The 68,725-nt window shown below is 54.0% G+C and overlaps 3 protein-coding genes across 6 annotated transcripts in view; all 3 read left to right on the forward strand.

Moving 5' to 3' along the window:
* The first annotated feature begins 23,772 nt into the window (after positions 1 to 23,772).
* Septin5 (septin 5) lies at positions 23,773 to 31,991 on the forward strand. 2 transcript variants are annotated; one of them, XM_050123002.1, is made up of 12 exons: positions 23,773 to 23,903; positions 24,053 to 24,063; positions 28,395 to 28,491; positions 28,584 to 28,670; positions 28,887 to 29,010; positions 29,099 to 29,233; positions 29,326 to 29,443; positions 29,526 to 29,627; positions 30,337 to 30,433; positions 30,518 to 30,653; positions 30,800 to 30,902; positions 31,022 to 31,991. In XM_050123002.1, the coding sequence occupies exons 1-12, from the start codon at positions 23,861 to 23,863 to the stop codon at positions 31,076 to 31,078; spliced, it is 1,110 nt and encodes a 369-aa protein (XP_049978959.1). In that variant the 5' UTR covers positions 23,773 to 23,860; the 3' UTR covers positions 31,079 to 31,991. The 2 variants fall into 2 exon arrangements, with proteins under 2 accessions (XP_049978959.1, XP_049978958.1); XM_050123001.1 differs by lacking the exons at positions 23,773 to 23,903; positions 24,053 to 24,063 and adding an exon at positions 27,655 to 27,797.
* A 22-nt stretch (positions 31,992 to 32,013) lies between these two features.
* Gp1bb (glycoprotein Ib platelet subunit beta) lies at positions 32,014 to 33,288 on the forward strand. The gene is made up of 2 exons (XM_050123003.1): positions 32,014 to 32,215; positions 32,452 to 33,288. Exons 1-2 carry the CDS (start codon positions 32,014 to 32,016, stop codon positions 33,048 to 33,050), a joined length of 801 nt encoding a protein of 266 aa, XP_049978960.1. The 3' UTR covers positions 33,051 to 33,288.
* Positions 33,289 to 63,241: 29,953 nt separating this feature from the next.
* The window catches only part of Tbx1 (T-box transcription factor 1), a 7,159-nt gene continuing 1,675 nt past the window's right edge, over positions 63,242 to 68,725 (forward strand). Inside the window, exons 1-6 of one of the 3 annotated variants that reach the window (XM_050123025.1) lie at positions 63,245 to 63,404; positions 63,962 to 64,081; positions 65,172 to 65,520; positions 66,950 to 67,051; positions 67,811 to 67,982; positions 68,510 to 68,665. In XM_050123025.1, the coding sequence (XP_049978982.1) occupies positions 64,048 to 64,081; positions 65,172 to 65,520; positions 66,950 to 67,051; positions 67,811 to 67,982; positions 68,510 to 68,665 (813 nt within the window). In that variant the 5' untranslated portion in view covers positions 63,245 to 63,404; positions 63,962 to 64,047. Of the gene's footprint in view, positions 64,082 to 65,171; positions 65,521 to 66,949; positions 67,052 to 67,810; positions 67,983 to 68,509; positions 68,666 to 68,725 lie in introns of all 3 variants that reach the window. The other 2 variants (XM_050123023.1, XM_050123024.1) reach the window with 2 other exon arrangements.

Below are 68,725 nucleotides of genomic sequence, written 5' to 3' on the forward strand. Positions count from 1 at the left end.
TACTCAAGTGTGAAATTCAGGATGCCTGATGCTGACACAATGTTGTTTTGTTTTGTTTATGAGCATTTGCTGGGTGGGTAGGGCAGAGGCCAAAAGAGGAAGCTGGTCCCCTGGAACTGGAGTTTCAGGCGGTTGTGAGCCGCCTGATGTGGGTGCTGCAGACTGAACTGGGACCCCTGGAAGAGCAGCAAGGACCTTTAACTGTTGAGCCATCTCTCCCGCCCTTTAGTTCAGACAAGCACTCTCCCCTCTCAGGAGCGCCATGACACGGTCCATTGGATGCTGAGACATCAGACTCCCCATAAACACTGTGTTTTCTATGTACACATTCCTGTAAAAGATTAACTTGTAAATTAGGCACAGCAGATTAACAATAATGACCAAAACTTGGAACAGTTATAAAATATGCTGCAATAAACTATTAAAATAAATGAATTATTTATTTCTGAAATTTTCCATTTAGCATTTCAGACCACAGTTGACAGCCAGTGTCAAGAAGTCTTAGAAATACAGAGGACTGCCCTATGCAAATTTCACCAAATGAACCAAAAACGTGTGCTTTCCCCAGCCCAGGACCTCAGTTCCATTCTGTCTCCATGTTCCTTGAGTTCCTTCTGTCTCCTCTTGGGCACAGAGGCCATCTCTTCTGCACATGTTCCTTACCTGACACACCTGGCTATATATCCCCGTGTGACATAATATGGCTGCATGTTAAGACACACACTAAGTCCCTCTCAGGGCTCACAACACTCCTGGGCTCAAGCATGTCTGCCAGGCAGCTCCACCTGTGCTGAGTCAACGTCCACACCTGTCATCAGAGACTTCCTGGCACTTGGTCCCGCCGGATGGCTTATGACTACAGAGGTTACGAGGCAAAGGTTTCCCAGATCCCTCTCCCATAGCCCCACAGCTCCTTGTCCCGCTTCTTTATTAAAACATGGGCTTGTAGGTTTAGTCTGGAGTCACGCTCTGTTGGTATCGTGGCTCCTCATGCAACAGGTGGCTCTCGGGTCCTTTGCCTGCGCCCTTGTCAGACTTCAGCATTTTCTTGCTTCCTGAAGCTACAGGAATTCTCTGAGCTCAGCCTGTGCTTTCCAGTCCTGCGGCTCTGGACTAGGGAAAAAAACCTTTTATATCCTCTCTCTATCTTATTTTATAATACTACATACAAATAAAATGCATCTAATAATGCATAATTATATATTAAGTGTCTAGTGGTAGGAGCATGTTAATATGGTATATACATGGCTATATAATTATTGATTACACTTGCAACCCTCTGGATCTGGTACATCATTAATAACACCACCGTTACAGCTCCTGTTGCCCTCACAAGAGTCCTCCTGGCTACACCCGTCCATACTCACACCTGCTGCTTCCACATGAAGTCTGAATCTTTGGTTTGTTTGTTTTTTTCTTTGAGCCAGAGTCCCCCTTTGTAGCCCAGGCTAGCCTCAAACTCACTATCCTCCCACCTCAGTTTCCCAAGTGAAGGGACTGCAGATATGTGCTACCTCACTGTCCACTTAAGTTTATCCGTTCCAAATGCCCTCCCTGAGTTATTTGCCTTTAGATATCTCGTCTCCTCCTACCCCCATGATCTGAGATAACACCTTTGCCACATATCAAGTCTCCAGATAAACTTGGACCCATTCCCAGACTGTCTATACTTCCGTGAGAGTGTGCACTCGAGGGCCATCAACAGCTCTGTAAGAAGATGGAAGGTCGGCTAAGACACTGACTGCTCTGGTAAGGACCTGGGTTTAATTGCCAGCACCCACATTAGCTCTCTTCGGGCCTCTCTGACCCCTGAATGACCCGGAGCACACTTATGCAGGCAAAACGCCCACACACATTAAAATAATAATCTTTAATGACAGGGTGGCGGCACACACCTTTAATCCCAGCACTCAGAAGGCAGAGGCAGGAGGATGTCTATGAGTTTGAGGCCAGCCTGGTCTATACAGTGAAACCCTGTGTTTTGTTTGTTATGTTGATTGTTTGTTTTGTTTTTTTGAGTCAGGGCTTCTCAGTGCAGTTCTGTAGTCCCGGAACTCACTCTGTAGGTTGGCCTTGAACTCACAGAGATCCACCTGCCTCTGCTTCCTGAATGCTGGGATTAAAGGCATACACTACCACTGTCTGGCAAAATAAACCTTAATTGTTTATAAATTGTATATGAATTACTTTGGTCATTTTGTTCTAGCAGCAAAACATGGACTGTGGCATACATCAGTGTCACTCCATATAGAATATTTTAACTTTTGAAGAGTCATATTGCATCTGCTTTGCACTGTAACAAATTACTTAAAATAATCAATTTATACTGAGAGACGTTTCATCCCTTGATTCACATAAATTCTCTTACATTTGACTGGAAAGAAAAGGCAAGAGAAGGGCTGCCCCAAGAGGACTGGGTTCCAGGTCAGCTTTCAAAGCAGAAATGATGATTGCTAAGGTAAAGAATTTCTACTGTCGCCTTGCTGTAAACCGTTCTTCCTGCGCCTTTGTGCCCTGAGCCTCCAAAGATGGAGGTCACAGACAGAGAAGTCTCATCTCCTCAGGGCTGGCCTTGAATTAATCTATTTCAGACAGACAGGCAAGACCTGATTATTTTGACTCACACCTTTAAGGACTCCACAGGCCCTCGGAAGTGTGCCTGAAGCAAGGCCATACAAGGAAGGAAGCGAGGTGAGGTTAAACTGCTCACCTCAAGGCCGCGGAGCAAAGAGAGGGAGTGGGGCTGCAGTGGGGCTCAGCTGGTAATAGAGTGTTGGCTGAGCATGCGTGAAGCCCGGGTTCACCCTCAGCACCCCACAACCCGGCATGCTGGCACATACCTGTGTCCCTAACACTCAGGAGGCAGAGGCAGGAAGATGGGAAACTCAGGATCTCCTCAGCTACACTGTGAGTTCTTGGAGTGGAGGGCAGAGGAGGAAAGACCAGGACCCACCATCTCTTGGAAGGACACCCCTCTTGTTCTAAGGTTCTCCCATTAGGCCCACATTTTAAAAGCTCCCCTACCTCTCAACAGCATGCCACAGGGAGGGACCAAGCCTTTAATGGGCCTTTGGGGGTGTTCAAGATCCCAACCACAGTGCTCACTAGAGAAAAGGATAAAACACTGTCACACTTAATATATCAGGAACATAGCAGTCACACAGTCAGTGCACACAGATGACTGGCAAATCGGGGCACGCACACTTATGCCAAGTTGGGCGTGTGTCATACACACAGGCCAGTGACTTCCCAGGCACTCAGCAGCCTTAGGTCATTTGTTGGATCTAGACTGGGTCTTCCATCATCCTGGCCCAGGATTTGGGCTACCTCCCCTTGAGGCCTGTAGATGGAGGCATGTGTCTACCAGGGGCCTTGTGCTTCCTGTTGACGGCCCACACCTCCCTTCCCTCCCCCAGAGAAGCCCTGTACTCCAGAAGGTACATGGTGGTAAAACCATGGCAGTAGCTGGCGAGCTAGCAAGAAAGCACAGAAAGTTTCCATGGCTTTGGCAATTTGATCTAGGAAAATTGGTCTCTCCCATTTGGCTGACAGAAATCTGTTTATTCTTCAGACCGTAAAATGGCTTTTTCTTCTCAGTGGTGAACTTTCCTCTGCTTCTCAAATGTCCGACTTAGAAACAGGAGGGGACACACGTTGCATTTAACAAGGGTAGAGGAAGCGCGTGGGGCCTGGATGCTAATCAAAGGCCCTGTTGTTTTGGAGTTCTCCCATAGGTTAGCATTCCAGGCCTAAGCTGACTTTAACTGCCTTGACACGGACCCCACCTCTCTCTCCTCATTCCCCTTCACCTTTTCCACAAAGGGCAGTGCTTAGGTTTCTGGCTGGGTGGAGTGTGTTCACCAGAGATGCCCACTGCTCCTGAGCCAGCCCACCTGGCCCACCACAGAGTGGTAGAGTCCTGAGGCTGTGATGGCCCAAAGAGAAGCTGACAGTCATGGCTGCCTGGTGACTCAGTGGAGTAAGTCAGTCTACACTCACAGAACAGGAGCTTCCAGTTTCCAGGGCGAGGTTCCTGCACCTAAGAGCACTTGGGTTGCAGGGCTGGCTTCTCCTGCTGAGCCCCTGCCCCAGGGCAAGGTGGCCTCTTACCCACAGCTTTGGCTCCTTTTCCTGGCTTGGCCTGATGCGGCAATTTAAAAAAAAAAAAAAAAAAAGAACCACTTTTCCCACTTTGTAACGGAAGCATGGTTTGTGCATGGAGACTCCCGTCCATCCCTCTGGCCTACCCTGTCCACAGCATCACCCTGCTGCAAGTGCCCTCAGGGGCTTTATAAGCACGTTTGCAAGCGTGCACAGGAACTTAACTAAAATACATATAGCTGCATTCATCTGCTTGCAACCTTCTGAGGGGCTTCTAATAATCTTAAAAACTGTATTCAAACACATATTTAGAGTTTTATCCTCCTCTCAACACCCGGGTCTACGGCACTGGGAGCATTCATGCTGTGGGGACATCCTGGCCACCAGCTGTCTCCAGGGCTCCTTCTGATCAGCCTCAAACAGCAACTCAGCCCCACTGAACACTCAGCTTTTCTCCTGTCCCCAGCCCCTGGCACTCCGATTCATCTCTCTGTCCCAAAGGGTCTGATGATTCTCCACAGCTGGCGTAGAGTTCTGTGGGGCTGTCTTTTTTGAGAGTGGCTTCTGGAGGTGGGATCCCTATGATGATTCAGACTGAAGCCAGAACCTTGTGACCGCCATGGAAGTGCGCTACCCCAGAGCTACAGTCTCACACTTTAGTTTCTCGAGATGGTGCGTCTAGTAGCCCAAGCTGGCCTTGAACTGTCTAGGCACCTCAGGTTGTTCTCAAACTCTTGATCCTCCTGCCTGCTTCAGGAGTACTGAAATAACATCACTCCCAGGATGTACCGCACCCAGCTGTGGCTGGCTGATGTAATTTACTGCAGTATTTCCAAGGCCTATGCACATTGCTGCAGATGCCACATATGGCACGTGAGTTACGTTCTGGTTTTCAGTATTCTAGAATGCATGCTGTGAATGTACTAAAGTCTTCTGAATCTGTGAATACTCTCCATACAAATGCTGTCTAAAGAAAAAAAAGGGAAGTTGGGAATATTGGTGCATGTCTGCAATCCCAGTACTTGGGAGGTGGAGGCAGGAGGATTAGGACCTTGATGTCATCCTCAGCTACACAGGCAGTTCCAGGTCAGGCTGGGGTACATGAGATCCTATTTCAAACAACAACAACAATACACACATACACAAACACACACTGGGTTTGGTGGTGCATGCCTGGAACCCCAGCCAGAGTCAGTTCAAAGCCAACCTGGTTTGGTGAGATCCAGGCCAGGTATAGTACTTGCCTAGCATATGAAAGACTCTGGGCTCCATCCCTAGCGTGAAAACAAAAGGAAACAAAAACCTATTGAGTGAGCAGCCTGTGCTGGGACAGGAAAGGACGGCATTCCAAGGCAGGTGACAGAATGGACTAGGACCTCCTCACTTGAGCCTTGCACTTAATGCCATGGAAAAGCCCCGCAGGTCAGACAGCTCAGCCACTAACTAGGTAGGGGTCATCAAATAGGCAAGTGAAAATGAGGTCACCTGTCCAAGGTGACCTGGGTCCTTGTGAGAAGAGGGTGTCTGGAGCAGCGCCAGAGAAAAGAGCCTGTGGAGACAGAGGAGAGTACTACCTCCCAGCCAGGGAAATGCCTAGAGGGCTCTGCCTGCGGCTCTTCGTCATGGCTGGTCCCGGACACTAGTGCAGATGGTGACGCCTGGAGTGACCCCCAGGAGTGAAGTAAGAAACTTTTGGTATTTGAAGGCTGACATCAGCAGACTGCAGTGATGTGCCAACACAAAGGGAGGGTGAGGTAGGCCTGTCCCTGCGGGTTGAGGGCTTTCCTGGTGAACAAGAGGCCATCGGATGGGCAGCTTACAGAGGTAGCTGATGCTCAGTGATGAGAACTCAGCACTGAGGACCCACAGCCTCCTTTGCAGGCTTTTCTGAGAGTTGGTGCTTGTTTGACTCTACGGTACTGGGGGTGGAACCCAGGGCCTGTAGCCACTAAGCAAGCGTTCTCCCACTGAGCCACGCTCGCAGCCCATAGCTGCAGAGTTCTTGGTCCATAGCACTTCACAGATGGGTCTCGACACACCCCTATACTCAAGCAAGTGAAAAACAAAAATCAGGAGATGGCCTTGCATCTGCTTCTGTGGGAGAGGCTGCGTCACTGCACCGCCAGCCTGGTACACACACCGGAAGCAGAGTGAAGCAGACAGTCTAGGGCCCTGCTCTCCGGGAGGCAATTCCCTGCAGAGCAAGCCTGGCACATGGTGGGGATGCGAGGTGTGCAGAAGGGCCACGGTCGTGGGGTGGGAGAGCACCAGCCAAGCTGAGCCAACTGCAGGAAGAGCCAGCCTCTGCAAATCAAGGACAAGCTTAAGTAAACCCCAGACATACAGAACTTGGTCCCTCTAGATAAGCTATGCGAAGCCTTGTTACTGAGAGGAAGATGGTCTCAGAAAGACCCAAGCTTGAGAGTTCAGGCTATTCCTTACAAGTCTCTCTCCCCCTATCCTGCTCCATCCCCACAAAGCTGGACCCAGGCTGCTATGACATTGGTCGTTGGTCAAAGGCGAAGCAGCACCAGTGCTGGGCTCCAGCAGTTCCACCTATTTATCCCCAGTGAATCTCAGGGATTTCATTTGCTGTGTTTTGGAGAGGAGGGGTCAGTATGCACAGGAAAGCTGCTGAGGTCATCTAAAAGTCTGGAGGCCTCCGGGGTATTGATGCCTCAGAGAGAACTGGCCAAACACAGCATGGGAGCACCATTTCCTGGCTGGGCAGAGGGACAGGATCAGGCCTCAAAAACATCATGGAAGGTACCCTCTTCTTCAGTGCCTTTTCTGGAGCCTGAGGCAACTCCATCCAGCTTGGAGTCATGTCCTGGGGACCCAGCCAACCCAAACACCCTTGTTTGTGTGGGTGGGCCTTTCTCAGCCAGAGCAGAGTTGCAGAAGGTCAAAGGGGGTTCAGCAGCCCCTTGATAGCAAACCCACACTGCCAGGCTGTTCCTCCTCTGTCTCACCGCTTGTCCTGTGAGCACCATGCTATGGACCCCTGAACCCAGTATCTCCCAGACCTCTGCACATGCGCTCACACACCACAGGCCAAGGGCACACCATTGCCCTCTTCATCCACCAGGTGTCCTGTCACCTTACACATACACATACACACACACACACACACACACACCTCGGATGGTTTTGACCCTGGCCTGGACCTGTGAGTCCAAATGACCACATATGGTCTATGACATACTGTCATCCAGAGAGACTGACCAAGATCATCATTTGGGGTGCAGAAGAAAGGTCAAAGTTCAGTGCCCCCCTCCCAAGAAAGGATGAGAATCTACAGGTCGTTTGTTTTTGTTTGTTTGTTTGTTTTTGTTCCTCTTCTGGAACGTGGTTCTTCCTCTGGAAGCTGGGTGGTAGTCACAGACTCCCTAATAAACAATACGCTTGGGAATAAATACTGCTACTGAGCTTCTGAAGCCAGACCAGAGAGGATAGCACAGTGCTACCTTGTGCCCTGAGTCAGTCAGGAAGTCTCAGGCTTTCAGGTCAGGCTAGGCCACCTTCAGACAGAAGGTGAAGAAGCCCTGAGACTCGGGAAGTTGTCCAGCTAGTTGTTCCAGCAGTGGGAGTTCCACAGAATCCCTGGATTCAAGCTCTGTTGGAGTTCTGACCCACACAAAAGATGATATATTAGAATATGGGGAGCTGGAAAGATTAATAGAAGCAGGTTAACTTGAGTTATAAGAGCTAGCTGGGGATAAGCCTAAGCTAAAGGCCAAGCTTTCATAATCAATATGAAGTCTCTGAGTCATTACTTGGGAGCTGGCGGTCCTGACAAGAAAGTACTGCTCTATTTGGTGTCCAACATGTGGCATGACCATAGGAACAGAGAAGTCACGCTAGCCAGTGCCTTCATAATCACTTGCTGGGCTTCTCCTTGAACACTCACAACAGCCGACTGGGGCATGCAGGGGCTCTGGAAAGTGGATTCAGCAAATGCCTAGAGCTGGGGAGGTAAACATGGCTCCCACTGGTAACTACCATCATGAAGCTAATCTCTCAGGGAACCAAGGAGGGGTGGAGCCAGCAGCCATGCCATACAGCGGGAGGATCTAACTGCCATCTAGGGGTTTAAGATTTACCTCACACACTCAGAGACATCATCATCATCATAATCATAATGATAATAATAATAATGATGATGATAATACAGCTAGCTCTCCTAGGACTTGACCATTATCCCAATTTTCTTAGAGTCACCTAAAGATGCCATCACCCCCAGACAACAAAAAGCAGTCTAGAGAACACAACACCCACATTCCCAAGAAGTAGAGTACGTGGTTTGGAGTCATCTGGTGGATGTTTGCTGTTGTTTAGGGTAGATTAATTGCAATTTGTTATTGGTCACGGCCAGAAAAAAAAAACTAAACAAAGGCAGTTAGACTCAAGGATCTCTTTCTGAAAAAAAAAGGGGATATAGAAATGATAGGAAAAAACGGTGGTTTATTGAATCTACTTTTAGACTAAAAAGCAACTGCTAATCTAAAATATTTTACATTGGTACAGATTTTTGTATATGGATTAAATTTAAGGTTACTTTTATTATACTATATATATATATATTTTCTATTCTTGTTTAAGGTATAGTACCTATACAGCTCATTTAACAATGTAATGTAAATTTATAGTTCTTTAAAGTTATTATTACAAACTATTTAGGGTAGTTAAGAAATAAACATCTAACGATAAAATTTATGACCATGTTAGGTATGTTTTCTAGGCCAGCAGAGATATATTTTGGATAGACAGATAGTCTTCAAACACTTCAGAGACCTACAGAATATGGCATTTAAGAAGGTTGAATAACATCAGGCTTTTCATGACAGTAAGGCACATCTACTCCTGGCGGCACCAATCCACTTCAAAAAAACAAAAAGCATGATGAGCATCGAAGAACCCCCACATGAGTTTGCTTTCAGTGTGGAAAGCTAGCCCCTGGGCAAGATACTGCCCTTGCTTCAACTGCTGACTGTATGCTGCCCAATTTGGATGAACGGGACACAAAAGAAGGTGATTGGTGAACTTGGCAAAGTCAAGGTAGGCAAAATTCCTACTTCACAGAAAAATTGGTCAGATATTCTAGGCCTATAGGCTGAAAATGCATGCCTCAACATTGCAGAGGAAACTTGGGGGTGACTGCCCAGGCAGCCAGCTGTCTCTGTCATTTCTATAGTTTTAGAAGTAGTTTGCTCTGCACTTCCTGCTTACTCAAGTAATATTATACCCTTCTCAGGTCTCGGATGGCGTTGAAGAATAGGTAGATATAGTTTTAATATGTTTTCCTGTTACCAAATTTTAAAAAATTAACATAAGAGATATAAAGTTTATAAGGTCAAGAAACATGAAATCTTAAGTTGTTTATCTAAGAAGATGTTTTAAGGTTTAAAGAGATACTTTTAGGATGCTAATACAAATTATAATAGAAAATGGTTTAGGTGTAAACTTTTGGATTCACTAAGATAGGATATATAATATTGTACTTTCTCCAAATTTGCCAAATGAATATGGACTATACATTGTGAATGTAATTCTTGCCTAATAATTGTTCTCATTGTATATAGCTTTACTATGTTAGAGTTAAAACTTTTCCTTTCTATTTAGACAAAAAGGAGGAAACGTTGTAGGATAATATCTTTGTACACTGTGAAGACATGTCACTGTGATTGGTTTAGTAAAAAGTGAATGGCCAGTAGCTGGGCAGGAGAGAATAGGTGAAATTTCCAGGGATAGAGAGAAAGAGGAGGAGGAATGTAGGATTTTGCCAGCAGACTCAGAGCAAGACATGTCATACTGAGGAAAGGTAAAAGTCACATGGCAGAGTGTATATTAGTAGAAGCAGGCTAATTTGAGTTACAAGAGCTCATTGGGGATAATCCTAAACTAAAGGTTAAGCTTTCATAATTAATAAGAAGTCTCCATGTTGTTATTTGGGAGCCTTCAATCCAAAGATAGTCCAACAAGAAATCTTACTACATGGGGATCATAGGAATGCACCTCTATGCCCAGATTACAATGTCCAAATTGATGTTTGAAGTCACTGCATGTTGACTTAGTATGCAGTCATAGGTAACTGTTTCATAACAGAATACAGAGCCATGAATGCATGACCTTATAGATGCTACAAAGGTGGTTCTCAACATGTGGGTCACAACCCTTCAGGGTTGTTGAACAGCCATTTCACAGAGGTCACCTGAGACCATCAGAAAACAGATATCTACATTATGATTCAAAACAGTAGCAAAATTACAGTTATGAAGTAGCAACAAAAATGATTTTATGGTTGTGGTCACCACAACATGAGGGTCTCAGCATTAAGAAGGTTGAGAACCACTGGCCTGCAATATTTCAGTCTAGATAAACTGAGGAAGGAAGTGGATCCTGGCTCTTCCCCATCAGCACACGCAAAAAGGCCTGGTGGTGCCCGTGTTAACCCAGCTCTGGAGAGCCACGGTCAGGAGAACCTGGAGCTGAGAAAGCTTCTGGAAGACCCAGAGAATATGTTCATGACTTGGTGCAAGCAGTGAAATGACACAAAAAATATAAAAGATAAAATTTAGAAATTAAAAAATTAGAGCTTATCTAAGTCAGGCAGTGGTGGTGTTCACCTTTAATCCCAGAACTCAGGACACAGAGGCAGGTGGATCTCTGTGAGTTCGAGGTCAGCCTGTTCTACAGAATGAGTTCCAGGATAGTCAGTGCTGATATACAAAGAAACCCTGTCTTGAAAAAAATTAGAGTTTATCAAAATTATAAATGTGTTTCTCAAAGACATCATTTTTCAATTAAAAAACATCTTACAATGAACTTTTATCTTTAGCTTTTTTCTAATATACTTATTTTTATTTTATGTGTGTGTTGCCTGTATGTATGTCTGTATACCATACAATACCCCGTGCCTGTGGAGGCCAGAAGAGGGTGCTGCATCCTCTGGAACTGGGGTTACAAAGGCTGTGAGCCACAGGGTGAGTGCTGGAAATGGACCTCCAGTCCTCTGCAAGAGTGACCAGCATTCTCAAACACTGAACCAGCTCTCTTCGATTGTTAAATTCCATTTATTTCTTTATTGTGTGAGTGTACACATGCACACGTGTGCCACAGCGCCTGCAGGCATCAACAGCTTTCAAGAATGGGTTTCCTCTTTCCACTGTGTGAGTCCTGGTCACTAAACTCAGGTCATCCAGCTGGGTGCCCTTTACCCAGCAAGCCAGCTCATCATCCCTGAATGGCAGAAGATTTGAACAGAGATTTCACAAAAGAAGATTCACAAATGAGAATGTGTCCTTCCCTAGCAGTGAGGAGGAATTTGGCAGTCAGGCAAACACAAATGAGAACTATGACCTCTGTGTGCCCATTAGAGCAGCTAAAATAAAAGACCAACGCTGAGTGTCGGTGAGGACACAGCAAGTGGGACTCTCACGGCTGCTGTGGATGCCACACAGTAAAATCACTTTGGAAGCAACTTTGCAGTTTCTTATAAAGTTATGTATATACCACTGAGACAGCTCAGCCAGAGAAGAACTATGGATCGAAATAGAGACTCATTTGTAGGCTCATGCTCAACTGTGTTTGTAATGCCAGGAAGCAGTTTGCCAGCTAAAGCAACTGGACATCCATACCATGATCTCTGTTGAAAGAGTTCAGTGAGACACAGAAGGCTCTGTGCAAAGGAGGCAGAGCTTGCTGCAGAGCAGACCAGCACATACATTCATGGGGTGTGGGTTGACAATGGCCAAAGTCACCGCCTGCCACCTAATCTATATTTTAAGCAGAATTTAAACTTGCTGATGTCCCTGGAACGAGCAGATTCCCTGAAGGCTTTTTTTTCTGTTGGGGTGACTGACAACCTGTGCACTGACAGATGTGACCATATAGGAGGGAACAATCGTGGGCCTTTGTTCTTTATCAGAAAGCTTCCTCCAGACAGTCATATTTATGAGGCGCAGGACTCCTAGAACCAGGTGTAGGTAGTCATCCATTAACGAACTTCTGAGCAGCCTAGGATGTTTTATCTCCTCCCAGAAACAGAGATATGACTCAGGTCCTTTCCCACGGGGCAGTAATTAGAGCCTGCTGTCTTGGCTTCACAAGTGTTGATTATAAGAGGGTCAGCCCCAATGTTCGCTAATCCCACTAGTACCTAGCTAGTCATCTAACACATAGGCAAAGAAAACCTCAGCTTCAATCTGTTCCTTCTACAAAAATTAAAACAAAATGGAATTGTGTGTATAGTTCGTGTGTGTGTGTTCACAGATGCACAATCAAAATGGAATTGTGGGTATAGTTCGTGTGTGTGTGTGTGTGTGTGTGTGTTCAGAAATGGAATGTGGGCATAGTTCGTGGTATGGACACTCACACATGGGGAGGTTCTTTTTGCTTGGTTGTTTTGTATTTTGTTTTTGAGACAGGGTATTACTATGTAGCCTTGACTGTTCTGAAACTAGCTCTTGTAGACCAGGCTAGCCTCGAACTCACAGAGGTCTGCCTGCCTCTGTTTCCCAAGGGCTGGGATTTGGATTTTGAGACGGGATGTAATTGGCTGGCTTCACAGCGATCCTCTTACCTCAGTCTCCTGGTGCAGGGAGCACAGACAAAAGTGACCATGCCCGACTTAAGGCTCCATTTTTAAATTAAACAGCCCCCTGATGACTGTCCTCGCAGGAATCATCCAGCCATCAAGGGAGATGGACAAGACCAGCATCTGGAGCACAGAAGGCAGGATGTCCGAGTGCTATGGGATGGTAAGCCAATACATGACACTAAAAATGATTTGCCACCAGATGGCCTGCCCCCTGAGAGTGCTCCCAGCTCCTGCTGATGTCACAGTCTGCAGCACAGCCCTGGGCAGACCCACAAACAACGACCTGCATCTTGCTGCAGACGGACAACAGGAGCACCAGTAAGCTAAAACCCCAGCGACCGCTGTTGCTGGCAGTGCACTTTCTCTGTGTGGCACCAGGATGAACTTGCTAGCTGGCACACCCTTCCCGCCTCACTGCCTTCAGAGAGCCAGGTCAGCTGGCATCTCATGCCACATCAGGACATGTAATGGAAGAAGCCTGGAACATTCCCTCACACCTACATGAGCCTTGGCATGTGGAATGATCAGACCTGGTGGCTATCATCAGGGCTTGGGGTGGGAGTCATTAAGGAGGCCTGGTGTCTCATGCACAGCCTGCAATCCTCCTCTGCTCCGAACCTCTGGGAATGTACAGGAGGGTGCTTTCCTTTGCTGCTAAGCACTTGTGGGAATGTCTTAAGGGAGTGGGTTAAGGAACTGTATATGGGTACTTTGCCTACACATATGTCTGGAGCCCTAGAAGGGCAGAAGAGGGTGTCAGATCTCCTGGAACTGGAGTTACAGACAGTAGTAAGCCACCATGAAGGTACTAGGAATTGAACCTGGGTCCTCTAGAAGAGCAGCCAATGCTCTTAACCACCAAGTCATCTTTCCAGTCCTAGTATATCAGGTTGTTTTGTTTTGTTTGAAGATCATTTAACAACATGGGTTTTCAAAATGTCATAGTAACAAAGTTCTGGTGGAAACTACTGTAGGGAGAGGAACATGGCCCGGACATGTGCCAGGTAGGCAGTGTCAAACGGTGCCCCTAGATAGCTGCTAGATGTGGGCTAGAGTTAGTCTTAAGTTTCCTCATTGAGCACAGTTGTGCGGCTTGTGTCTCTTGATGTCTGGAGAGCAGATGGGAGGCCACCATATGCTTCCTTGAGAATGGAACTTCCATGCACCTACTACTTAGACTCTCATTGCCCAGATCAGGGTGCTGATGGGACTGCCACCAAGGAATGTATAGATCCCAAGTGGCTTCCCTCTGAGTCATGAAGAATGAATCCTTGCACTATCTCTGCTATAGAAATCAAACTCTGTCCCCCATCAGAGATCTGTGAGTCCTGCTGAGGTCTTCTAGAAGAAATTATGTGGATGGCCCCAATCACCAACCTACCTGGTAGACAAAGGGCTACCAAGACCCTAGCCCTTAGGAAGCAACTGGGACTCAGGAGATGTCTTCTGAAAGATGGGAGAAATGTCGCTACCCAAGTCCCTGTCCCATAGATAGATGCTGGGTTTGGTCGGGCCTCATCTCGGGGCAGCTCCATGTTAGGAATTCTCAGCCTATCCTCTGTCTTGATATCTCTTGGCCTCAGTGTGCTTGTGTGCACAAGAGTTCTGGGGTAAGTCCAGCACTGGGCAATCAAGGTGCCCAGGCCCCACACTCTTGGCCACTCTAGTTCACAGGCAGACTGGCTCTCCACGGTCAGGTTCTTTTGCCTGTGGGCTCCCTCTCTCCTTTAAGAGCCTTCTCCCTAATTTTACTCCTACAAAGTACCCCCTAGAATACTTCCAGTAACCATTCTGAGGTTCATGGTTGAGTTTCCCAGGATACCAAGCTCAGACATTACCAGGAGTGTGTGCAGAGTCAGTTTTCCCTTGAAGAAACGTGGAATCCATATAGATCTGACCCGTCCTTTCTGAACTGCACTCTTGTGCCTGAGAGCAGACAATAGAGCACACTTGCTGATGGTGAGTGGCGGGTAGTGGGAGTGTCCAGAAATGGTTCTCACACTCCACACCTTGTGCTCGAGTCTGACAGTCCCTCAGACTCTCAGCGTTGGAAGGCAAGCACTGCGGCGCACTCCTTTAACCCCAATACTTGACAGGCATAGGCAGGTGGATTTCTGTGAGTTCAGGTTAAGTGTGGTCTACACAGAGAGCTCCAGGTCAGCCAGGGCTACACAGTGAGACCTTTTCCAAATAAACAAACAAACAAATAAATAAGCACGTGTTGGAATCCTCTCTGTAAGGTGACGGTGTTGTGGGTTGAGGCAGTGACTCAGTCACTGGGCCAGAAACACTGCCTGTGACTTGCATGTCTGTGTGTCTGTGTCTTGGTTTTCCTCCGTGGTTCTTGTTCCTGTCCCACTCCCTGTAGCAGGCCATAGGGCCTAGAATCGCCTCCCTGAGGGATGCATAGCAAGTCTTCCCACCCTTGTGTTCTGCCCCTTACCCGACCTCAAAGAAAGACCAAGGAAACAGGCCCTGCTGAGCTCCCCACCCAGGCTATTTTAGCCTTAGACATTCATAGAACTCCCTACAAAACAACAAAAGGACAGGGTTTGGGGGAGTGTCCAAATCACTACACACACACACAGGGGTACCCGGAAAAGGCATGGAGCGCACTCTCTTCTCCCACGCCTCCTTACATCCCTTCATCTGTTATCTGTCACGTTCTTTAAAATAAATGGAAACTATAAATGTTCCCTGGCTTCTGTGTTCCCTCAAACAAACTAACCAGTCCTAAGGAGGGGGCTGTAGACTCCTCTGTTGTGGCCAACAGATTCCAAGTTGAAACCAAATTGGAGGACACTGGGTGGCTGCAGAACTCTCTGTCTGCTTGGCAGTGGAGAAAAATTCTCACACTGCTTAGGACCATGTGGGGCAGAGGGAAAGCAGGAAGCTTGTTTTCTCAGCACAAGGTCTGTGTCAGTGAGTTTTCAGCCCTACGACAAAATACCTGGTGTAGGCCATAGATGAGAAAAAGAGGATTGGGCTGGTAAGAGGGCTCCTCGGGCAAAAGCACTGGCCTGATGACCAGAGTTCAAGTCCCAGAACCACAAAAACGTGGAAGGAGAGAAACGATGCCACAAAGTTGTCCTCTGACCGCCACACATGTCCCCTCCACTAATAATAATAATACACGTAAAAAACAAAATTTAAAAGATGTTTGTTTAGCTCACACCATTGGAGGTTCAAATGCACGTTGAACCTCCTTGCGGCCGGTTGATGCTACGCCATGGCGTGGCAAATGGCAAAGGCACTAGTGTGTGCAGGACTCAGTAGCCACATCTTCAACAGGAAGGACAAAAAGTCAGATGCTGACTCCCTCATCTGAGAAATCCAGGGCCCATAAAGATCACAGTAGTCTCTTCTGAGAACGGAGCCTGCAGCGACCTTCCAGACTCGACCCTTTAAAGGGCAAAGGGCACACCACCTTTCAATACCACCACTCGAGGAACCAAGTTTTCTTTATTTCTTTTGTCTTTCCTTTCTTTCCCATTTGTTTTTGTTTTTGTTTTGAGACATGGCTTCTCTGTATAACCCTAACTGTGCTGTAACTCACTCTGTAGGTCAGGCTGGCCTTGAACTCAGAGATCCACCTTTCTCTGCCTCATGAATGCTGGCATTGAAGATGTGCTCCACCACTCCTGGCTCAACTTCTCTTTTTTCAATATAATATTTTTAGTAATTCCTTGAGAATGTCATGAATTCATACCATGATTTTGTTCATAACTCCCCTCAGACCAAGACCCCAGATCCCCACTCCCTCCCAACTTAATGTCCTTTTTTATTTTTTTATTTTAGATTTACTTTCCTTTTATTTGTATGTGTGTTGCTCAGATGCATGTCTGTGTACCACATTCATGCCTGGTGGCCTCAGCGTCCAGGAGAGTGTCAAATCCCCTAGAACTGGGATTATGGAGCGACAGGCAGTTGTGAAGTATCCTGTAGGTGCTGGGACTCAAACCTGGGTCCTTGGGAAGAGCAGAAAGTACTCTTAACCACTGAACCACCTTTATAGCCAACTCCCCCCCCCCTTTTATAACCCACCAAGTTCACTTTATAATGCACATGTTCTCATGAGTGTGGGGCTCCCCATCCCCTGGAGGATGGTTGACACACCAGGAGCCATAATGGAAAGCAGCTTCTCCTCCCCCAGAAGCCATCAACTGTCACCGTCCCTCAGTTATGGGGGGAACTTCTAGGTCCTTCCCCTCCCCGTGGTGGAGTGCTAACTGGCTTGATCTTGATCTTGTGCAGGCCACCACAACTGCTTTGAGTTTATGACTGATCCTGTTCAGAAGACACCGTTTAACCCTGTTTCTCCCAACCTCTGGTTCTTATGATCTTTCTGCCAGATCTTCCAAAATGGCCCCTGAACCCTGGGGAAGGGAGTTGGATATGAAGTTGCATCTGTGGCCCAACACTATAGACAGTTATTCTCTGTGTTTGGCCAGCTGTGTGTTTCTGTGTCAAGCACCATCCGCTGCTCCGAGACTTCTCTGATGAGATAGAGAAACGTTGATTTAGAGAATCAGCGTGTCTTTTCAGCTACTCGACCTACAGTACTCTGTGCACCGGAACACACTAAGACATGTTATTTAGCTGAGCCTACTATAGCAAGGTGCCAGAGACCAACCGGCTTAAACAGGATGTTGACACTGGAGTCCCTCACAGCAGTCAGGGTAGCAGCAGAAACATCTTCAGAGAAATCCCAGGCTGAAGGCAGGGAGGCCTTCTGGCGGCTGTTTAGAAGAGCCACATGTGACCATTCCCAGATCTCAGGGTTCTTCAGTCCCTGCCTCTGACTAGCTGCTCTTTGGAGGGTTTCGATTTTCAGCTGCAATTCTCTGTTTTGTTCTCTCTCTCTCTCTCTCTCTCTCTCTCTCTCTCTCTCTCTCTCTCTCTCTCTCTCCTCTCTCTCTCCCCCTTCCTCCCTCCCCCACCCCACAGGTGTATATGGTGGTACACCCTGCACTCACAGTACTCTGGAGAGGTTGAGCAGGAACATCATGAATTTCAATTCAGTCTGGGCTACTTAGCATGACTAGCATAAGGAAAACAAAAACAAACAAGCAAACCACAGCAACAGGGTGTAGCCCCTTGAGGCTCAGCTATGGAGAGACTGGGCTGGGCCTCTGCCCCACACTGAGGAACTTCTGGCCTGTAACAGGGACCTCAGGGATTCACTGATAGGACTTCCTATTTTGGCAAGTCCGTCACGGTGTCTGAGTGAGCCATGACCCTGGACAGGTCTGGCAGAGCCCTCTAGACTGTCTTGTCTGATGGTCCTGGCCCTGCTCTTGCTGGCACAGACCTACTTGATCTGGCTCTCTCTTCAGTCTGCCTCAGGTGTAACTTTGCAATGCTTCCTGGATCTAAGGGTAACTAAGCCATCTCGGGGGAGCTAGGCAGTTTTAGACTGGTGGCCATGCCCCACACTGTCCTGAGCTCTTCTGAGGTCTGGAGCACTTGCTTTCCCTTTCAGTCCCAAGGATCCTGTGCATCTGCAGCTCCTGTCTGCATGGGACCTGCTCCCTGCACCCCAGACAGGGTTTCTCTGTGTAGCCATGGCTGTCCTGGAACTCACTCGTAGACCAGGCTGGCATCAAACTCACAGAGATCTGCCTGCCTCTGCCTCCTGAGTGCTGGTGCCAATCCAATCAGTTTACAAGGGACTCTTAAAGACAGTCTGGCACAATATATGCCTCTCTCCAACTCAATGATACATGGCTCTGACCTGTCAGACACACAGCAAATACTTTATAGAAATAAATAGGGAGCCAGGCAGTGGTGGCACACACCTTTAATCCCAGTACTCGGGAGGCAAAGACAGACTAATCTCTGTGAGTTAGAGACCAACCTGGCTCCAAAGCTTCAGAAAGATCCTATCTCAAAAAAAAAAGAAAAGAAAAGAAAAGAAAAGAAAAGAAAAGAAAAGAAAGAAGGGAGGAAGGAAGGAGGAAAGAGGAAGGAAGGAAGGAAGGAAGGAAGGAAGGAAGGAAGGAAGGAAGGAAGGAAGACTGAGCAGAGCCCTGATTGCACCCTTAAATTATGAGCAAGGGGTCCCCATCCAGGACAGACCCACTGATGATGGCATCTGCTCCATCTCCCTTATGCCTGCCCATGGCTGACTACCACAGACCAAGGTGTCCTCGAGCAGTCAGCCAAAGGCAGGAAAGAGGCAATGGTTGACTGAGCTGAGACCTTCCAGTATCCTTACCAGAAAATGACCAGCCACCTGAAACCTTAAAACTCAAACAGTGGATCCCTGCAGTGGGTACCTGGTGGCTGCTTCCTGCTGCTATTCTTCAGGCACTGCCCTGACTCCAAACTCCTGAGCAGCGAATGCCTGGGATAGAGTGCTGGGTTAGAGTCTGTGCCTACTGCAGAGGGTGCTAGAGGCACTGGCTGGCCCTTGGGACCACTGGGTGGAGCCCTGCTTTGTGTCCTGCTCACTCCAGGAAGATTTCCAGGTCTGTCAGTGGCCTGACACTTGGCGGTCAGGTCTGGGAGGTGAGATGCAGTGAGGAGCTGGGCTGTGTCCCAGGAACCCCAGTGCCCAGAGGAGGTGCAATGGCAAGAGCGGATTCTTCTCAGAGCGGCTAGCTACCTTACCACCAGTGCCACTGGTGCCCTGGCCTCTGCGCCATCTCTCCTTCCCAAAGCACACATTTTTTTATGAAATTTATTAGAAAAGACTTGTGTTTGTTTTGGTTTGCATGTGCATGTGTGTGCCTGCGTGTCTGGATGAAGGTGCCTGCAGCAGGCAGAAGAGGGGATTGATCACCTGGACTGGAGTTATAGGTGCTTAGCTGAAAGTCACCAGTATGGATGCTGGGAACTTGGATCCTCTGCAAGAGCATCAAGCGCTCTTGACCGCTAAACCATCTTTGCAGTCGATACGGTTTTTTTAATGCCTCCGGGCCTCTGGGAGAACCTTGGCATTTCCTAAGTCACCTATCCTTTTCTTCCATGTTTGGTTTTCTAAAAAGACCTAGAAGTACAATGAGGTCAGACAGTCTCAGGAGTGTGGGGTACCTTGGCAGGGAGGTGTCCAGCCTTGTATATGCACCCAGGATAGGGGATCCTGGAGAGTTCAGTGACAGGTGGCACGTCTGACACAGTTCCCACATCCAAGGGTCCCAGCTCCAACTATACCGTGTCTCCCCCATCCCAGACACTGCCCTGAAGTAGCACGGGGGACTCTCCAGCTGTAGAGGCCCCCTCCACCTCCTCAAAGACCTGGGTTGTTCTGGGCCCCTGGGCTGGCTCCCTGTCTCAAAGCACAGACACCCATTGTAGCAGTACTCCAGCTGCCCAGTGTGGGGTTTGGTGTGGACCAGGGTTTAGCCTCGATGGAGCCTTGCAATACACACAGGCAGCTTTAAGCAGAGTCGGCACCCTCTTGGCAGGGGCAGCTGCTGGGATTCTGTGCCCTTCTCATCGCTTGGTTTTGGTGATGAAGACTGTGTGTGATCCCCTTACACTCTTCCAGAGGAAATCAAGAAAAGTGTTCTCTTGTACATGTGTGTTCTCACATTTCCCCTGTGTTTTGCGGCAACCACTGCCTTAGGGAGCAGGGAGGCCATCTCTGAGTCTGGAGTCCCCATAGACCCCTCTCTGCAAGATGAAGGCACAAAGCACCCCGGCAGGGAGTGAGGTTCTGAACTGAGAGCCTGCAGTCTGCAGCCTCCTATACTCTGACTCTCTTGGCCTTTCTCATGCCCACTCCACCTACCATGATGCTGAGCCAACCGTGAAACTCAGCCTTTCCTGAGTGCTGGACTGGGCTGAGCACTAGGAGCCCAACAGAACTCACGTGAACCAACTGTCTGATTCTGCTGCAGGGGTATCACAGAGGGCGGCTGGACAGGGGGCCCGGGAACAGCACTGTGGATCTGTGGGGATAGCATTGCACTTATGAGCAAACTGGCAGAAAACTGAAGGGATCCCTTCCTGGTGCAAAGTTCTCAAGTGCAAAAGGGTGAGTCTAAAAATTCTGTCTTGGTCAGGGCAGAGACAGCAGCAAGGACGGTGAAAGAACAAAACCCACAGAAAGACAAAGAAAGGATGGGGAATGAGACTAGCCTCTGCTGGGAGATGAAGGGAGAGGGGGCAGAAGGACCGTGAGTTCAGGTTGTAATGGGCTGTGTGAGCAGGTCAAGCCCCTGGCTGAGCTGGGGCCAGGGCATAGCCCTCTCAGAAGAGAGGCTGGGCTCCATGAGCCTGGTTTTAGTTGCATACAGATCCCCAGCTCTCTCTGAACCGCACTTGTCCCGGCTTAGGCGCAAGAACAAGGATCTCAGCTTGAGCCAAGCCTGTCTGAGGTGGTTCTGGGGAAGGCCCTGTAGAAAGCTGTAGGTGCAATTCATCTGCTGCAAATGCTTTGACTTCAGCTCTCAACTTCAGGAGTGAACAGCAGAGACGCAGTAAACATTCTAGAATTTTTTTACTAATGACCCAGTTGCTCCCACCTACATGTCACCAAGAATAAAAGTCCCCACCTCTGAACCCCAACATCCTTGTCACCTGCCTCACTTGTTCCTGCATGATCACTAGGTTTTGCTATCTCCTCAAGAGCTCCTTGCTTCCCCCAACTGGCCTTATGGTGCCAGGGAAAAGCCTGCTCCCTCTGCAATCTTGTGCTGAGGGGGAGACACAGCATGGTTTAACAAAAAGAAAAAAAAATCTAAAAAGTGAGCTATTTGTAGCCCAACTTGGTTGAACAGATTTTCCGTGGTGTGGCTTATTTTTCACTCATTAACTTTTTTCCTTATGAATTAAAGAAAAAAAAATAGTGCTTCCCCACGCAGGAGCCTTTTGTTTACTTCTCTCTGTACTACAGCCAGCGCTGTGACAGCTCGGCAGATCAGGTGCCCACTGGGAAGGGGCTTTCCTTAAAGTCATGGCATCTTGAACGGGTAGATGCAGGTCTATTGCAGTGCCCAGGTCCCCATCCTGCCACTCCTGCTGCCTCCCTGGCACCTGACTGAGTCCACCAGAGGCTCTGCTGGCTGTGCTTTCAGATGGGCAGAAACCATACGGGAGTTTAGTTCAGACCTCAGCCCCTGGCTACTCTGGCTAGAGTCTACGACCTTTGTGACGCTCGCACTGTCCACATGGCAGAACAGACAGGTCCTACAAACCTGATGGCTGATAATGTGGCCTATTTTCCTGACCTCGGAACTATCCCTGTGCATATGGTGTCTGCTGAGAAACAAGTCTAACTCCTCCTCAGCATGACAGAGCAACCTCCTTCCTCTGTGGGCTTCTTGAAGCTGTCCCCAGGCCTTACAGTCAAAAATGACCAGGGTCCCGGGACAAGGGAGCAGATCTGGACTCTCCTGCCCCCCCACTGAGTATCTCAAGCATCCTCAGGTGTATTTACATGTGGTACCAAGGCAGGGTGTCCCTAACTGCATGCTTCAAAGTGTGGCTCTCAGGCCTCAGAGACACCAGTCCCTTCATTTCCCATCAAGCACTGGTCTCTAGCCCAGCTGCCTTTCTTTGAAACATAATCTTTGAAACACATTTAGCTTTTTAAAAAACCATGTTTACATGGTACAGCTCGTTCGTTCAGCTCCCATCTCCAGAAATGTTTTACTATTACTTATTTTTCTTAATCATTTTTTTTGCTAAGCCCTTATGTCGAGGGCTCCTCCGAATTGTTTTATAATCTAGTCCTCCCTACAAACTCTCTCACCCTGTCTTCCACTTCTTCCAAGGCCACGTGCAACCCCCTATCTAGAGGCCACCAGGAGTGGCCCTCCCACGAGAGCCCCAAGGAATAGTCTTCCTTTCTCCAGTTTGTTTTTGCTGTCAGAGTGACAGTAACAGTCAACACGTGCTAAATGCCCCACTGTTCCTTCACGGAACTCTCCAGACTCATAACTGATAAGTGCCGTGCTCCAAAGGCCTGGCACTTTGTCTACCACCTCCTCAAATTGCCTATATTCCTTTATCGGAGTTATAAATTCCTTAAACTCTATGAAAAAATTCAATGGTGAGGCCAAACTTAAAAGATATGCACCCTTCCTGGAGTTACTAGTCCAGTGTCTAAGACATGAATAGTGCTTGGCTAGGGGTGCCCGCTAGGTTCCAAAGAAGCACCGCAGTGTGTCACCCAATCTGGTCCCGAGGCTGTAGATGACAGGTTGGAACAACAGAAAGTCTCTACACTGGTCACTACTCTCTGGTGACTTGTAGGCTAAAGGCACATGGGGAGGTGACAGTAACACAGAAGGTAAGAGGCATTCACACCATGGGTCACTTAGTCCTATCAACTGCAGACACGGGGCCACAGCATCCTCGGACTCTGACCCTGAATCTAGCTTCATAGTGCCCCCACCCCCTTTAACCCCTTGCCAGTGTGGTAGCTCACATTGTAGCCTATGAGTCTGCAGAATACCAGGGTCCAGAGCTAGAGAAAGAGGGGTAACATGGGTTTCAGATTGTACCAGTCCGGTCCCACACCTCTAGCACTCCCATTTTACAGTCCAGGAAAAGAGGCCGCGTCACCACACCCTGCCATGTGCTGTGTATCTTGCCCAAGTGTGTGTGCTTCCAGTATAGGACGCCCAGCATGACTGTAGGAGGAGAGCTCCGGCCCTGGACTTCTGCCCAACAATTAGTACCAGAAGCAGGGCTCCCAGTCCTGCCCCTCCCAAGTGCATCTCAATGGGGTGAAGAGGGGTACCTCTATCCCCTGAATTCATGTATCAGCTATATGAAGCTGACAATCACGGTCCTGGGACAGGCTTTATAGAATGGCCACAGTGATGGACTATCAGAAGCCCAGGATGGAATGGGTCCCAGCGACAGCCAAGGGAGCTCAGAGAGTCCAGGCCTGGGATAGATGACAGAAGGGGAGTGGGGGGAGGGTAAGTTGTTGCGGACTAGGCAGTTGCGGAGGCCCTGCTGCTCCGGCTAGGAGAACCAGAGGCCTGGGGGGACCACAGCGGGACGCCTCAGTCCCCGCCCCCACCGGCCGCTCCGGGTCGCGCGTGGGCGCGGCGGGCGCCGATTGGCTGGCGGGCGCGCGGGCGGGGCGGATGGTGGCGGCGCGGAGGGGCGGGTCACCCCGCAGCCGGCCTCGGCCTCCACCGCTGGTCGCCGCGCCCCGCCCGCGCCCCCGCCGCCACACGTCCCCCGCCGGCGGCCACCATGAGCACAGGACTGCGGTACAAGAGCAAGCTGGCGACCCCAGGTGAGCCCGGCGCCTGTCCGCGTGCCCGCGCGCGCCTTTGTCCCCGCCGCCCGCCCGCCTCTCACCGTCTGTCTCCGTCTCTCCCCTGCCCGCCGGCCCGGACCCGCCCGGACCCGCCCCGCCCCGGACCACGACCCCGGACCACGCAGAGGACAAACAGGTACCGGCGCCGCGCCTCTCGGCTGGTGGTGAGACCCGACCGGCTGTCACCCATTGTGGCACCGATGCCGGTGGCGCCCAGGCGTGACCCCGCCCCCGCCGGCCGTCACCCAGCCCTGTGGCGATAATCGATTGTCTATAGGGGCAGCGCCGCCGCTCCTGGGGCTGCGTAGGGGAAGAGTGGGCATCGCGCCTGGTTCCCTGACATGCATAGCAGGGGCCTAGGCATCTTCTCAGGGTCGAGGGCCTCTCTCTTCTGGTCCAGAGCCAGCCTCTCCTTCCTAACCTGACCGAAGGCCACGTGCTGGGGTCCAGGGTGAGGCTGTAGTTATGACAGGCCAGGAACAAGGGGAGGGGTCCTCCAGTTCCCTGAGCTGCACCATGGGGCCTCTGCTTATCGCACTTCGTGCCCATGCATCTTTGTGCTTCTCTCTCCTGCACATAAATTCATGCTCACTAGTCCTTGGCAGGGCCTCTTCCAAGACCTGGAACTTCCAAGGCTCCTTATCTGAGTCATCCCAGTGCCCAGCACTGGTCCTCCAGCCCTCGAGTACAGCTAGGCTTTTGGCCTTCCAAAAGACTAGCCTGATGCCCATCCCTATGAGAGTGTCCGACTACTGAGAAGCTGACCTGGGTACCCTGTGAAAACCCAAAGGAGCTGAGGGTTGTGAAACCAGAGAGATGTGCAAGTGGGTGACCCAAGTGTGAAACCAGAGTGGTGTGCAAGTGGGTGACCCAAGTGTGAAACCAGAGTGGTGTGCAAGTGGCTGTCCTCGGTGGCTTGAGCTAGGCCCTGTTTGAAGGAAGAAAGGAAAAAAGGGAGGAGCCCAGCCCTGACACCAGAAGACCTTGGCAAGCCTCACTGTAGATGGAGGGTCACCCCTCTAGCATTGATGCCAGGTGGACCCCAGAGTACCAGACCAGAGTGCAGTGGGCAAAGCAAAGGCAGCTGGCAGATGGGGTCAGCTGGAGTCTCCTGGCAGGGATATGCCCCGCCCAAGACTGATGAGGCTCACTGGGAGGGGCTCCCCCAGGAGCCTTCCTAGAGAACTGCCTCCCCATCCTCATCCCAGCAGGCCAGACAAAGCCTGCTGGGGACACATGCTGCCTGACTATTGTGTAAGGGAGAAGGAAGGGGCCAGAAGCTAGAGAGGCAGGGATGGAGGCTTCTCCCAGGCCTCTGAAGTCCTCCACGTCGCTTGTCTTGGGTACCTGCTGCTCAGCATCAGCAGTGTTCGCTGTCCATTGCTGCCAGGATGGAGCCCCCCCTCCCTTCCGGCTGAATTATGAGCCCTTCAGTTAGGAGCCAGCCTCACACCGTCCCCTAGTCCTAGGGCCAGAGGGAGAGAACACTGAGTCAAGGCAGATGGACGGAGCCCCCAAAAGAGTGCCAGAGTTGGGGTGCTTGGGCCGGGATCCGTGGGCCTGGGAGAAGCAGCACACAGTGTCTTCTGTGTTTCTGTGGTGTATGGAGACAGGGCTTAGCCAGGTCTCTTTCTTACTCTAAGAGGGGAAGGGGGTCAGAGCTGCAGTCTGAGTGGAAGGAGGTTGTCTGTCTGCCCTTCGCCCCCACACCCCTTCTTGGACAGCGATGAAGACTCTGTCTGCTATGCCTACTCAGAATTCTAGGACGGGAAAACCTCAAGTGTCTCATCCTCACGAAGAGGTGGGCACAGCTGTGGCATATGGCATCATATCCCTGAGGAGTATGTCTTGAGCCTCGGGGACTAGAAAAAGGGCTGTGCAGAGCACCCCCTTCCTTAGGGCTTCTCCCGGAAACATACAGCATATGACAGCTTGATTCGGCCATACTCAGGCTGTGGATAGGGAGTAAGACCCTTGCTGTTTGACCTGGACTTCCCCAGAGAATGTACCTTCCCAGTAGACAAGTCGAGGGGCAGTTTAAGACTAACTAGCTCTGTTCAGCATCAGGGTGTGGCCCAGGCCATGGCTGTCTCTATGATCTTCCAGAGATGCTCTAGATTGGAGATACCACCTGTCTGGGTGGAGGCCAGGCTGAGAGCTGTATCCACAGCAGTCGGAGCAGGGAAGGTGGGTGGATTCAGCCTGGAGGCTTCCTGCAGGTCAGGTAGGAGCCAGTAGCCACTCTCTGGGAGCCAGAACTTAGAAGGCTGCTTCTCAGCCCTGGGATGAATGGCTCTCCTGTTCCAGTTGTGGGCCCACCCTCCTCCCCAGGTGCCAGCCCTCCTCGGGCCCCATAGCAGACCCAGGGTGGAGGCCCCTCCAAGAAGCCAAAGGGCAGAGCTTTCCTAGAGGAGGGGTGGGACCTGCACGAGAAAGGGAGGGAGGTCTCCGGCCCTGGGCGAGTGGGAACAGTGACTTGTCTAGTTTCATGCCGCCTGGGGCTGGTGTGCTCTGATTCTGGTGGGGTTGAAAGTGAGGAGCAAGGAAAAGTTGGTGGCTCACAGAAGACGGCTTCCACTTCATCAGCACACTGTGATTCCAGGGACACGTGATTCCTAAAGTAATGGCATGTTGTGGCCAGAGGTTTTGCCTAGCTGTGGCCTGACCAAGGTTTCCAAGCTAGGAGGGAAGAGGGCTATCTAAACTCTGACCACTGCATCCCCTCGCACCGTTTTGTTTTTTGTTTGTTTGTTTGTTTGTTTGTTTGAGATAGAGAGTCTCAATGTGTCTAGCGGTACTGGAACTCAGTAAGTAGACCAGGCTGGCCTCGAACTCACAGAGATCCGCCTGTATCTGCCTCCTGAGTGCTGGGATTAAAGGCGAGCACTTTAAAGGCTACTCTGACTGGCCTCCCCCACTATTAACCTATGCTAAGCAGAGGGGAGAGACAGATCTGGGACAGGTGCTGGCAGGACTTAGTGTGGAAAAGGTGAACACTGTCCTCAGCGCATATGAAGATGCCACGCGGGAAAAGAATTCCCCCAATCACAGGCACACACACACACACACACGCGGATGTTAGGAAAGAGTGAGCCCACAGGTAGTGGGGATGGGCGTGTCCGTGGGTTGTTTGGTCTCCATGGAACGGTTCGGGGTTTTCGGGTAAAGTGCGAGGGAGCAAGGTGTTGCCCGGGGCTGGTTCCCGCGCGGTTGCGCGTAGGTCCGGAGCGTTCTGCAGCGCCCTCTGGTGGGCGGCAGCCGCGCGGCGTCCGGGAGGCAGGTCCGCGACCGCAGACCACTCGCCACTCGCCTGCCGACGGTCTGGACCCGACCTCGGGTGCCACGGCTGCGCTCCGGGTCCACGCGGCGCCCCCGCCCGCGCGCCTCTGCTGGGCCCTGCCCTCCGCAGCCGTTTTCTCGAGGCTCCGCCTGCAGCCCAATTTCCAAGCGACCGTTTCCCGGCGACGGCGGGCGGGGCGGTCCCCACCACCGCTGCCGGGAGCCTGCTAAGCCCCGCCTAGGGCTCCAGTGCGCGAGCCGCTGCTCAGCCACAGCTCGCGTCCTTGCGCTGAGACAGGGGAATGGCTCGCACGACTTCTGAGGTCAGCGGCCTACCAGGTAGGCGACGCTCCCTCTTCCGGTCTCAGTTCTCGTGTCTTCAAAACCCGAGTCAGAAGAGGGCTTAAGAGCAAATTTACCCAGCGCGAATCTCTCGAGACGCTGGCCCCGACTGGCCTGACCCCGGTGTAGGGTCGGAACAAGGCCAGCAGGGCCCGCAGGGTCGCCACGATGGACTCACTGGCAGCACCCCAGGACCGCCTGGTGGAGCAGCTGCTGTCGCCGCGCACCCAGGCCCAGAGGCGGCTCAAGGTGTGTGTGTGGAGATAGGGTGGAATGTGGGTCATGTGTGCACGCTTGCTTGGCCAGGATCCTCCGGCTACCAAAGAAGGTGGCAGGGGCTCCCAGGGCAGATGTCCACTAGAGATAGGTGCAGGCACCGCAGACCCTGCGGCGGGGGAGGCTCGGCACTGCAGTCTATAAATAGCCCCTGCTAGGATGCTGCTGTAGGAACCATCACCCCCAAGCTTGGATCTGGGCCAGACAAACCACCCACCCTGGATACTCTGGGGATGAGGTCTGGCTGCTTCCACCTCTGGAGTCTCAGTACTGACTCCCACCATCCACCTGGGGGGACACCCCTGTGGGGCTGACATTCCCTCTTCCCCACCCCAGTCTCGGGTCTCTGCTGAGGCTGAGGTGGGGGTGCCTTTTCCTGCCACCCCCTCACCTACCTTCCTCCTTCCGGCCTTTGCTTTACAGCCCTCACCCCATTTTTGCTGATGAAATGGCCCTTGCTAGGGGCTGTGCTATTTGCTCATCTGAGCCACATAAGAGACAGGGCCTTGGGCTGCTACCAAAGATCTAGGACGTGCCCCTGACCTGCCCCAACCCCACCCCTGCCCTCAGGACGTCGACAAGCAGTACGTTGGCTTCGCCACACTGCCCAACCAGGTGCACCGGAAGTCAGTGAAGAAGGGCTTCGACTTCACCCTCATGGTGGCTGGTGAGTGGCCAAACTTCTGGGTGGAGCCTCTGAGGCCATGGGTCGGCCCAGCCCAGATCTAAGCTGACTCTTTCACTGTCCCTTATGGCCAGGTGAGTCCGGCCTGGGGAAGTCTACTCTTGTCCACAGCCTCTTTCTGACTGACCTGTACAAGGACCGGAAGCTGCTGAGTGCTGAGGGTGAGTAGCTTCGGTACAGTCCTCACCAATCCACTCACCCCTGCCCTGAGAAACCCTAGAGGGCACCCTGTCACTCTGCATGAGGCATGGGTTCCTATTTGGGGATGAGGAGGAGTGGCCCAGAACAGAGGCCAAAGGGTGGGGAAGGATAAGGCTCCTTGCTGCCCAGAGTGAAGGGGAGATGGCCTGCATATAGGGCCTTTCCCTCCTCTGCAGAACGGATCAACCAGACAGTCGAGATCCTGAAACACACCGTTGACATTGAGGAGAAGGGAGTCAAGTTGAAGCTCACCATTGTGGACACACCCGGCTTTGGGGACGCGGTGAACAACTCGGAGTGGTGAGGAACAGGTTCTCTGCCCCAACCGCCAATGCCTAGCAGCTCTGGGAACTGGCTGGAGCTGGCTTCATTCTTCCTCCACCTCTAGTTGGAAGCCCATCACTGACTATGTGGACCAGCAGTTTGAGCAGTATTTCCGCGATGAGAGTGGCCTCAACCGAAAGAACATCCAAGACAACCGGGTGCACTGCTGCCTGTACTTTATCTCCCCGTTTGGACACGGGTGTGTGGCAGTCCCGAGACCCAGCTCAGGTGGGTGTCTCTGCCCTGCATCACGGCCTTCCAACAATGCCTGTCTCCACCCTGTCTCTGCAGATTGAGGCCAGTGGATGTGGGTTTCATGAAGGCTTTGCACGAAAAGGTGAACATCGTTCCACTCATCGCCAAAGCCGACTGCCTGGTTCCCAGTGAGATCCGGAAGCTGAAGGATAGGGTGAGTCTTCTATAGCTAAGGGGGGCCTGACCAAAAACTCCAGGGGAGCTGGAGTCTAACAGCTCTTGCCCAATTACTGCAGATACGGGAGGAGATTGACAAGTTTGGGATCCATGTGTACCAGTTTCCAGAATGCGACTCAGATGAAGATGAAGACTTCAAGCAACAGGACCGGGAACTGAAGGTGAGCACGTAGCAGAAGGGCGAGGGCAAAGGAGGTTACTAGGGCAAAGCACTGGAGGCCACCCAGACCCTGGGGAAGGGTTAGGCACCCAGGTCCAGCATGATCAAGGCGGGAATCGTTTGTTCAGAGAAGAGGGACTACACCCCCTGCCACAGGGGCTGTACATATACAGGAGAAAAGTCCCTTGCACCCCTGTCTAGTTTGTGGTGGATCACTTGGACCTCCCCTGGGTGCTTACTATACACTTATTGGGGCCATTCTGGCCTGCTTTCCAAGAATCAGCACAGTGGCTCAGAGCTGTATAAAGCCCTAGTTTCCAAGATTCTGAGCTCCGGAGGGCGGTTGCTTTGAATACCTCAGAGGCTAGGAAGGTAATGACTGAAAGCTAAGCCAGAAACTAGGGGCCACTGGGCCAGGAGCAGACAGGCAGGGCCACCCACCAGTAAGCATGGTCTTTGCTCTGACTTGAAAACTGGAGGAAACTCCGGGAAGCATCCGGGGCCAGAAAAATGCACAGCCTGGCAGAAGCCCCAAGGTTTTGAGCTAATGCAGAGTTTGTGGCTTTAGAGGGTAGTAGAGGCACCAGAAGAGGAACTGTGCAGGTTGGGAGGGAGATGGTAGCAGTGCCGGGATGGCCACTCCCCCTCAGCCTCTGAGCTAGCATTCTTACAAATCCGGGCTGGGCTGGGTCCTTGTTCCCCTTCCCCAGGAAAGTGCGCCCTTCGCTGTTATCGGCAGCAACACTGTGGTGGAGGCGAAGGGGCAGCGGGTCCGGGGACGACTGTACCCCTGGGGGATCGTCGAAGGTGAGTTGAGGCAGTGGGCACTGGGTGCGGAGAAGGAGGTTCCCCTAGGCTGAGGCCTACCCATTGTCCGCTCCTGCCCCACAGTGGAGAATCAGGCGCACTGCGATTTTGTGAAGCTTCGGAACATGCTAATCCGAACTCATATGCATGACCTGAAGGATGTGACGTGCGACGTGCACTACGAGAACTACCGTGCCCACTGCATCCAGCAGATGACCAGGTAGGCCACCCCGCCCAATAGACGCCAGAACTTTGTCCCATCCCTAAATCAGCCCAGCGCTGGTCTTGATATTGGCAGGAACCGGACAGGCCTCTCCTATCCTCCTAACCTGAACCTCCCAACAGCTCAGCCCTCTCGTTTCACAGCAAACTCACACAGGACAGCCGGATGGAGAGCCCCATCCCTATCCTCCCATTGCCCACCCCGGACGCAGAGACAGAGAAGCTCATCAGGATGAAGGACGAAGAGGTAGGCAGACGTAGAGGGAGCCATGATTGCAAGTGAGAGGGTAGCAAGGAGAAGCAGAGGGCGGGGCTAGACCTCTCCGGTCTTTTCTCACTCTGACTTGGGTCGTCCCCACCTACCAGCTAAGGCGCATGCAGGAGATGTTGCAGAAGATGAAGCAGCAAATGCAAGACCAGTGACACCCGGCCCCAACCCCACATCGCCAAGGATAGATGGCCGGTTTCCGGGCTGGCTCCTCCTATCCCTGGATCCCAGACTGTCCTGGATTCTACCCTGGGTTCATCTGGATCTCAGACAGCCTGGACCTAGCCCTAACCCAAAGTGGCTTTGACCAAACTGTTCAGACCGGGAGCCACGGAGCCACAGCCCCCAGATGACCCTAATTTATTCTCAGCATCCACCCTTCCCGGTCATTGGTATCTGCTTCTGAGTGGTCTGAACCACAGCCCCTCCCCAACATCCTGCCGCCCCCGCCCCCGTGCGCACCTCCCGCTCGTCTAAAGGGAACAAGTTGTGTATAATCTCCAAGATCTCTCTTCCTAAAAGATCACTGCCCCAGCGGCCTATAAACCAGGGTAGAGGAGGGTCGTGGATGCAGGATCTCGGGCCTGTTACCCAAGATAATACCGCAGAATGGAATTGGGAGGCCCCCTCTGCGGGTTCCAGTGGGCTACAAAGCATATGCTAATGTCCTACTGTGTGCGGAAGTTGGTTCGGTCCTCCCTCACTCTTTAACCATGCTCTGTTCAGGACCAGAGCACACGGGTTTGGAGGCTGAGGCCTTTAGGAAGACCCCAGACCTAGAAGCGTCTAGGATGTGTTGCGCTACACCGCTCACGCCCCTTCCTGGGTCGACCTGAAGGACTCCAGGGGCGGTTGGAACGGGGTGTACCCTATGCCTAGACTACTTTCATCTACCTATAGGTCAAGTTCTCCTCCTCCCAGCAGCTCTGTTGTGCTGGGATTCCAGCCCTTGGCCTCTTCCATCTGTCCACCCGCATGACCCCTCCCCACACACCCCATTCTCCGTTTTGTTTAGTTGTGAATGCCGCGTCCTGTCCTGGTGACAGGAGAACAAAGTTGGTGAACGTCGCAGCGAGTGTCCGAGTGTTCCATGAGCCCCAGGGAGCGGGCGGGGGCGGAAGCCCGGTCTGCCTGCGGGGCCCTGGCGATAGTACCCTATCTGTTGCCACAACGCTCTTGCGCGCCAGCTCAGAGTTATTTCTGGCCTGGTGGCAGAATTGTGGTCTGTTGCAGTCTCGGGCCATCGCCACTCCAGAACGAACTGGGCTGCCGTCCTTTCGCCATGGGCTCCTGTGAGTTCTGGGGTTGGGTCTGCAGCTCCCTGGACAGAGAGCCACGTCAGGTGTTCTGGTTTGGGCAGCAACAGGCAAAGGTTTGGGTCAGACTTGGAGGGAAACATTAGCCAGCGTGTAGGGTGGCCGGGGTGGAGGCACCTGCGGATTCGCGGGATGCTGGCCGTAGGAGCTGGAGGGAACAATGCCGGCGGTCCCGGTGTTGCTCGCTGCTCATCCCAGCGCTTCTCTTTTAGGGCCGCGCCGAGCGCTGAGCCTGCTGCTTCTGCTGCTAGCGCGGCCCAGCCTCCCAGTCGCAGGCTGCCCAGCGCCGTGCAGCTGCGCAGGGACGCTCGTGGACTGTGGGCGCCGCGGACTGACCTGGGCCTCGCTGCCCGCTGCCTTCCCTCCCGACACCACCGAACTGGTGCTGACCAGCAACAACTTGACCGCACTGCCGCCTGGGCTTCTGGATGCGCTCCCTGCGCTGCGTGTAGTGCACCTGGGCGCCAACCCCTGGCGCTGCGACTGCCGCTTACTGCCGATGCGCGCCTGGCTGGCTGGCCGCCCCGAACGCGCGCCCTACCGCGACTTGCGCTGTGTCGCGCCTCCAGCGCTGCGCGGCCGCTTGCTGCCCTACGTGGCAGAGGACGAGCTGCGGGCAGCGTGCGCGCCGGGCCTGCTCTGCTGGGGGTCTCTTGTGGCACAGCTCGCGCTGCTGGTCCTCGGGCTGCTACACGCACTGCTGCTGGTGCTCCTACTGGGTCGCCTGCGGAGGTTGCGTGCGCGTGAGCGCGCCCGCGCCTTCCGCGAGTTATCGCTCACAGACCCGCTGGTGGACGAGCAGACATCCTAAGAAAGGACAGGCGCAGAGCAACAAACGACCTGCAAACTTTACAGGTCCCTGCTGGAGAATCGTCTCCTTCACCTGGATTTGCCTCGGCCTCTGCCCTTGCCCAATCTTCCAGACCCAAACTCGGCAGGCCTGAATCTACGTGGGGCCAAACTGCTGCCAGCACTACTGGAGTGAAACATCCCTGAGCCTTCAGAGCCTAGGGAGGTCTCCCCCTGCCAGACTCTGCACTGAATAAACCTTTCTCCTCTCCATCCGGCGGTTCTGTACCACCTGACCTTGCCAAATTCCAGAAAGGGCCTGGGGGAGGAGGTTGTTCAAGGGGACGTTTTTCATGCACTGCCAAACTGGCATAGGGCAAACAGAAGCCGCTGGTTAAAATTCCCTCTACCCAGCTGTCTTCGAGGTCATTGGCAGTGACGATGCTGTGGACAGAGAGGTCCCTCTGGCACTGAGGAAGCTTGAAACAGTACAGGCGAGAGCAGCTTAGAGGAGAGGCTCTTGTGGGAAGCCAGGGCCATGAGAACTTTCAAGGACAGCTGGGAAGTTGAGGCGTGCCTGGCCAGTGAGCCCACTGGGTGGACAGCTATCAGAGCACCCAGAGACGGAGGGAGGTTTGGATGACTCGAAGACAGGTGACTGGTTTGTGACCCCACTGGAACTCTATGGGCCATCTCAATGGGGAGTTGACTCCGGAAGGATAGGCAGGCCAGGTTACAGAGACATGATGTAAGGGCCTGTAGGTATGAGTTCAAGCAGTCTCTGAAACATAGCCGGGAGTGAGCCAGGCCTCCTCCCATACCCCTGGACCCTCCAAGTGTTCCCATCCCCGCCCACCAAGCCACAGCAGCCTCAGCCCTCCCTCACAGCACAGGTTACCTCAGTCTCTGCCTCCCTCCATGACTGCCCAGCTGCTGGCCAGCTGTGGCACACCTATCTGCCTCCTGCCTAGACCTTAACATATGCTATTCCTAGCCTGACCCAGGGTTCCCTTCGCATCCCTTCACAGCTCACAAGTCTCCTCCTCCACTGCTCTGCTCGGGACAACAAGGAGCTCTCCATTTCCTGGTTTCCCACTGTCTGCCTCCCACTCTGGAGCAGGAAAACCAGGTGGTCTGGTTCCTGTCTGGGTGCCCAAAGGAGCAGAATGGCACCTTCCTCCCTGGAGGTACCAGGCTCAGAGGTCCCGCCTGGTTGCCTCTATAAATAACGTAAGCTTTTGTTCCTGCTGATCTTCATGAAGAGCCCTGGGTCTGGGCACAGGAAAGCACCGAGCCTCCTCTGACCGCCACTGACCAGGTCGGGGAGGCTGTAGCTGACATGGTCTTTGTCCTGGCCTTTGTGGGACAAGACAGATGACCCTCGAGTAGGCTGATTCTATCTAGAGGCTGCCAGTCACAGCGAGGCATAAGCCGTCCCTTCCTTTGTGGGCAGGTGCAGGGCATCCGGCCCATTGTGGGCTGCAGCGAGCTGTGTGCTGTCTATCCGGCCTTATCACCGCATCAGGGGACAGTGTCCTCTTTGTTCAACCACCCCAGGGGTGGCCTGTCACCCTCAGAACCCCTGGTTGAGGCACACAGATAACACCTTAAAGTCAGTTGAATGCAGTGTGGGGAAGGGGTGTTCCTTCTGTTTTTCAGAGGAGCAAGCCAGGTCTTTAAGAATCCTCTCCTGCTTCCATCCTTCCCTGTGGCTGGGAGAGGGCAGAACTGAGACAAGCTTCCTGGGGTTCCTCTCTCCTTCTCACTTAGAACCCTTAGGGGGCAGTTTTGGTGCCTAGGAGAAAGTGACCAAAGACCCCAAAATGTCTCCACGCTAAGAAGAACATAACCCTGGACAACAGGATGAGTCCTAGCAGGAGCCCTAGGAAGGAGCCGAGGCTCAGTGCGCACTGCTCACAGGGCTTGAAGACTCCAGGACCAGGGTCTTCCTGAGAGGATGGGTTTTGAAATCCTGAAGGACAGTCGCCACAAAAGCAAGGGTTCTGCTGGTGAAGAAACACAGTGTGTTCAGACAGAAGGATGGACCTCTTGCTGCATGGTTAATGAGGCAACTGTACCCATCATTTCTCCAGGAGACCCATCTTGATGGAGCCTCTGTGGTCTCAACTGGCGGGTGTCAAGACGCCAGCCTGGCCTCAATGGCTGGCCCTCCTATTGACCTGGAAAGTTCTCCAATTCTAACTCCCGACCTTAAGCTGACCCTCCATGTGCTTAGCCTGGGGTCTCAGCCTCCAACGAGTGTGGGGAAGTGGATGGTCCCAGCTCAGTGCTCCTGAATGCACACACCTCCTCCTCAGCCCAGCCTCCAGCATTGTCATCCACTTCAGAGACAACACACCTGCCCTGCAGTCTCCTCCCCAGTCACCAGCCAGTCCCCTCTGTGGTCTGGGACTCTTTCCAGGTGAACATAAGTCACAGGCCCCTCTCAAAGGCCTATATAGTACTGCTACACACATACAGACCCCAGCTGGCTGATTCTGGGCCCTTCCTTTGGAGCTCAGGAAGTCAGGGGTGACTACACCACACTGCCCACCCATCCCTTGGTCTCCCAAGACTTGAGTTTTAGAGCAAGGCCCAGCCATTGTGCCCCTGTCCCACTAGCTGCACCCATCACACCTTTGCCCACCAGAGTGGATCTGCCCTCTTTCCTGTGACCTCCGTGCTCACCCAAGACTTCATTCAAACTGAGGGATTCCCAGCCTCAGCTAGTCTAACACAGGGCACAGAGGTGCATTTAGAGAGGACTGTGCTGTCAGCCAGTCAACGACTGACCAAGGAACTGAGTAGATGGAGTCCCAGTAAGGCCATTCAAGGCCACCAACCTAGGCAGAGGCGGCGCGGTGAACTCCCGCAGAGAGCATCTTTCTCTGTGAAACAGACGCTTGCAGCGGGAGATTGGGCCTGTGGCCCTATTGATTTAACTGCCTATTGTCGAGCCCTATCTTCCCCTCAAGCACCATGACCCAGATTGACACCAGAGGGCGCTAGCGATCCGCAAAAGACGCAGAGCTCAGCACGCAGCGTGCAGGCCTGGGTGAACTCTTAAGGCTGCCCAGGAAGTTCACCTAGAGAGCAGGGGACCGTCCAAGCTGCCGAAACTGCACTGAGAAGGGTTGGCAGGTCATTCCCTTGGGGGATGGAGAGGAGGGCGCTGCGAGGCCGCTGACAGACGCGGAGAAGATGAGTGCGGGCCCCCTTCCTCCTATCCTTTGGCGCACTGACAACCGGTCAACCGCAAAGATAAGGACTTCTTCCGCCTGGAGGGAAGGACGTGGACCAGTCCAGGTGCGCCCCCCACCCATGTTTGCTCCGTAAACATTCATTGGCCCCCCGCTGTGTATGTTGCGAGGGAGCTGGGCTGATGACAGCGGGTGCAGGACTCCCGCCGTTTCTAGCCTGGATGATGAGGGGAGGAAGCTCAACGATTTAGAAAAAGAGGCTCAGTCAGTCATCTCTAAGTCATCTGGTGACGCGGGTAGCATTGGGGTTCTCCACAAGTCTTCCATAGCCTGAAGAAACCTCGGAGCTTTTCTGGCCTGCTTGAGGCCACCACAAAGAGGAGGCCCTGGGAAAGGTGTGGGGGTCCCCAGACTAGGCCACGTAAAGGGGGGAGGCCCGCACCCGCTGCCCAGACAGAGCAACAACATTGGGGTGGGTGGCCCACAGCTCACCGCAGTGTCTGCGCCCACCCCCAGCGTTTCCGATGGAAGACAGGCGGCTAGTGATAAATCACCAGCTCCCACTCCCACCCACCCAGGGCTAACTGGTGGGCAAGAAGGGCTGCAGGAGCTGTGTATCACAGAGACACGGCCTGGAACAGAGACCGGAGACAGAATAGAGCCAGAGGCCGGCTGACACCAGCCAGTCCTTGCTGGGGTGTCTGAGCTCCCCAGGTACCCTTTCCATAAACCCCATCTGGAAACCAGCTGAGAGCCGTCCCCACCCTACTGACCCCAACTGGGGGTGGTGAGCCAGGCCTCTGCTGCAAACTTCAGTTCCCCCGGGAGGACCATAAATCAGTAGGGGGCACTTGGAGTAGTGCCCCCAGTAGAGTGAGGGTCTTCGGGGGTCACTGATCCTAGTGACTGGGCCTGGCCTTGGCTGTGTCTCTCCCTCCTTAAACAGCTCTTGTGAGACCTCCCAGCCCCCAACCTTTCCTGGCCAGTACAGTCTAGCCTGGAGCCTCCCACAGCCTGTGCTGTCTCTAATGGCTGCTCATGTTTGCTGCCCTCTTCTCTCAAAGACAGGAAAAGTCACGAGGAGTGATGTGTCCTCCTTAGGAGGACCCTGGGGGCTCGCCTGTCCCTGGTCCCACAGAACCTGTGAGATCAACAGGTCTCTAGAAGTCTGCTTTGTCCAAGGAAACGCCTGCCATTCATGCCTCCTTCCATCCAGTCTTCGTCTTTGTGTCTCTTCCCCTACCCAGAGTCCTGAGGACTGGCTGGACAGAGTACTCGGAGATGAGTCGAGATGAGTCGAGTAGGGTCTCCAGGTATAAGCCACCCTCCCCAACATACACCAAGGCAGGTGTGAAGTCACTTGCAGTAGGAGTGGCTGGTGAGCACCCAGACCAGGCTCTAACCCCTCTGCCTGTTTCCACAGCCCCCACAGAGCTTCCTTCAGGACCCAGGTGTGGAGTCAAGGCCACTCATGCACAAGAACCCCAGATTTTCCCTGTAACTTGTCTCTGGAATGGGGTTCAGGGTATCCCAGGAACTCCTTCTCAGAAAATGTCTTGGGAACAGTTAGGATTGTTCAAAGGCACGGAATGGCTGTGACTGGCCTGGGCCTTGACCTTCAGAGCAAACCCTCAAAGCAGGTGCTAGAGGCATCTCAGGAGAGGGACAGTGAGGGTAGATGCTGGAAGTTGGAGCTAGGGCTCAGTTCTTTTGGTCTTAAACCCAAAAGATGCTCCAACTCCATGGGGCTAGCTGTCCCTTCTCCTGGGATTGCTGTCACTGCAGTAACCCTGGCAGGGGTGGGGGTCATCTGGCTGTGTGTCTACTCAGGCCAAACAGATCTGGAGCTCTAGGTCTGGCAGACTCATGTGTGGCAGGAGAAGGTGCAAGGGCACCTTTGACAGTAACCAGCCTGTCCTATCCCTCTCTTCTTCTGGATCACAAAGGGACACTTGAAGTACCTTGCCAGCTTGGCCCAATGGCTCCCCAGAATGTGTGAGCAGAACCTCTGAGAAATGACTCCCCCACTGCAGCTGATTCTCCTGACTGGATTCTGTGGGTAAACTTGCGGGGAGGGGGCATCCCTTGATGGAAGGTCACAGTGGGGGCTGAGGAGCTGCCGTGAGATAGAGGCAGAACCCCAGGCAGCATTGGCTGGCGGAGCTGTCCAAGGCCTCTGCCTTGAGTTATTGGGGGGGGGGCAACCAGTCCCTGGCGGTGGGTGTGGGACTTCTGCTTTAAGTGCTTGCAGGCGGGCCAAAGGCCGAGCTCAGCTGGTGTCAGCATTGGAATCTATTGTGATGTGATTTGTACGGGTTTGCTTTGCTCTGGGCTTTGTTTATTTAAAGATGCTCTAGAAGAATTCCCGCCAGTCCTCGCAGACACCGGGAAGAGGCTTCTGTCTGAGCAGGACTGGGGGCGGAGCACTGACCGCACCTGTCTCAGCTCGCCTGCTGTTGACTGTAAGCAGCAGCGCACTCACGGAGGTGCTTTCTCTTGTAGGCTGTGACACCTTCCTGTGGGAAGCACAGGCCAGCTCCCTGTAGGGGCTGAGGGAACACAAAACACCATGGACTTCGCCTGTGGGTGATATGCAGCAAGATGTTAGGGGGACCCTGAGTTCTCTTCTTAGTCCCTGTTTAGTGGGCCTGTACTCTGTGGATCCCTGGTTAGGGACTTCTGGACTGTGGATTCTGTGTCTGGTCTCAGAAATTCCTACTGAGCAAATCCAACTTTGGCAGGTAGCTGTTCTAGGGTTCCCAGTCTTGAGAGTCGGGGGCCCTTATCTCCTTATTAGGGGACACCATGATTGTGCTGTGCCTACTCCTGGACATCAATCAACCCTTCCACCAGAATGGCCCTAGAAGACCCCACTCCCAAGCTCCTTGGAGCAAAATCAGGAGGACTGACCGAAGCATGAGATTCCTAGGGGAAGTGCTGACCAACACTCACAAGGAGAATGAGCCATAACCCAAGTCTAGGCCAGACTCCATTGCTGAGAGTTCTCCTGGGGTGCTTCTAGAGGGTCTGTGTAGCCTTTCCCAAGACCTTAGGGCCGGGAAACTGTACTTGCTTCAGTAGCAACAGATGACAAGAAACAGAGATGTGGTTGGAGCCAACAGTGCGGAAGCCTGGAGCTACCCCACATCCTGGTATGCAGTGGTCCTGGGGGCTACAACAAAGGAGCCCTGCTCTCCTGTTGCTATTATCTGCCTCTGCTCAGTGGCCAGCTGACAGGGCTGACTTGCGGGCCTCCCCCATCTCCAGCGCTAGTCAAGCCCCACAGAGGAAGATCCCCAAACAGGTCTGAGGCATAACCTGCCCTTGTCTGCCTGACACCAGTCTCCTGACACTCACATAGTCTACCTCTGTCTTTGTCTCTTATGCAGTTTGTCCCTTCATCTCCTACCACCCCCTCCATGGGGCCTGCCTTGGTAGGCAGAGGTCCTGAGCAGATAGATACTCCGTGCACACAACCTCCTGTGAGCCCCTTCCGGGTCTTTTCTTCCCAGAGAAAGAACACATCTCCAAGGGTGGGTCAAGGCCATCAGTTAGCCAAGCAGGTTATGCACGGCAAGACTCTGTGTCTCCACATGCTGGTTGGGCCACCATCCAAGCGTATGTAAGCACAGCATTGGATGCATTCGGACCTCCATACCATGCTATGTGTCCCTGCACCCCCTTCCTCCTCCTGTGATCCACGTCCATCTCCACTGCACCCAGCAGGCCCTACCTCCACAGTACACTCCCCAGGCAGCAGCCTGTCCCTGCCTAACACACCATGTATATGTACACTCTTGTTTTCTCTGCCTTGTGGGCCAGGGGTGTGCTCGTAAATCCTGCAGTTGATGACACATTTATCCCTCCAGCGGCTGCTGGTGTGAATTTATGGCTGTACCTCCAGGCTGGGACACCTCCAGGGCAGACACACCTCCAGGCCACACCACTGGGCTTTCGTGGTGTTAAAGGGGTGGACCAGAAGAGGCTCTGGAATCCACTCAAGGTCAGACCTACCTCAGCAACAGACATTTTTGGGGTGTTAAGAGCTGGCCAGTGAGAGGCCAGCTCTGCATGGGTGTTGCTCAAGGTTGAAGCTGGCCACCAGCCAGGAGCCTTATTTGCTAGGGAGGGCCAAGCCACCCTCCTCCTCTCCTCAGTCTTCCTGCCCAGGAGATGGGGGTGCAGGTGTGGTAGACTGTCTTTCCTGGGCTTTGAGTCAGCTCACTGCCTGCTGCAGGGCCTGCTGGGAACCGCATTGGGTAAGGACTGGGGAGGGGAGAGGGCTGAAGGCTGCAGAGACTGCACACAGAGAGGAGTGTGCTGGTGCAGTCAGCACAGAGAAGGCTGCATGGCTGCCTCAGACTTGGAAATCTGTGTAGACTCAGGCCGAGGAACACCCGTTCAAGGTCACACTGTTATGGAGTAGAGGGCCAAGAGACCAGTATTCTTGCTCTTCAGAATGTATTGTGGGGCTCCTGAGTATGGACACCCCCTTTGTCTTGCCAGATCTGGGGGTAGGGTGACTGCTGGGTTTAAGGAATGGACAGGGGGATGATGGAGCTAGCCAGGTCCTGAGGGGCCCCAGCTGGGGGCAGGAGCCTGGCTGACTCCCCTCGGCCTGTCTGTCCGCCTGTGTGTCCATCCATCTGTGAGTAGGGTTGGGTCTCTGGGGGATCCTTTGTCAGCTCTCAGGCTCCCCATCTCTAGTCCTAACTAAACCCTTCCACTCGCCCCCCCTGCACCGCCTGCTGTCAGGATGAGCGATGGCTGGGGCCCCTCCCCAGGCCCTCGGCCCCAGGCCTGGTTCCCGCTCATTAGCGGCTGACACTGTTTGCTTTCCTGGGGACGCCCACCCCCCCACCCGTCACAGGCCATTTCTCCTGGTACCCCCTGCCCCAGGGGCCTGCCCAGGGGTCCAGGGTGCTAGGCTGCACAGGATACCAGCGGAGGCGGAGATGACCAGATGGAAAGTGAGCCTTGCCTTTACCTATCTGTGGACCTGAGCAGAGGTGTCCCCGGAGGCCCACATCCCTGCCCATGCCGCGCAGCCTGGCCCAGCGGAGACTAGGCCAGCTGAAGCAGCTTAGGGTCCTGTTGGCTTGGTAGGACACACAGCCTGTCTGTGCAAGGGCCACAGTTGGGGGAGGGGGCCCTAGCGGCAGGTGATAGCTACCAACACCCCTAGCCCAGCCTTTGTCTCTGGGTTTCTCCCCCAACCCTGGACCACCAGCCTTCTGAGAAAGCACCTCACCTCCACCTAGGGCCCCTCTGTCTCTCCCTCTAAGCAATAGAACACAGCCAGGGATACAAGTCCCAGAACTGGGCACTCCTCTCTTGGGCTCCAGGCCCAGAGTGGCCACAGCTGGGCGGCATCAGGACCCGCAGGCCAGTGGCAGCCGGTCCTTCACTAAAAAATGTGTTTGTGATTTTGGCGGCAGGGCAGATAACGGTGACGAATGGCTCGCCTGCCCCACGGGGCCCCTGGCCCATCTGGTTTGACTTTGGTCTGTCGGCGAGTACCCTTGGGCCTCCACTCATCTCAAGCGGTACCCACAGAGCAAGACCAGGGACTAATGTGGGCATACTCAGAGCGCCTCAATATTCTCTAATCATTGCTTTCTCTGTCCCTCAGCCCTGTCTGTCTGTCCCCTCATTATGGGTCTCCCTCAGATGTGCCCACCTAGTGCCCCTGCTGGTACTGAGCACCGGCCCAGGTTTACAGGGCGATACGATGGCACAGGCATACAGAAGCCAAGGGCCTGTCTGCTGTGGTGAGCACTCTCCCAGGCCGGAGTAGCAGGGTATGACAGAGGGTAGGACAGACCTGAACAGAGGAAGGCAAGCAGCCCAACTGGACCTGGCCCCATGCAGCCCTCATGTGGTCATCGTCAGCGGGAATTTCTGACAGGGCCCCAGACCCTCCTTTAGCCTCCACGGCCTCCAGATCATTTATTTCCAGCTGCAGGGAAAGCTTGCCGGCCAGACCTGTGCTGACCACGGTCAGCAGGGCACATTCCCCTCATACACAGAGTCTTCCTTCCTCTGCTCTTTAGGGTCCCCAGGTGGCTAGACAGGTCAGGAGAGGCCATCTCTTGATACAAGGTGTCACCCATGACACCCAGACCCTGAATCCTGCCCACAATGCTGCAACAGATTCCTCCAAGCCTGGCCGCTGCACCCCAAGAGGTGGGGAGGTAGCCTCTGAGGTGGGCAGGTAGCCTCTGTGGGCACGGCCAGGCTCCTCTGGGCTTGGATGGGGACGTCCAGTCCTCAGGAGACCGTCTTGAGCCCTGCCTGCCCAGGTCACAGAGGGGAGATGGACCAGCCTTTATCAGGAAGTGGGAAAGTGGGGTGATCAGAGAACCTCAGGGCCATCTGGGGGCAGAGAGGGGACCCACAGGAGCTCTGGGACGTTGGTCAGTTGCCTCGCCTGTTCCTGCTCTGGCTGGGGACAGCTGGAGGGAAAAAGGAAGGGAGAGGCAGTGTCTGTCCTGTCAGGATCCCGTCCCCCTCAGCAGGTTAATCCCACTGCCTCTGTGTCACATTGTTGAGAATTAACTTTGTTGAAATAAAAATTGGTCTTGGTATTAACTCGGCCTCCAGGATTTTCTCCGGGATCCAGGAGGCTACGTAGAGACAGACGCCCATTCCCAGAGCTGGTGGCAGCTCAGGTTGCAGGGGTGCCAATGATCTCCTAATCCTCTGCAAGGCTCTGACCCTCTTCCCACCCACCCCAAGACACTGAACCTGGGTCCCTGGGACTGAGAAAGCTGAAAGGCCCAGCGTGGATGTAGTATGGGTGTCTGGGGTCCATCTCTGGCCCCTTCCCTATCCTCACGTTGTCTCTGGGTCACCGAGCAGCCATGGCTGGCATGCACAGAATACCTCCCCCCTCTATTCCTCAAGGCTTGGCCACAGCCACATCTTTACAATGTTTTTGGGCCTCAGTTTCCCTGCTTGTGTGAAGGAGGCTTGTCCTAGCTGGGGAGATGGTAGAAACACCGAGTAGACTGAGCAGCTAACCAGGTCCTAGGCAGCCATTAAAGATGTCCAGTCAACGTCAGAGAGATGGCGACTGTAGACCTGAGAGGGGCAGACAGCCCAGTACGCTGCTGTGACTAGAATCTTCTGAGGGATGGGGCAACAGCAGCCTGCAGGCCCTCGGTGTCTCGGCACAGTCTTCTGGCTAGGCAGAAGATCCCCAATTGCCAGACAGTGAGGTTAGGACAGGATCAAGCCATCTAAAGCTCCCTAGAGTGGCTCCTAGTGAGACCTGTCAGTACTACTGAGAGGACAGCAGCTATCGAAGTCGGATGCAGCTGTCCTGCAGAATCCAGCATCCAAGTCATCCTTGGGTCCCGCCTACCCAAGGATACTGAGCCCTGAGGATACTCACCCCTTCAACCAAGTCCTGTTCACTGACATCTGATATAGACAGTTGCAGTTGTTTGTGGAATAATGAAAACAAAATCTTGTGTTTAGCATAGATACTTTTTTACTAGTTCCTTTGTGGGGAATGCGGGGCCTTAAACTTAGAGTCCTATGTTTGTTCTATCTCTAATTATACCTTCAGCATTTGTTTTGTTCTGTTTTTCTACACAGGGCCTCAATACATGATCAGACTGGCCTGGAATCTGTGATCCTCCTGCCTCAGCCTCCGGCGTGCTGGGGCTAAGATTTCAGGTGTGTAACATCATGCCTTACTTTTGAAGATATTGGAACCAGGACTGACTGTTTCAATACATGCACAAATCTCGGGGCAGCTGCTTCCAGAATGAGCTGCTGCAGCTCTTGTACACCTTAAGTGATATATTCTCTCTCTCTCTCTCTCTCTCTCTCTCTCTCTCTCTCTCTCTCTCTCTCTCTCTCTCTCTCTCTCTCTTGCTCGCTCGCTCCTCTTTAGAGCCTTCCTGGTGAACACAGTCCTGAGAACCTAGGATAAAACTCTGCCAGCCTAAAGACAGCTGGCCCTGCATCCTGGTAGCCAAGGACAGGCACCACCCCGACTGGTGGTCCTCTAGAAGCCTTGTGGGACTCAAGCAATGTGTTTGGGGGTGGGTACAGCCTGGGAATGGGCTGGGGGCCTGGGAATGAAAGTGGTAGCCCGGGGGATGCAGGAGTGGACCCAGCTGTTGCAGCCTGGCTCCAATTCCCGCTCTGCATCGAAGTTAAGTCCCTAGGGCCAAGGCTGGTGGTCTGTCTGAGAGGGAGTGGGGATGTGTGGGGGCTGTGCCTTCCTCCTGGCAATGGTCCCTGGGGACATCAGGAGAGGAGGAAGCTGCTTTCATGCTGAGAGGCAGAACCAGCTATTGGGGGAGACTCTCCTGCCTCCAGACTGGACAGCAGGGCTCCTTGCTCTTAGCACCTGAGTCGCTAAGAGTTCCCTGCCACATTCTCAACTAACACCTGCTCTGAGTTCCTACACGGCCTTGTGTTTTATGAAGGCCCTCATCTGTACCCAGAGCCTCCCTTCTATACCACGAACCAGGTGCCAGGTAGTACCCTCCAGATCTCTGAGCCAATGAACCTTTCCCTCAAAATATTGAGCCCTATATTAATCTGGTGTCATTTCTTCATCAGGCCTCTTGTCCGAGAGAAGGCTGCACACAGGCTTAGGGCACACAGTGCTCATCCAAACCATCTTTACCTGAAGATGTTCTTGGGTCCTGTAGAATCAAACTTCAACTATGAGGAATATTGAGGTGCCAGGGCCTGGCCTCCATCAGACCAAACATTGTGAAGAAGATGGAGGGCATCCAAAAAGCTGGGATGAAGTGGTAAACGGGAGGATTCCCCTTCCCACCGCCCACTCCCCCACCCCACCCCCAGCAGGGGAATGGGAGCTGAGCTGGCTTACCCACATTTGCCTGGCTTCAGTGGAGGTCAATGGGGCGGGGCCAGAAGGGGAATCTTACTCTCAAATCCCTCCTGCCTGCTGCCAGCCCCCAGGGAAGTCCCGCCATGTGGGAACCTGATATTTTAAGACTTAAAGCAAATGTTTCTGGGGGCCCTGAGCTGTGCCAAGGCATCCATTCAGCCTCATGGGGGCAGGGCCAGCACAAAAGAGCAGACCCCAGCGGCCCCTCTGTTCCCTGGGTGGCAGTTTCCGACGGCAGGGAGCATGGAGTATAGGAGCTCCCTGAGCACAGAAGAGGAAGACGCGGTGGGGCTTGCAACCTGATGGTCCCTCTCTCAGGTCTCTAAGCCCAGGTAAGGCTGTCAGAAGTCTTGAACTCACACTAGGGCTGGCCGAGAACCAGGTGTACAACCAACTCCCCCCCCCCCCCCCCCCCCCCCCCCCCCCCCCCCCCCCGCGCCAGGTACTATCAGGGTAGGAACTTCCATGTCCAGGGTCTGGTTTGGGGTCACTGGCAGGAACTCTCTGGAGCTCAGAAGTAAGCAATGTGAAGCTTTCCATCCAAGAAGGAAGGAGATCTGAGATCCACTGGTGATGTCTGTCCAGGTTACCAGCAAGAAAGTGGTGCTCTGTGTGCTGCAGCCTGATCCATAGTGACAGGAAGACAGGGCAGCCTTTTCACCTCAGGGGCATGGGTGAGAGAGGAGCTTGCAGTCTTGCTTTGGCTCCAGGCCTCTGTCTCGGGGCTCCCTGAGTCCACCTTCCTTCCAGCCAGTCTTGAAGGGCAGAACATCGCATATTGGTGGGGAACAATGCACGATCAGGCAGTGCAGTCAAAAGACAAGGGTCTGACCTTTTGTCTGTTTGAGAAAGGGTCTCACCACATAGACCAGGCTGGCCTGAAACTCTGGAGCGCTGGGATCAGTGACATCAAGGCCAGAGAGGGTCTAATCTTAAAGTATGTTTCAAAGCTCAACCAGCACACGTCCATCTGGGAGTGTGGATACATACCAAGAGAGGATGGTTACTCTGGGAGTTTTTTTAGGGTAGACTATCCTAGCAGGCCTAACTATTCCAGACCTTGGTCCTCAGAGTACACGGTTGGGTTCCTCATAAGTACTTGACTGACAAAGCTGGCTCACACGCTTACCCATAAGTCACGAGCCCACAACCCTTCTTAGGCTATTTTCACCATTTTACAAATGGGGAAACTGAGGCCCAGAAAGAGGACAGCCTTTCAGGGCCTTGAGCCACCCTAGCTGGTGCTTCCCTTAACTCTCTGCCCCAACCCCATGACCTGCAGGCAGGACAGAGCTCTGGGTGGCTGCGGTAGAGTAGACAGACCCCAGAGACTGCTGGCCAGCCTGAGCACAGACTCCGATGATGCTGGACATCATCACTGACCTTCCTATGGGACTATGGCTTCCTGGATCTGCTGCTCTTAAAGTTTGCATGGCATGCCAGGCCTGACCATTGCTACACAGTCCTCCTGTGCCAAGGGGACCTGTCACCCCTGTGTCCCCAAGAGACCCCCCACCTTGGACAGGACAGGCCTGCCAACATCATTATCCTGCTGTCCTGCTGTATGTGATGCCCCTGGGTCTCAGTTCCTCCAGTTCCGAAGCTGGTGTTTTAAACACTGGGTAGACATTGAGGTCTAGCTGTTCTGAGCTGTCTAAAGGAAGGGTCGCTGGCAGGATGGTGGGGACAGCACACACACCAGCCTCTGCTGCCCTGTTTCTACCCTGGGGACAGACGCTGTTCACAGACCTTGGTCCAGCCAATTGCACAAGCTCTTGAACTCTTCACGGGCCAGAATTTCGTGGTGCCTGGGCACGCCCTGACTATCTGGGGCTTATACCTGCAGAGTCCCCAGACTGGAAACCAGGTGTCCCACAGCCAGAGTGGCTCCAGCATCACAGCTGCCCCTTGCCATCTCCTTCCTCCACATTTTCCATCCCTTGGGCCTTGGTTTTTCCACATAGATCTTAGCAAAGGGCAAGACGTCATTGGAAGGGAGAGGGCGTGCTTAGGAAGTTGCAGTTGGAATGGTGAAGAGACAGAGAAAATGGGACTTGGGGGTCCAGGAGGAGGAAGCGGGTAGACCCTCTCGGTCCCCTTCAGAGGAACAGAGGCCAAAAGCCCTGTAAGGACTAAGCAGAGGAACCTGAATTAAATTCTAAGGCCTCTCGATCAGATGGTTCATAGACCTGGGGCCCTCACAGGGACCTGACTTCCAGGACACCAGCTGGTAGATAGCTCGGAGTGGTAAGGGAGGGTGGCAGGCAGTGGCCCCACCCTTCCCCTCACCCACACCCTGCCAGAGCCCCTTTCCTTGTGTCTAGGCCCCTGGCCCCACTTGCACACCCAGACTCCAAACCGGAAAGACGGGCCGAAGAACAAACAAGCTCATACCACAGCCCCTACCCAGGCCTGTATGGGCAGGGCCAGGAGCTGGGGTTCCCCCTCTCAGGGTCTCAAGAGCCTAGCAGGAGGGACAGCCTCAACACAGTGTGTCCTGCCAAGCCCCCTGCTTACGCTTCTTCAGGACAGCAGTCTTACCTGGCACCCTGGAAAGTAAGGCCAGGTAGGCCAGCATTCCAGCTGTTCATCTCTCGGGAGAAAGCTGCCCATCACACTGTGTCCAAGAGATGTCAGAAGGTCACTGCAGCTGGGCAATCAGGACTGACTCCTCAGGATTCTTTTCAGACCACAGTCTCTGGACACAAGGCTCAATTCTGGCATTCAGACACGTGGTGAGTATAGAGCTAGGAACACTATAGAGCCTGGACAAACACTCCCTTATTCAATCAACAAACCCCTCAGAGCAGTCTGGGGCACACTGAATGGGTCTCTCCCTCTTACCGCCCTTGCTGTCCCCATTTGTTCCAATTGGGACCTCTTGATCCTGGCTACACCTCAGGTTGCCTCTGTCTCTGTCTCCCCAGCGACTGTCATCCCTGCTCCAGGGTCTTTGCACACTTAGAAATCAAGAAGGCTCCGTGTCTTCCAGATCTCGATGGTGATTTTCAGGGTGTTTGAAAACCCTAGTCCCAGAAGAAGAGAGAAGGTGTGTGCTGAGGATTCTTACAGCTGGAGAGAGCCATGGATGGGGTGGTGCTGGCCTTGGGAGGCTGGCCCTGATGGGATCTAAAGTCCAGGATGCTCTCTGAGAGTGGGCAGGATGGGCCCTAATCCTAGGGACAGTGGCACACGGCTCAGAGGACCTTGCCTGTTAGGCTGTGAGCTGGAGGCTGGAACACAAGTCTAGTGACATTGGCCAAGCAGTAGAGGGAACCAAGGGACTCAGGGTGACCAGAAGAAGTTGGGGCCGTGACAGGGGCTGTCATGGAAGAGTGTGAGGACAAGAATACAGGGCAAGATGGGGCTTGAGGGTAGAGGGGCAAGAGAAAGCTCCGAGGTAGAGGATGAAGTAATACTGAGCAGGACTAGAGACCAGACTTCAAGTCTGCTCAGTGGCAACACTTGACTGGTTGCCTAGGCCTGTCCCCATGAGACCAGAATGTGGCCAGCCACAGTGCCAAGCCACACTGGTGTGCTTGGTGTCCATCCTTCCTGGGAGCCTGTCAGCAGCCTAGACATGGGGCATGGGTGAGCAGGCAAGACGGGCACCCAGCTGTCCTGTGAGGACACAGAGCTCCACCCTCAGTCTGTGCCACCGGACACTCACATGACCTGTGCCTGGCTGCCTGCCCACCCACCCACCCTGCTGCCACTCACCAGTGACTATCCTCCCACCACACCTGCTCATGACTGACAGAGGTCTCTATTCCCGGCCAGCCGCCTGCTCGGGTTATATTTAGGCCACAGGGGTGGTGCTGAGCTGCTGACCCCCTCCTGGGGCCCAGATCAGGGGCAGCTGGCCTGGGCTGACTGCCCAAGCCTGGCCTGCTAGCTCAGGCTGAGTGCTGAGGACTGGTTATATCTGCACGGCTGGTCCCTCCGTCCCTGAGCTGGTCCATGAAGAGAGACCTGGCTATAGTATAAGCAGGAGAGTCAGATTGGAACAGGCACTGGGCTCTTAGTCACTCGTGGAGGTTGGACATAATGGCTGAGGAAGATTCATGGGGCCCAGCAAGATGGGGGAGCTAAGAGGTCCAAGCTAGGTCCAGGAGAGCAGTCAGGGGCTTGGGTAGACAGTATAGCTGTTCACCCCTGGAGCTCCTGCACCTTGTCAGGGGTACCCTGAATCCCAGGCCCGACCCCAAGCTGTCTCACAGGGTGTGTCTAGACAGGAAGTGGTCCCTCACAAGCCACACCACCTCTGCTGGAACACAGGGATACTTCTTGCCTTCTTGGGCCTTAGTTCTGACCCCATTCTGCCAGCCTGAGCTAGACCCCAGGTTTCCTGTGCATATGGCAACATGGAGGAGCAGGATGGCCCATCACCCCACAGGGTGGTAGATCTGAATCCTCAGACTTCAGACCTGAGTGTTTTTGTGAGACCTCTTGCTACCCAGCCCAGACAGAGGGATACAACCGAGTTCCTGTGTCAGGTTCCTAACCATCTGCCCTGCCCCTGCACACATGCCCTGCTCTGGAATCATCTGCCACTGTATCAGTCCGGGTTCAGTAGAGGAACAGAACTGAGCGGGTGAATATATATGTGTGTGTATGTATAGTTTACTAAATATAATAATTATTCAGTCAGCTTACTTCAAAATAGTAACAACTGGTTTCCCACACCTGAGAGGCTGGGTGCCCCAGCATGGGGAACAGTGGCTGTCACACACTGGAGAGGGTGACAACCCATCAGGTTCCTCAGTAATCCCAGTCTGGGGCTGGTGACCTGGAGATTTCCTGAAGAGCCACTGGTCCCCAGTCCATGGTGGGAGCCTGTTAACACTGGCCAACAGTAAAGAAATCAGTGGCGTAACGGAGCCAATCCACTCTGGGGAAGATTGCGATCACTAAGCAAAAGGTGGGGGATCTTTCTCTTGCCAGGCCACTAACAGAAGGTGCGGCCCATGCTTGGGAGATGGGTCTCCCACAGCAACTGAAACCATCAGTTCTACAGGTGAGGTGAGGCTCCCAACTTCCTATTCAGATGGTTTTTTTTTTTTTTTTTTTTTTTTTTTTTTTTTTTTTTTTTTTTTTTTTTTTTTTTTTTTTTTTTTTTTTTTTTTTTTTTTTTTTTGGTTTTTGTTTTTGTTTTTTTGAGACAGGGTTTCTCTGTGCAGCCTTGGCTGGCCTGGAACTCATAGAGATCCACCTGCCTTCTGTCTCTGAAGTGCTTGGATTAAAGACCTGTGCCGCCACCCAGCTCAAATGATTCTAATTTGTGGCAAAATGACTTTAAAGCAACCATCACAGACTCCCTGTCTGTCCCAGGGTGCTCTCCTGAGTCTGGCCACCTATGAAAGCAGCGGCTGCACGACCAACCCCTGCCTTGTACCCAGGGCCTATCCAGGGACCACCACCAGGCCTCACCATCAGTTCTAACTCCAGGGGTGGCTACTCAAAACTCAGTCCTCCCCTCCCCCCAGCTTCCTGCCCTGTTGACCCAGGATCTGAATGAATGTCTGGGTCTCGGCCTTAACTGCCCCCCTCATCACAGGAAACACATCACTGGGGGACTATGGGACCACAGACCACGCAGAAGGCATTAAGGGCAGGGCCAAGGGCTCTTGCCGGAAGTGGCCGCCCTACTCTCTGAGGTTCAGGAAGTAGGGGTCTCAGAAGCTTCCTCTGGGCCAGACAAGCCTCGGTGGAGCTGGGCAGTGGAGGGTCAGAGGCCTGGCTGCAGCTGCCCCTTCCTCTCTCTCCAGCCAGTCACCAGCTGGGTGGCCTGTATGTATGGCTGGGAAGCAGGGGTGGGGAGGGTCCCTTGGACTCCCACAGGTGACCAGCAGTCAGAACCGGAAGACTCTTGAGCCCAGCATCGTCAGAAGATGGGGGAAGGGCTGCCTATGGCAGGGGCTATGGAGCAAATGTGCCCACCTCAGCCAGGGCCTGTGCACTTCCTGCCAGATCGGCCTCAGCCTCAGTTTACCCACCTGTACAGCAAGGCATCCATCATCGTACTCAGGACCATAAGATCTGACATGGAACTGCAAACTTTGTAGGTGGCTAGGTCTATGAGACATGTCAGCCCAGGCCCTGCCCCTCTGTGTGCACACCAGGACACACACACACACACACATACACACACACACACACACACACGCATGCACGCGCGTGACTGGGATTGAGCTCCTCCTCTTTTCTCCACCTGATGCCAGTTCCACCCCAGCACTAAGCAGCCCCTACTAGGGCCTGGGCCATGTGCCTGCTCACATGTGTAGCTGTGAGTGTAAGTAAAGCCTTGTGGGGGACCTCAGCCCAGACGGCCAAGAGTGTCCTGGGGCAACAGTGGCAGCTTGGTCTTGAAGGGCCACACTCCTGCTTGTCCCCCACTTGCAGAAGGGACCTGGAGTAGAAGAACTCTTAGACCCCACTAGAGCTGGAGATTCCGAGGAGGCCCCTGGTTGTCCACCCTGGAAGAGTCTCAGTAGGTGGAGCTGGCACCTCAGCTCATGCTTGCTCCTGTGTGTAAGCAGGCCTGGCCTGGCCCACACATGACGAGTGGCTGTCCATCAGCACGGCCAGCCGCTTTGGCCATCCGTCAGCAGCCAGCAGTCACAGGAGGAGCAGCCTGTTTGTTTTGCCAGGTCTGTGCCGCTCCCTGGGGCGGGGCCAAAGGAAATGCCATTTTCTGCCTGGGGTGCAGGGTGGACAGCAGGAGGGGGGCCAGGCTGGGATATGGAGGGACCCCTGGTTAGTCCAAGCTCTATGTAGATGGCCACAGCCTTTCCCTGGTCTGTCCCTTCCGGGGGCAGGATAAGTCAGGATGAGTGACACTGAGGTCTCCTGTCTCCCATGGTGGCCGCCTTTAGCCAGGTCACTCAACTCACCCTGTTCCTGGCCACTGGGTAGGGTGGATTCAGGTGTCAGCTGCCACTAGTTGGGAGGGTGTCTCTGTATCTGAAATCCAAGATGCTTGATCCTAGCTGTCTACACTGGCATGGGAGCTACTCTGGGGATGAGGATTGGGACAAAGACTAAATATTTTGGAGAGGTAGGGCTACTAGGAGATTTTGCAGGGCCTGGATGCTGGCTTAGAGGCTTTCAGCCTTAGAGTCAGAGCCAGGGATATACGAGGCTACATTCAAAGCAGTAACATATGCATATCTGGGATCCAGGAAGCTGGTATCCAGACCCTGGGACAATGTCTTCAGCATCCACACTTGCTAATTTATCCAACTATTATTTGTATCAAATGAAGATTCAGCTATGCATGTGTCTGCATATGAAGTGTATGGAACAAGTGTTATTTAGTGTACTGAGATTCAATGATGATTTTAGTTTTTTTCAAGATTTATATATTTTTATTCTGTGTATGTGTTTTGTCTGCATGCATGTATATATACCATGTGAGTACAGTGCCCAAGGAGGCCAGAAAAAGATGTTGGATCCCCAGGAACCTGAGTGATAGACAGCCATGAACCACCACATAGGTGCTGGGTGCCCACCTCAGGTCCTCTGCAAGAACAACACATGCTCTTACCTGCTGAGCGGCTCTCCAGCCCCCCCTGTCTGTTCTCATCAGGCCCTGGGGGGGCACATCATACATTGACATGTGTGGGGGTGTGGAGTGGTTTTTAAAGATGGGATCTCACTCTGTTGCCTGATCTGATGCTGAGCTTCTGGGCTCAAGTGACTTCTCAACTCAGCCCTCTGGTAAGCCAGGGCTACAGGCTCCCACTTCTATGTCCCTCCTGGAATGTGTGTGTGTTCACCCTTCCTCTACCTGTCTTTCCTTCTTTCCTTCTTTCCTTCTTTCCTTCCTTCCTTCCTTCCTTCCTTCCTTCCTTCCTTCCTTCCTTCCTTCCTCCCTCTCTCCCTCCCTCCCTCCCTCCCTTCCCTGCTTCCTCCCTCCCTCCCTCCCTTCCCTGCTTCCTCCCTCCCTCCCTCCCTTCCTTTCCTTCCTCCCTACCTGTCTTCCTTCTTTCCTCCCTTCCTCCCTCCCTCCCTCCCTTCCTTCTTTTCTTCTTCCCTTCCTTCCTTCCTTCCTTCCTTCCTTCCTTCCTTCCTTCCTTTCTTTTTTTCCACTGCAGTGTTGAAACTGATCTTAGTCCCTCGCCTACCATGTGATCACACTATACAGCTCCAGGCCTGGGCTACCAAGGACAGTCTATGTACAGCGAAAATGTGGCTCAGAGTCTATGGCAGGCATTGGTGGGGCTCTGCTCCTGGGGCAGATGCTGACACAGGGACTAGAGTTTGACCAGTGTCCCCAAGCTGGCTCTGTTGCAAGGAGGCAAAGCTAGGGAATACTGGGTCGGGATGATGTCTGTTACCTTAACCCCTATGACGCTGTCCTGCTGCCCACAGGAAAGGGGGGCTTCTGGGAAGCACACCTTTTCATGAGAATCTTTCAGAACATTCTTCCTTCTCCCAAGGACTGCTTCAACATGAACACGGCCTTCTGACAGCTCTGCAGGTGTTTGCAGGGTGTGTCTACCCCGTGTCATCTCCCCAGACTAAGAGCTGATGTCAAATTCATAGACAGCAAAAGTAGACAGCAGGGATGCCACCTAGCTAGATGCTTCTGCGCCAACAGAGTTGTGAGCAGCCACAGAGTGCCGGCGATTCTCCACAGAGGGAGTGGAGTCCAAAGAACTCAACAGCAAAATCAAACAGCCACCCCAAACCTACAAAAACTCTTGGGAAGGTCCTTTGAAGACTGAACAGAGGATTGAGAATGTGGCTCAGTGTATAGAGCATTTCCATTGAATGCATGAAGCCCCAGGCACCATTTCAAGGACTGTGTGGAACCAGGCACAGTGGGACACTTATGTTGTTCTAAAATGTTTATCTCCTAGAGAATAGAGCACAAGTCATCAGAACTCGGGGAGCTGAGGGGAGCTGGGGAGACGAGGACCAGGATGAGTGGTTGCAGTTAGACGGGTGAAGAGAGCTATGGGGCATCATGCCGACTGTGGTTCATAAATCATATTCTTGAAGAATGCCAAAGGACCAGATTTTGTAACTCTCTAAGGTCATGCGTTTGCTGGCTGCATCTGACATTTCCACAGGGCACATATACACACCTCAGTGTGCTGTATCATACAATACATATATACTATCTTACCTGTTGATTTAAGACTTAAATACATTTGGCTACTCTAAAAGTAAAAACTGCTAAACTCTGGCTGCTCAGAGCAAATGTTTGCGAGGTGTGCAATTGCAGAAGTTCCTTGGGAGGTGGGCGTGACAACCACACAATGTTCAGGTACAGAGCTCCGGTGGGAGTGACCTGAGCTACAGGGGTACCTCTCCTGTGCTAACTTGAGGGTTCTGGAGCAAGAAGACCCATAGTCTGGTTCTGCTTCCACTCAAACAAAGGGGGACTTCCCTGCACCCCCAGGCCACACAGCTCCAGCTCCACCTCATCAGTGTTGCCTTAATTGGTCTCTTGGGCCACTCCCTCATGGTTTTCGAGGTCACTTGCCAAGACATTCATTTCCTTTTGCACACTTCTCAGTTGTGAGTCCGGTCCCTAGCCTTGGTATCTTGGGGACCTTGAGCTAGCCTGGAAGGAAAAAGACGCAAATGTTGTGGGGATAAGAGCTGTCCTGAGGGTCCCAGAGAGCAAAGGATCATGAGAACAGAGGCCAGAGTCCTCAGCCTCCAGAGCGCAATCCCAAGATCTAGCATCTCACCACAGAACAGGACAGAGAGCCCGGAGGGGATACAGAGCCAGGGGTAGTCCACATGAGATCCAGGACTCAGCAAACAGGTGATGCCAAAAGTCCATGTGGTGCCATCTGGAGCAACTGCCTGGCCTGCTGCTCCCTGCTGGCTTGTTAAGGGAGTGCTGCCTCAGTTTCTTCAGGTGTGCCTTGACCTCCAGCTTCAATGGGCAAATTGCTCCCAAAAGCCTCAGGGCCTGCTTGTTCCCAGTGAAGCATGAGACAGCCTGGCGCCTGCCCGCCCACACACTGTGGGGTGGCCTCTGGTCACTGGGTCCTGGCAGACACCAAGGAGGGAGGGGCTGGACTGTCTTGGGACTCCAATAAAGGTTCCTGTCCACCTGTCTGTCTTCCTAGGACAGCTGGTACAAAGCACACTCAGAAGGACGCTGCCTCTGTGCTGTCTTGACCCTCCCTTCCTACCGCCTGGCCAGCTCCTCCTCTCAGCCTCAGTTTCCCCATCTCTAGGAGGATGCTCTGGGGGAAAAGACCAAGGACTAATTAGGATGGACCCTCCCCTCTATCCTAGTCCCAGGGTTGAGCTGACTGGGGCAGGCTGGAGGGTCCATGCCTGACCAAAGGCACCTCACATCACCCCAGAGCCTTTAACAGCTTAGTGGGAAGCCACACAGGGTAGTGACTTCTAGAGAAGCAGAACAGACCTAGTCCCTGGCCTGCCTTGGAGATCCCCATGCATGGTTGCATGCCAGGTCCTCCTAGCTGAGGAAATCTTTGTAGCAAAGCCTGTAGTGGAAGAGATGACAGAACCAGCTTAGCCTGGGATGATCCAGATTTCTGTAGGGATCCAGGATGGTCCAGGGAGAAGGCACTACAAACAGGGACTCTGACTTGGGGCCCCTGAGCTGTCAGGACAGTCCCCTGTCCCACAGCTGTCTCAGCTCCCATCTCCCCCACCCGCCCCAGGATTCCTATTTCACTGGAGAGATTAAGACCACCTGGCAAGAGCCCCCTCCCGATAGCCTTCCCTGGCCCCAGTCCCCCAGCTCTGGAGCCCCTCCCCAGCCCCTCTCCCATGCCCATATTCCCACAAAGCCTCCACACCCTGTTCTGCTGTGGCCTCAGCACCACTGACACCTGATGTCTTCCTGGAGTCATCTCCACAGGAAGCCAGGCCATGCTCTGCCCTCTATACAAGCCCCAGTCCTGCCTACAGTGACCCCTCCCAGGCAATCGCCAGTGACTGTCTCTGTACTGAATCCTATTCTAGGACCACCTAGGCTCCTGCCATCCTCGGCTGCTGTTAAAGGGGCAGGACTGACTAGGCTGCCCTGACTTGAGGTTCTGAGCTTGGGTGCAGCTCAGCAGGTCTGGAACTTCAGCCAACTCAGACTCAGACAGACCCAAGAAGAACCTTAGCTCTGGGAACCACAGCTCTGAGAGTTCTCCATTTGTTTGCTTAGAGAAATTCCAAGCCGGCTCAGCAAAGCCTCAGAGAAGGGATTTGTCAGGGTCTGGGTGGGGCTGGGACATGCTCTTGGACCTGGGAAATCCAGAATGCATTGTGACTCATGAAGCAATGGAAGTTGAGTGGAGGGAGCCTAACTGGACATCCCAGGCTAGACTGGAGCAGTGCAATGAACGCAATGGTCATCATTTCACAGTGCTCAGGGACCAACTGGGATGTAGGAAGGTCCCAGAAGGCTGAACACTGACAATGATGACATCAGCAGAGGAGCTGAGTAACAGCTTGCTCTGTCCATTTTTTGGTACCTCTGGCATTCTTCATATTGCTCGGGTGAAAACCCAGAGGCCAGGGGGAGGGGGCCAGGGTGTCTCCTGACACAATACTCACCATGGTGAGCCCTGTTCCTGCCCCATCTCACAAACGGGCCACATCACCTTCATGGCTCCTCGCTGCTCTAAAAGGTCAAGGAGACAGGGCCATTGTCTCAAGGAGTCTTCCTTTCCTCTGGGACAGAATTCCATGCCTTCTCCATATTTGTGTGGGAGAGACACTGGCAGAGCCGGCAGAACCTGACGGGCACAGTTGTCCCCCACCAGGCAGTATAGTCCACAGAAGCACCGGCTCTCCTCCGGCCTGTGACAAAGGAACTCCATGCACCCTGCCCACCAGACTCCTCTGCTCTTTTACCCACCCTGATGTGTGACAAGAGCATCCCTGTCAGGGATGTGTGACAGGCTGGCCAGCTCCAGCTCCGGGCTAGTGGGAGCTTCCTGAGAAAGTGGGGCTGGCGAGAGGGCAGAGATTTGCCTGCCTGGGCTCTGGGCACACAGGTTCAGAACATTAGACCAACTTTCTGGCCACAGTTCATGCTAGTGGAGAAGTCAGAACCCTAGGGGGACAGCAAAAGGCAGAGCGGACAGAGAAAGGCAAGAGTCCTTGTGGAACAAGGTTTCAGCACACACTAGCTGGGTTTCTCCAACCAGTTCAACTTTGTTGCTGCAGTGAATTTGAGGACATGAATTAACTGCTCACTTGCAGAAATTCCAAGTTTAGCTGGGCATGGAGGTATACAACTCCAGCAACTCAACTAGTGGAGGCAGGAGTACTAAGAGTTCAAGGGCATCACTGGCTTCGTGGTGAAACCCTGTCTCAAACAAAAATGAAATGTTCTCGGTTTGGGGCCTAAGAGAAAGGGCTCAGTGTTTAAGAGTACTTGCTGCTCTTGCAGGTGCCCTGAGCTTGAATCCTAGCACCCACATGGTGGTTCACTACAACCTGTAAGTATAGCTGCTGCAGGAGATCTGACCCACCCTGCTGACTTTTTCAGGTCCTGCACACATGATTCATATAAAACACACAAAGGCGCACATACACATACATAAATAAACTAAATCTTTTGAAAAATATTCTCAATATAATATGTTTATTTTGCTACTTTGAATATGTATAAGAACAGCAACATACGGAATGATTGATCGCCAGGATCCTTGGCCTTCAGAACTGTCTTATTTACCAACATGCCAGACTCAGGACTGCAGCTTAGGAGGGAAAGGGCCCTCCAGGTGGGTCCATTCAAATGGGTCAGTTTTCCCTGTGGGATATACTAGCACATAGTGCTAGTTCAGGACACTGGGCTGGACAAGAAGCCCCTCCCCCACAGCCCATCACCTGGCTGTGTTACCTTTAGCAAACAGCAGCAAACAGCAGACATGAATGGACGGATATATTCTTCCCTTACTGCGCAGCAGCAGGTTCCACAAGGGCCTTGTCAATTAAAGGTCCACTTATGTTTCCAAAATGTGTGTCAACATCAGTAAGGACCAGTTGTAGCAAGCCTCCATGTGTGATGCGCTGTATGCATGCACTCTGGGCAAGTGTCTGCATGTACAGTATGAATGTGTGTGCCTGTGCTCATGTGTCTGCATGTACAGCATGAATGTGTGTGCCTGTGCTCATGTGTCTGCATATACAGTATGAATGTGTGTACCCATGCTCATGTGTCTGCATGTACACCATGAATGTGTGTACCTGTGCTCATGTGTCTTTGTCCCTGTGCAGTCTGTGCATGACGACAGCTATGCCAATGGTGACATATGATATGTTCACAGTGTAAGCATGCATGCCCATATACATATTCATGTTCAAGTAAGTGCTCCCAAGAGCTCATGTGTGTGTGGCAATATGTGTAGCTGGCATCCTATCCTGTTGGGGTGCCCTGAAGACGAGGGGAAGCTTGGATTTTTGGCAAGGCTTTCTAGCCACTCACCCTGAGTCAGCTCGCCTCCTCAGAGCTAGCTGACTCCTTCCCTAGGCAGTGTGGTATCTCCTGATGTGGCCAAGGAAGGGAAGGAGAGAGGCTTTGTCCTCAGCTGCCTCCTCCACAGGCCATCTCCCGCCACCTCCAGCCTGAACCTCGGCCATCAGAGGCTCTCTGCCACACCTCCACCTCACAGTACCTGGGGTAAGGGGCTCTCATGGGCTAGAAGATGGACAGCTGGCTCCCCATGTGGCTGGCTTCTTCCGCCAAGTGGGCAGCTAAATCAACAGGCTCAGAAATTGGAGAGGGGCTCAGGCCCAAGCTGTCCATCAGTCTGTCTGTTTGTTTGTTTGTTCTAGAGTTGTGGGGACTTCTAGCCTGCAGGAGGCTCTGGTGACCTGGGAGGATAGTATCGCCCATCCAGCTTGACCACCGTTCTCACCAGCTCCCCTCTGGACACCTCAGACACAGCCCAGAACACTGCAGCCAGGCTGTTAGGTGGGTGGGAGGCGGGTGGCCAGCTGTTCGTGGCTGTCCTCTTAGCTGAGGTGAGGGTCCTGTCTGCTCCACCCATCTCCTTACCTTGCCTTCATTTGCCTCTGTTCACCCCTGCCATACCAGTGCCCCAGGACCTAGACGTTTCAGGGTCTGAAATGGTTTAACCTCTGCCTCAAAACAGGAGTCTGGTGGCCCTGGGACACAGGAAGAGTCTCAGTGAAGAAGTCATCAGCATGTCAAGAGACAAATCTCCAGGCCCTCACTCAGCTACAGGATGCACACAGGAGGCTGTTCATCAGGGGTGCCCAGCCAGAGCACCAGGATGGCTCCCTGAATCCCCTGATCCTCCTCTGGGAAAGCTCACTGTAGACCTGGGATGCTATCCCCCATTTCCAGGAGTCCTGCTTGCTGCAGTCTGCGGTATTCCAGAGTGCTGAGCGCCAACTGGGGAGTACCCTCCCGGAAGTTCCAATGAAAGGCTTCACTCAGGTGGGTTTGACAGGTCTTTAGGCTCAGCATTGGGTCCAGTTCAGAGAGGGAAGGTACCAGGAGAGAAATGGGTCAAAGACCAATAGGGGAATTTGAGTTAAGAAAAGGGAAGGAGTGCTTAGCTCCACTCTCTCTGGGCAGCATCCCTGCTGCTCATAAAATTCATGGCACAAGGGCACAAGAGCCATGCCTCTCCTGTGCCCAGTCCTGCCTTGCCTTTGACCTGATCTCTACCTCCAAGTCACACCAGGACTCACCAGCGCCTACTTCTGGCCGGGTAGAGCGTTTGTACACGCGGCGCATGTGCTAGTGGTTGCACGTGCAGGAGCTGGCGGGATGTATGATCCAGGTATTGATGGGATCCGGAGCCGCCAGCGCTCTCCCCAGTACAACTTACCCCCCAATTTTCCTCTCAAGATTGGGTTACTAGAGCCCAGGGAGAGCAGGAGGCCACAGTCATTCGGCCCTAGAGACTGTGAGGCAGGGCTCTTACCTGCATGCCTCTAGAGCTGGGTCTCCGGATCTGCCCTTGTCTTCCAGGGTCACCAGGGATGGCTTAGTTACGGCCTCTGGCCAACAGCCTGCGTGGACGGTCGCCGACGGAACAAGCCCGAGGGGTCTTGGGTTTCTACGGAGGCAGCCGCCAGGGGGCTGAGTGGGGAAGAGCGCAGAGCCTCCCGCAGCCCGCGGCTCCCGGCTCCCGCGAAGGTCGAACTGCCACCCCGGCGCCTCGGAGACTACTGCGCGTTCGCGTCTGCGGCGTCCAGGCAGAGCCGCCGACGTCAACCCAGAAGCCGGGCAAGCTGTTCCTGGCATGGCCACCGGCTTCCTTTGAGTTCTTGAAGCCGCGTCCAGGCAGGCGCTGGAGGCAATTGCCAGCTATCAATCCTGAAGTGAATTAACCGGGTCACGCAAAGCCCAGCCTCTCTCCGATCCTCCCTCAGCGCCTTGAGGAACGTCGCCTGAGACTACCCTCCACGTTCTGAATTCTGGAGGAGGAGACCCCAGCGGCCCGACCTCTGCACGGGTCCACCTGTGTGCATGTTCGCTCCAAGTAGCCAGGAGTCGACGCCGGGAGCCCGCTGGACCCCGCGCACTTTGTTCGGGGAGCCGGTAAGCCCTTAGACTCGTGGGCTGTCAGGCCGCCAGCGACGACGGTGCGTTAGGGACTTGTGCTGCTGGGAGCCAAGCTCCGAGAGGCCCGCGTCTTTACAACGGACGGGGAGTGAGGAGTGGGGCTAGTGGGTGGGGGGCTGGTCTGCCCGTTCCCCTGGGGCAGCCACGTGTGCCCAAGGGAGGCGGAGCCGAGCCGCTGCGAAGCAGGCCCGCAGGATTCTCTAGGGGTCTGACTCCTGCGCACTGGGAACTTCAGGAATTCGCCTCCAGACCCTGCAGATGGCCGACCAAGGGGTGTGTGAGCGGCGGCCGGCCGAGTCCAGCGACGGCGTGCTGGGATGCAGCCAGGCGCCCGTACGGCCTGCCGCAGGGCCCATGGTTCAAGGCAAAAAAACCAGCTGCTCAGCTTCTCAGTCCCATTCCGCTCCTCCTGTCTCAAGCCTCTGCTCCCCATTCCTTTCCTACCAGCCGTCAGTCTCGAAGCTAAACCTCAGTTTTAGGGCCCGTGATATGATCTAGTCAGGGATGTCAATCCCCTGCCTCAGCTTTGGAAAAATGCTCCTCTCGCTCTTCATGGCATGCGGAGGAGCGGAGGTGTGCAGCCAGGCCCCAGCCATGCACTGCGCCCTCAGAACCAAGACGTGCAGCCCACGACCCCTGCGTGCAGCATTGCTCTGGGCTGCTGCAGACCGCCGGCTCGCAGCCAGGCCTCCTACCGCCACGGTGGAAGCGCGGCCGGCAGGGGGAGCGAGGCGGAAGGGAGCGGCGGCCGGTGCAGGTGAGGGAGGAGCACTTCCCGAGGGTAAGGCTCTGCGTTCCTTCTGAACCGGTGCGCGCGCGGGGTTTAAGGTTACCGATGGGTTCGTTCCTTTTCGCTGCGGGCTAGAACCCGTCGTAAGGCAGCGGTGGGAAGAGAGGAGCGCAGGCCCGTTACTGGACGACAGGCACCGACCCAACAGTTTCAGGGCAGCGCCCAGGGTGGGGGCGGTCCTAAGAGTCGGGTCCTGAGGTCCTGAGGAAGCTACTCTACTGCAAGCTGGAGGGTCGGGTGGACTATCACTTGCAGGGTTTCGGGTTTCTTAAGCCAGTCTTCTTAGGTGTTCCAACTTTCTACGGTATTGCTAGTGTAGGAAGAGTTAGAGAGGAAGGATGCCGGTGGCCAAAGAAAGGGGTGCGCATCTGCTGCGAGTGGAGCCCGTTAGCCACACAGAACAGGCCAAATGGGTTCTCTCACCCATTCCCAGAGAGCCTCTGCTACAGGGGATTGTTCCTATCCTGCCTGTGTCTTTGCTGTGAAGTGTTTGCTGGCCCACAAGTGCCGCCACAGCAGGAAGGGGTTAATGGAAACTAGGGAGACTTCCCCCACCACTGCAGGTGAGGTCTGGGGCGTCAGGACAGACCCCAGGGCCGGCCCAGAGTAACCAGGGCTTCCAGAGGTTTTTCACTTTCACTTCTCAGTGTTGGCCTCATTGAAGCCCCAGGATCTGACTGCAGCCCTAGGAAGGGGTGCGGGGGGGGGGGGAAGAGCTCAGCTACTCCACCCTGGGACGATGTACATCCCAGCAATGCAAAATCACCCGCCAGAGCCCTCCTCTACATATCCACACAGCCTCCGTGGGCAAAGATCTTGATGCTGCTCCATCTCTGCACCGCTGCCCTGACCCTTGTGCACCTGCCCACCTGCCCAAGGCTGGGCTAGGCTGTGGAGGCTGTCCCTTCCGGGGTCCGGAGGCAATGGGGCAGCCCTGCTCAGGGAAGAGGGAAAGAACCTGTGGCCCACCTAGTCTCCACACTATACTCTTTAGATCTATCCCCAGGCCAGTAACACAGGTCACTGTCACTCTGTCCCATGAATGGCCAACCACTCAGGGACCAACGAATGAGCCAGCGACAGCTCCTCTTTTTCACATGCCTTGTTCTTAAACTTTCAGCTGCGGGCTGGGGCAGCCTGCGGATAGCAGTTCAGTTACACACACCCTCACCCCGACCCATCTCACACAGCTCCCGGGTACCCATTCCCTGCACCTCTGGCCTTGATCAAGTCTCCACCCGGTAGTCACTAGAGCCCAGGGATGGAGGCCATGAGACTGTAAACACCCGAGGACAGGCTGTCTGCATCATGCCACATCCTGGGGAAAGGCCTTGACTGGGCCTTGTCTACTAGTCTTCAGCGGAGTCAGAGAGCTTCTGGGCTTCATATCCTGAGCACAAAGGGCATGGCCATACTGAACGGGTCAGAGAGGCCCTAAAGATGGTAGGTGTAGAGAAGGTGCAGCAGAAATGGGGCATTGGCTTAGTGATGCCTTGAGGCCCAAGGCTTAGGGCCTGGTCCTGCACCTTAGCAGCTAGGCCTTGCTATGGTCAGGCTGGTTGCAGGGAGGAGCGGGGACAGCACCCCACCATGCCATGCGGTCTGAATTTCTCCGACGTGTCCTCAGCTCCCTCGGCCGGCCAGGCCCCGCCCCCGGCCCTCCCTGCGCCCCGCTGGTGCGCAGGGAGGTCGGAGGAGCGGGCACTGCCCACCCTCCGGATGTAAAAGCGTCCTGGCCAGAGGCGGGCGGTGCGCGCAGGGTGCGCGTGACGCTGGGGCTCCCGGGCTGTGCGGCCTGGGCGGCGTCCCACGGCTCACTTCCCCACCACGAATGCAAGCTGACCCAAGGGGCCTGTAGGGGCATTTGCTGGTGAGGTCCAGCTCTGCGGCACGGAGGGACGAAGGACTCCGCAGCCCTGGGGCTATCTGCCTGTGGCCTGTGCGAGAGCCGGAGCCACTCTACCCAGGTGCAGGGGCCGCCGGGGAGGAGGTGGAGGCAGGTGGGGCCAAGGGCTGGGCTAGACTCAGGCAGCCCCTCAGTGTCTCACCAGTGCCCTGCCATTTCAGCCTGGGACGGAGTGCTCGTGACATAGCGGCTTCTCCTTGGGGGCTGTAAACTCTGGTGGTGGCTTCGCCGAATAGAGGGGACGCCCAGCCTCCGCTGAAGCAGCGGGATGTTCAAGGGGCGTTGGTCACACGGGGCTCAGGGAGCAGAGGCCAGGGACAGAGAGCTTGGAAGGCAGGAGGGCCCTGAATTTCCAGGGCGCTTCAAGAGTTCGGACTCCCGGGCCAATAGTGGCTGAAAATGGGGGGTCTCATGACGCCATAATCCCCTGGGCCTGGGACCGACGGCTGTGAGTGGCACTACAGGCCCCCGCCCCCGGGCCCCCTGCACTGGGCTGGGCGCGGTTCGGCTGGGCGTACGCAGTCGGAGGCGGCGCCGGTCAGGCCCGGGCGCCTATGGACGCGCGGAGCCCGCTGTCTGCCCGGGCCAGCGCGTTCAGCATCGCCTCTCTTGTTGCAGCCGAGGCCTCGGAGGGCGCCGCCCACCGGGGCCCTAGGCCCTCGGACCGGGCGAAACTTCGCCGGCTACCAGGATCCCCAGCCGGAATGCACTTCAGCACAGTCACCAGGGACATGGAAGGTGAGCCTTCTGTCCGCGTCTACACCGACTGGCCGCTCGCCGGCCCCCTGCTGTGAGGCCCTGAGGCCCAGCGGGTAGAAAAGAGCTCTAGGCCCGGTGGGCGCCAACCTTGAAACTGGGACTCTGGAATAGGGAGGAAGGGCCGGCATTCCCCAAAGTCAGTCCACCCACCATTCTAAGACGCCAATCTTGGGGACTGAGCACAGTAACAAGGTCTTCAAGAGAGAAGACGACGGGAGGCTTTGAACCGGCAGGAGGAAAGATAGAGAAGAGTCAGGGAACACAGTAAAAGGGAGGGGGACTAAAACAAACAAACAAACAAATAAATAAAAGTACAAAGCATCGAGATCAGCCTAGAGGAAAAGAAATTGAGAAAACAGAAAATGCAACAATGGTAAGAAAGAAAAAAGGAAGATACGCACGTAGGAAATAAAGATAACGAAAGAGAAAATGAAGGAAATTTTGAGACAAAAAATAACGTCATTAAAGATAAAGAACAAGAGAAAGATTTCAGATTTATTTACTGTTAAAGGGGCAAATAGACGAATACTAGAGAACATACAGAAATAAGAAGAGGTTAGACGAAAGGGAGAGCAAGGAGTTTTGAGAGGGGAAAGAGTGTCACTGAGAAAAGAGTGAGAGGCTGGGAGTTAAGGAGAAGCTGCAGAGAGAAGACAGCGCTGTGATGAGAAGTTGGAACCCGGGACACAAAAGGTAGAGGAGCAGGAACTTGGGGCAGAGCAGAAGCCTGCACGCGCTGGCGATGAGCAGGGGCCGCACACCGGTCCCGTCGTCCCAGGAGCCGGTCGGAGCGGTCGGGGGGCCCGGGCCCGCGGAACCGCGGCGGGGGAGGGGCGGGGGGGAGGGGCACGGGCCATTGTCTCGGCGGGGCGGGGCGGGGCGGGGCGGCTCCGCGGGGCCGGCCCGCGGGGTGGGGCGGTGCGGCCCGGGGCGCGTGCGGCACTGCGCCCGCCACTCGGCCCGCCGCGCGGGACGGCGCAGTGATCTGCGGCGGGCGGCCTTCGGGTCATGATCTCCGCCGTGTCCAGCCCGTGGCTCACGCAGCTCTCGCACTTCTGCGACGTTGCAGCCTTTGCGGCCAGCAGCCTGAGCGGCCTGGGAGCCCCGTCGCCTGGCGCCGACCCGTTCGGCCCGCGCGAACCGCCACCACCGCGCTACGACCCGTGCGCCGCCGGCCCCGGTGCCCCGGGCCCGCCGCCGCCGCGCGCCTACCCGTTCGCGCCCGCCCCCGGGGCGGCCAGTAGCTCGGCGGCGGCGGCCGAGCCCGAGGGTCCGGGGGCCACCCGCGCCGCCGCCGCCAAGGCGCCGGTGAAGAAGAACCCGAAGGTGGCCAGCGTGAGCGTGCAACTGGAGATGAAGGCGCTGTGGGACGAATTCAATCAGCTGGGCACCGAGATGATCGTCACCAAGGCGGGCAGGTCAGGCGCCCCCTCCCCTGCCCACGTGCGTGCGGCGCTTCTAGCTGAGTGTCCAAGGGATGCGCTGGAGCCTGGCCGAGAATCGGGTGGAGGTGCGGCCCGCCACCTGCGGGACCCTCTGGCCTCCCTGCTGACCCGGCTCCAGCGACAACCCGCAGAGCACCAACCGTGAGTCCTGGAACTCCGCGAGGGAAATCTGTGGGCTGAGAGTGCGCCCGACTGCGGTCAGGCAGCCGCCACCTAGGAAACTACCGCGTGGGTTCAGTCTGCACGGCGATCTCAAGAACAAACACCCCCTAATTGTATAGATAATTTTAGGAGAGAATTAAGACCCTTTAAAAGCCAGTGCGCCCAGTTTCCGGGAACTTGAGAGCCGGTTTTCTTGGGCCTCAATTTCGGCCGCTCTTGGGCCCAGTTTTCCTTAAGCCTGGCCGGGTATCCGTGCCAGTCACCCTGTTATTTGTTTTAAGGGCCGAGAGGGAAAGGGAACAATTGCAGATGTTCTAGATTTGACCAGTAGACAAAGGCGGGTGCTGGGTTGTGTCTAATGTACACACCAGCTCCGTGGCCAAGGAGGCTCAGGGCCTGTTTGCAAAGCCTTCTCGAGGTTTCTGTTTCCCTGCTGTGCAGCCATCCCTGGGGAACCTAGGGCCTGTCCTTCCCTGTGGCTCTGTGGATTTTCTCCAGGCTCTTTTTGCTGTCCATACCCGCACAGACGACTGAAGAGAGCAGCTTGGCCTCCTGGTCCGAGGCAGACGAACAAGGGCCTTGAATGTCACTGGAGGGGTTCAGAGCAGAGGGAGGGAACACATAGTCTAAGTCCTTTGGAAGCATATTCTATGGGGAAGTGGGGACTTGCCTGTGTCCTACAGAAGGTGGGAGAGTCTGATCGGGTCTTGAGAGCTGGAGATAGGAGTTCTGGGGTGCCCACTTTACTGGGGGGACTAGACAACAGCCGCAGTGGAGACTTGGAATCACTGCAGCACTCGGTTTCATTTTGTCAGAGCCGGGGAACTCTTTCACTTTGTTGGATCAAGCAGAGGAGGCTCCGAGAAGGACAGAGAAGCCAGGATCTTAGGTATCCTGCTGCTGGCTTAGGTTAAGTCCAGAAGGTTAAGGAATTCCTTGGGCAAGGCTGTCTGTATGGGCAAAGAAGACAAAATAGGCTCTGGGCTTGTCCAGCTCAGGCGCCTGGTTAGCAGTTTCTGTGTTTTCAGAGAAGGACCTGGGTCCCAGCCTGCTGCTGCCTTGCCCATGGTCGGATAAGGGCCTTCTTGAGGTTATAGGGCAAGACTGAGGGGCTAGGCTGAAGACAGCGGCTAAAGAGGGACCAGACAGACAGACTGGGTTAGGGGTTGCCCGGTCAGAGAAGTCAAGAGTAGAGAACTGTCCTGTCCGCTCCTACCTGAGGTGACCTGACCTCCCCCAGGCGAATGTTCCCCACTTTCCAAGTGAAGCTCTTTGGAATGGATCCCATGGCTGACTACATGCTGCTCATGGACTTTGTGCCTGTGGATGACAAGCGCTACCGGTGAGCAAGCCCTTGGGACCACTGGGACAAGCTGTGTGTTCAAGGAACAGGGAGGGTGTGCTAGAGAAAACCGACTCCCTGACTGCTGATAGACTACAAATACCACACTAGCCAAATAACTCTTTCATGACCCGTCCTCCTGTACTGGCTGCTCCACAGACGGCTCTCGCCCTGCTCCCCCTTCCCTGCTTAAATCTCACCCCTACTTATTCTCTAGGAGCTTCCTCAGAAACTTACTGTAGTAACTTCTTGAGCTTCTGGCAGCCGGCAGCTCAGATGCCTTTGCCTGTGTGGCTGGCCACCTTACCCCTGTCTCCTGGTGACCGTCTTGTCCCCTTCCCCCATCTCTAGAGAACCTTTGGTTCCAGAGCTGGGCCGGAAAGGTGGGGTGGCTGGTAAAGATTATGCAGGGCGGGCCTGGGCTGCCTGGACAATTAACAGTAATTAATAAAGGGAACATGGACCGCCCTGTGCCCAAAGCCACTAACGCCAAATCCAGTCTCCTGCCTCCTGGGCCCTGGGGCAGGCTGACCCGCTTGCAGCGAAATTTAAGAGAGGAGTGGCTTCCTCTTTTGCAGCAGTAGGGCCCAAACTCCCCTCACCCACCCTGTACATTTCAGTTTTCTGGTTTGCCCACAGTCCCCTCTCTAGCCACTGTGACTTGGGAGTCTTGATTTTGCCGTGAACAGAAAGAATTCTGAAGCAGGGATCTTCTTGTTTCCCCTAAATAGCGGGACCCCTTCCACTATGTTGCCCTAGGTATGCCTTCCACAGTTCCTCCTGGCTGGTGGCTGGCAAGGCAGACCCTGCCACACCTGGCCGAGTGCACTACCACCCTGACTCGCCAGCTAAGGGCGCACAGTGGATGAAGCAAATCGTGTCTTTCGACAAGCTGAAGCTGACCAATAACCTGCTGGATGACAACGGCCATGTAGGCACCCTTCTTCCTTCTGGACTGTCCCCACCGACTAGAGACAGAGGCAGTACTGGGGCAGCGCTGGGGCAGGTGCAGGCTTCTGACAGGGTGGCGTTGGCCTGAGGTGGGCTCACCTCCCTTCTCTTCCCGACGCTGAGCTCACGGTGGGAGGGGGGGGCTCTTTAATTGGAAAGGATAGACCCTTCGCAAGAAGAGGGCAGGAGGCCTGTGGAATCCCAGCCTGGGGGAGGGGTGCTTTCCTGTTGGGTGGAGCTCTGTCCTGCAGCTACCACCCTGCAGGCCTTGGGCCATCCTTGGGGTCTGAAGGAAAGGACAGGACCTACAAAAGAACCTACAACCCCACCGTTTGCCGGCATCTTTCTCTGGAGGGCCTAAATGGGCTGCAAGGCCCCATGCCTCTTTAGAATGAGGGCATTTGCCAAAACTAAGGAAATGCAGTTTCTTAGACTTCGCTCTCATGATTCTGGCCTGAATCTTCCCCCAGCCTTGGGCTGGAACTGACTCCCACCCTTGTCTTCCAGATTATTCTCAACTCCATGCACAGATACCAGCCCCGCTTCCATGTTGTCTACGTGGACCCTCGCAAAGACAGCGAAAAGTATGCAGAGGAGAACTTTAAAACCTTTGTATTTGAGGAGACACGCTTCACTGCGGTTACCGCCTACCAGAACCACCGGGTGAGGGCCTGTTGGGGGGTCCTGGGACAGGCACACCTCTGCCCTCTCCCTCCATAGGCC

This window comes from Alexandromys fortis, unplaced genomic scaffold, assembly GCF_014885135.2.
Source record: "Alexandromys fortis isolate MF-2015 unplaced genomic scaffold, M_Fortis_MF-2015_v1.1 scaffold_219, whole genome shotgun sequence".
Lineage (NCBI taxonomy): Eukaryota > Metazoa > Chordata > Mammalia > Rodentia > Cricetidae > Alexandromys > Alexandromys fortis.

Excerpts from the sequence above, each read along its gene's own strand:
- Septin5 (XM_050123001.1), top strand. The coding sequence starts at position 27,717 with ATGGACTCACTGGCAGCACCCCAGGACCGCCTGGTGGAGCAGCTGCTG. Across the intron at positions 28,671-28,886 it reads GAAGCTGCTGAGTGCTGAGG|AACGGATCAACCAGACAGTC; the intron begins GTGAGTAGCTTC and ends CCTCCTCTGCAG. Across the intron at positions 30,654-30,799 it reads TGCATCCAGCAGATGACCAG|CAAACTCACACAGGACAGCC; the intron begins GTAGGCCACCCC and ends CTCGTTTCACAG.
- Gp1bb (XM_050123003.1), top strand. The coding sequence starts at position 32,014 with ATGAGCCCCAGGGAGCGGGCGGGGGCGGAAGCCCGGTCTGCCTGCGGG. Across the intron at positions 32,216-32,451 it reads TCCTTTCGCCATGGGCTCCT|GGCCGCGCCGAGCGCTGAGC; the intron begins GTGAGTTCTGGG and ends CTTCTCTTTTAG.